This window comes from Vigna angularis, chromosome 2, assembly GCF_016808095.1.
Source record: "Vigna angularis cultivar LongXiaoDou No.4 chromosome 2, ASM1680809v1, whole genome shotgun sequence".
NCBI classification, from domain to species: domain Eukaryota; kingdom Viridiplantae; phylum Streptophyta; class Magnoliopsida; order Fabales; family Fabaceae; genus Vigna; species Vigna angularis.
Window position 1 is genome coordinate 38,398,493 of NC_068971.1, and position 72,089 is coordinate 38,470,581.

Here is a 72,089-nt window from a genome sequence, read left to right on the forward strand (position 1 = left end):
ACTCTATCTTTGTGGTTGTAGATAGGTTTAGCAAAATGGCTCATTTCATACCATGCCACAAGGTAGATGATGCAAGTTACATAGCAAAACTCTTCTTTAAAGATGTGGTAAAATTCCATGGGTTGCCTAGGACCATTGTCTCAGATAGAGATCCTAAGTTTCTTAGTCACTTTTGGAAAACACTTTGGTCTAGACTAGGAACCAAGCTTCAATTTTCAACCTCTAGTCACCCACAAACTGATGGACAAACTGAGGTTGTGAATAGGTCTTTAGGAACCATGTTGAGGGCTATCTTGAAAGGAAACCACAAATCTTGGGATGAGTACCTTCCTCACATTGAGTTTGCATACAATAGGGTGGTTCACAAAACTACCAAAATGTCTCCTTTCGAGGTTGTGTATGGTTTTAATCCTCTCACTCCTTTAGACCTCATACCTCTCCCAAATCCTAGTGATTTCATTCATAAGGAAGGAGTGTCTAAGTCTGAATTTGTGAAGAAAATGCATGAGAGGGTAAAGTCACAAATACAACATCAAACTGAGAGATATGCCAAGTATAGTAACAAGGGCAAGAGAGAAGTGATCTTTGAAGAAGGAGATTGGGTTTGGCTCCACTTAAGTAAAAATAGATTTCCAACACAAAGGAAGTCCAAACTCAACTCTCGTGGTGATGGACCTTTTAGAGTAGTTCAAAGGATTAACAATAATGCATATAGGCTAGAGTTGCCTTGTGAGTATGATGTAAGTGCTACTTTCAATGTTTGTGATCTAACCCCTTTTGTAGGAGATTTGGAGCAAGATGAAGATGAAGAGCCTCAAGATTTGAAGACAAATCCTTCTCAAGAGGGAGGGGATGATGACAAACTCCTAGCTAAGGGTCCAATCACAAGAAACATGGCCAAACAAATTCAAGAAGGATTAAAATCATTTCCAAAAGAAGGAGCTAAACTCTTATTTACTTGGGCTATCATGAAGTATTTCTAGACCTTGTATTAAGGGTCAAGTAGTATAGGGTATATTTTTAGGCCTTGTATAATGGGCCAAGTATTGTATGGTTTGTAATATTAGCTTAAAAGAGTGTGTCCCACCATGGGACATGATGGCCACATGGCAAGCTCTTAGTGAAGACACTTCTTAAAAAGGAAGTGGCCATGTGTCACTTTTCAAGTGGAGAAACTATTCCTAAAGTGGATTGCCACATGTCACTCTAAGAGTGGAAAGCTTTTGCAAAAGTGGATTGTCACATGGCACTTTAAGAGTGGAGGAACTTTGCAAAAGTGGATTACCACATGAGTGGAGAAGACTTTACAAAAGTGGATTGCCACATGGCACTCTAAGAGTGGAGAAACTTTGTAAAAGAGGATTGCCACATGTCTCTTTAAGAGTGGATAGTTTTTAGGGTTTCTTGTCTACTTTGGAGACACCTTTCTCTATAAATAGAAGGGTCTCCTTCCTTGTAAAATCACTTGATGAATTTGAATGTTATTATGCCAAAATGTGTGCAAACATATCTTGTCTCAAGTCAAGGCTAGAGCATCCCATGAGGTCCCTCTAACCACTCTTCTCTAGAGTTGGCCCAACCTCTCCGGAGATCCATCAAACACCTCTATCCTACCACAAATACTCACCAAAAACCTCACCAAAATTGTGAGCCCACCACCATATCCATCGCTTCCGCACAAATTCCACCTCCATAGCTTCATCTTCGTGCTTTGGCCCAACCTAGCTCGAGGAGGACGCTATCACTTATGGTCAGACCTCTCTCTGCCTGCTTCTATAAAACTTATGAACCATATATTTATGTCAAAGCCTTATGGTCAGACCACTTTCTGCCTGCTTTCATAAACCACAGGTGTTACTTTACTCATATCAAGCTCTCATGGTATAAACCGAACATACTACTCCCCGTAGTAAACATCATTTCATAAGCAATGATTTCTTATATCCACTCAAACATTTCATCAAATCAACATTTCATATCCTCTTATCCACTCCAACATTTCATCAAATCAATAATTCCTAACCTCTTATCCACATAACTCAATCATGTTCATTCTCTAATCATAATTTGACAATAACCTATTTTGGTGTCAATAAATTAAACATATTGCCAGATATCATACTTCATGTTATAAACTCATTTTGACCATGACGAGTATAACTCAACATATTTTCACCAATCAAAGATCATAGATCAGCCAAAACACTTCAACATATCTTAGCAACTACATATTAAAGTCTGAGCTCAATGTAACGATAAATGAAATATATATGAAGTTTTTACCATGATAACTTTATGCATCTACAATCAACTTGTTTTATTTTATTTTCATCCTAGTAGAGATCTTTCTTTACCCCAATTGGTCACCGGAGAGGACCCAGATGTCTGAACGCATCAAACTCACCTTCGATAATTAACAATTTATTTATTTAAATTATCTACCTTGTTCTCTTATGCTCTAAATCTAAAATGCCTAATTTTAATATTTTTACTTCCTCTCACAACAACCTCAAACAGTATCTGTACATCTATTTAATACCCATATACAAGCTATTACAGAACCCTTACTCCAGACCTTCCAACAAGATCAATTTCAGCCAACAAACTCATTCAAAACAGATTAAATTCATCACATCACAACATGTACAATTTAACAGTTTCAGTTATAACACTCAATATAATAAAAGTCATAAAACAGTTTCACAAGAGAACACCAATTCAACATTCGTATGTATATAAATTCATACAAAAATAATTAGTTGCCCTTACCATCAAAATAATATTAATATAAAAATTCAGGGGAAACAAGAAGTTGAATCTGGCAGAGCCGGTTAGACAACTTCTCATCCTTCCAGAAAGATGCAATAAAGAATAGATAAAACAATAAAATTTCTGGGGAAACAAGAAGTTGAATCTGGCAGAGCCGGTTAGACAACTTCTCATCCTTCCAAAAATACAATATAAATAAGAAATAACAGGTATGGGGAAACAAGAAGTTGAATCTGGCAGAGCCGGTTAGACAACTTCTCGTCCTTCCAAAAATACAAAAGAAACAATTAAATGTTCTCATTCAAAATTCAAGACCATACAGACTTAATCTCCTCGCTCTCTGAAAACTTCCAGAATATCCCCTTTGCAATTAGGAATTCTTCCAACTCTCTTCTCTCAATTTTTTTTTTAAATTTTCAGCCTCCCCCCTTGGCTATTTATAGCAAAAAAATTTCTATTCAGTTTTTACTATTCATTTTAACTATTCATTTTAACTATTCATTTTTTTATTCATTTTACTATTACAAAAATAATTTTTTATTTGCAATTTGATGAATTCTGATCTCAAAGCTACGTGGAACACTTATCCTTTCCAAAAATATATTTTTTTTTTACTATTCACTTTTTTTTTTATCAAGTATCTAACTTACAAATATTTTCAAAGATCTTACAAATTACATAAATAAACAAATAAGTAAATAATAGAACTAAAAACGTAAGTAAGTGTTTTATATTAATTGCAATAGATTAATGAAAAGAAATAGCACATTATAGAAATAAAAGTAAACAATAACTTTGTGTGATTATTGAAAATAATTTCAATTTTAAGTTAATTTAGATATTATTAGAACTAATTATTGAGGCATTGTCTATTTTAAAACTTGTAGTTTTTGTCATGATTTTGTGACAGATATTTTAGATTTAAAATCTGATAATATCTGAATAGTAATTAACTCTCAAAGATGTTACGTGAATAAACTTGGTATAAGAATACAAATTATATGAGCATATAGATAATGGAGGTGGACAAGCTTTAAAATATAAATTAAAATTTTGGTAACTATTTTTTTATTGCTTTTGAATTTTTTTTATTGGTCACGCAAGCAAATCAATCTATATCTTAAGATGGAAAGAATAATCATGATTGGATTTATTAGTAAAATATTAGCATTAGTATTCATCATAATTTTGACTAACTTGAATTTTAGTTGATGTTGATTTGACCCTCACGCGCGTGAAGTAAGGTTGTTCCGCACACTTCATAAGACAATTTCCAAACGCAAAGGAAGGTTCGAACTACAATACTTCAAAAAAAAATGTTTGTATTTATTTTGTCAGGAACTTTTCTAATTATTTAATAAAAGAATCAATTCCTACTACGAAAAAAATTTGTTTTGTTTCAGCTTTATTCTATACGTGTTGGTTGAGGTATAATATAAAAATATTATAGAAAAAGTTAGTTCCAAACAATTTTTTTATTTTAAAATAAATTTAAATGTATTTTTACAAACTTCATTTGTAAGAGTATGAATTGGTTTTAAATTTAGTTAAGGTTAAAAGTAAAAAATATTAATTAATATAATTAAAGCAACAAATATTATTTTAAATAAAGATAATTAGATCTTTTTAAGTGTGTGATTTAATTAAATACTATATTCATTATTATATATAGATAAAAAATTTATTTTAATTTACTTAAATTCTTGCAATTTATTATATAAATGATTATAAAATCATGTATTTTTAATATATTATAAGGAAATTTATTTCTAAATAAAAAAATTATGATTGTTTTTTCTATTTTTAGAATTATTAACTATAATATATGAAATATAATGTGTGTTGTAAATTATCACCTTTTTTTTTATAGAAATATCAATCAGATGTCAAACACTACACCGAGAAATCTTCTATTTACAAAACACACAATAAAAAGGAATGTAATTTAATTACTTTTCAAGTCAAAACTTTGATTGATGTAATTTAATCCTTAACTTCTTACTTCTTTAGTTGTATAATATGATCACAATAGAGTCTTGATTATTTTCTATAGAGACTTAAGGAGCATATTGCTTTATTCATAAATATTTCGGTTGAAAGGGATCAAAAACTGGTTGTCCTTTCTCACTTTGACCTGCTCTGATCGGTTGTTGACCCTGCTCCACGTAATAGTCCAAGCTCCTTCAAGTACTCTAGGCCGACTAGGGGTTGACCTACATAAAACACTCCTGCGCTCAAATCCGATATGTTTTACAAATTTTTTTTATTAAGTTTCGAAAATCAAACTCATTGATTAATACAATATATTCATATTTGATATGACGATCAATTCACTAATGTCATATATTTATATTTGATATCGCAATCAATCCATTAATTCTGTATATTCATGTTTGATATGATAATCAATTCATTAATTAATCATTAATGTCTGCTAACATATCTGAAAATTATCCATACTTAATAGCGGTCGATCGACTACATTAACTGATCGGCCCCGACCGGTACACTTCATATAGCACAATAAACTATATTTTTTATCCATTTACATTTTATCTTTAAGAACTAATCATACCATTCTTTCCAAACAAAAATTATTTTATAGAAAATCATTTACTAAAAAAAATATATATGCCTTTTTCATCTTGCCTTCCAACTCTTGTGTAGAATCACATTAGTCTCCAGGTACTCACATTTTAACCATATTAATGTCTCTACTTTGAACCATCTTATCTCATGATCTTCAACTCTTATTTGTCTAACATCATAACATAAATCTAGTTTCAACTTCATTGATTTCTAAAATAAAAACCCTATTTTATATGTATTTTTTCAATTGATATACATGAATATATTATTCAGTTTAACCAGATGAAGTGGTAAAACAATCTCATAACCAACCTATCTTCTTATGAATATGATATAGTATAATATAATAAAGTTAAGAGTCAACTTTTAGGGTTTAGATTATATCAAAATATGATATGATATGGTATAATAAATTTCTAGATTATATCACTCACCTCATACTTATAGTAGAAAAAAACCTCCATGGTTACACATTACAAACTTTAAGGGTCTCGTAAACATTGACAAGTTATCATATAGTTTTATATTTGTCATATCTTCTTAAGTCTATTGCAATAATTTGGGTCACACCAAAACATTTTTAAGTATCTCAATACTATTGTAAATTTGACTAATGGCAAGATCTTGTCTCAACTCTCCAACCTTGTGTTTGAATGATGAATTCAACAATTTCAAAAAATTGAAAAACATATTACTTGAATTACGTGCAACTGAATTTTTTTTATTTCTTAAATAATTTATTTGGTTGGAGTAATTAAAATATTTTAGATTTAAATTTTCTTGTTTCGCTAAAAAAATTATTTTTATTTTAAGTCAAACTTAACTCTACCATCCATCGAGCGTAAGTTGAATTAACTCGGCTTGACTCTACCTTGACCAACTCGATTCAATCTTGTACGTTTTCCAACTCAGCTTGACCTTCAACCTTGGTTGATTCAACTTGAGCTTCGGTCCTAGTTTGCTCAGCATGACCTTTGACCCCAATCGACTTAGCTCAACCTTTGGTTTATGAAAAATTTGCTTGGGCTTATGTTGAATTGGCTCGACCTTCAGTTATGCCAAATTGGCATGAACCAACATGCCTTAACCTTATGGGTGACTTGGGTCGACTTTTGGCTCAGGTCCATATAGCTCAACCATCGATCCAGACCTAGTCGACTGGACCTTTGACTTTGATCGAAGATCGAATTAAGTCAATTCAGGCTTATAGTCGAGTCGAGTTGCTCAGGCTAGATGTTAAGATGATTTGGTCAAACCTGAAGTTCAATGTGAGTCAACTTGTTGAACTTGTGCACTTTTTTCATCCTAACCAATGAAAAATTCCACAACTTATGAAATTTCAATTTTCTTCTTTTTTTTGTGTGAATTTCAAATTCTATTATTTTAGTTATTTGAAATGGCTTCTTAAAAATACTTAATTTCAAATTTCTTTTAATTTTTCCTTCTAAACAAGTTAATTTACTTAAAAAAAGTTCAAATTCTTCAAATAAATGAATTACTCTCTTAAATGGTCTCATGTTGTTACATATATTATCTTTATTTTATATTTATCTTTTATCCTTAGTTAGTTTGTTATTATTTCTTATTTGTATTTTGCGCTTAACCCATATTTCTTCTATTATTAATAGAGGACCCTATGTGTATATTCAACACAAAAGAATTAATATCATACATAATTTTCACTATATTCTGGTGCCATTGTCACTATATTCGTCGCTGCCGATGGTAGCGCCATCTACTGTCGGCGTCAGCGCCACCATCTACTGTCGGCGTCAGCGCCGTCATCTACTATTATTGTCTACCGCTGTCATTATCGAAGTTTAAGTTTTGACCGACAATCACATGGCTTTGATTGTCTCGGTTAGGCAACCACCATGTTATTAACGATGCCTTCATCGAAACTCTTCGCGCTATCAGCATCTTTTGAAGTTATGAATTTGCTCCCTTTTTCGTCATGCATGGTGGCATGTCTAGTAGCAATTCAGAGCGTCGATGTCGCTCGTTTTCCACTTTCAGGTTCATCATGCGTTGTCGCACGTCCCGTGTCCTCTCAGGCATGTATTTAGAGCATCAAAGTTACTTTTTTTCCTTTTTCAAGTGCCTTGATTGGATAATCTTGGATTTTTTTTAAGATTTCTCTCTCCTATTTATCCATGGTTTCTTCCGTTGCTGACTCTTCTGACCTCTCTTTGGTCATCATTGCATTTGACCCGTTCATATGTGTTTTTTTCCATGGAAAAGATGATTTTTGTTAGTTTATTTATAGCTGTGGTGACTCTCCAACAATTACCTCTTTATCCACTAGTGTCATTTCTCAATGGTGATTTACTAGAAGAGATTTACATGGAGCAACCTCCCAGATTTATTGCTCAAGGGGAGTCTTCTGAGTTGATATTTCGTCTTCTATGTCGTTTTTCAAATCATTAGTAATTTGGTGTCACTCGAGTGCAAAAACATATATTTTCACTAAGTCTTTATGGATTATATTAGTAACAAGCTTGATACATACGATTTGTATGCACTAGTTTGAGGGGGAGTGTTAGATATATTATCTTTATTTTATATTTATCTTTTATCTTTAGTTAATCTATTATTATTTTTTATTTTTATTTTGGACTTAACCCATATTTCTTCTATTATAAATAAATGACCTTATGTGTATATTCAATACAAGAGAATTAATCTCATACATAATTTTCACTATATTCAACCCATGCAAACACAACACAAAGATTTAATATACATGTTCTTAATAAATCTTCTAAAAATTAAATTATTCTCTTTAATTTTCCATTTGTCTAATTATAAGTTAAATTAAGTCTTAATTTGATCTTCATAATATCCTATAGTGCCTACAAAAAACTAAAATAGAATGTAGAATTTTTGTCATATATTATTCTAACAACTATTACTCCATACAATCTAAGTATCTCTTTGATAAACAAATGTGTTTATCTTTACATAGAAATCTCCAATTTTACTAATATGAGATAAATACTCTTTGTGAAATATCCCCGATGATTCATACAACATTAAGTTTTTATATTGTTCGTTACACATGGGTAACATAATTTATATAGATGATGTTATCTCGATTAGAATAGATATATCTAATTGTTATAAGATGTTACCTTGACTATGGTACTTTAACTTTAAGTTCTCTTAAGTTAAACATGATAATACGTTGATAAGTTTTAAGTGAGTTTGTTTTGTATTTTCTTGAATATAAGTTTAATTTGTTTCATTTTTGTCTTTCTTTTCAATAAATTATTTCATAAAAGATTATTATTGAACTATGAAACGCTAGCTTAATTGAAATGTTATTATTTAAAATGAAACCTACCATAACTTTTATTAAAAAAATATAAAATCTTATATTATTAAATAATTAAAAACTATAATTAATAATAAATTTATTGACTTTTATTTCATTATTTTATCACATTAAATGATATAATTTCAGAAACGCGTTTTATTTAATACTAACTTAATTTTAATTATTTTTTAGTAGTTATATATATGATGCATAAGTCTGGCGCATGTTAATTTCATGATCGTCCTCAATTAACTCTCTTGATTCCATTTAAAAAATTGTAGTTGAGACCTTGTTTTAGAGGATGAAATTATATCCACTGAACCAACCAGGCACCTTTATGAAACCATAGAAATTTGATTTAAACTTACGTTTATTAATTGACTGTGTAAATTTAACTATATCCGAGAAGAAGCCTCCTAGGTAACGGCGTGTTCTTATTCAGACGCGGCTGACGAAGTTGACTGTTGCCTGCCAGATTAGCTCCTACCACAGCCAGCCAAAACCAGCCTCTCACTTTCCTTACCAAATCAAACATTTCATCTTTCTTTCTTTCTTTCTAACTCGTTTTTCCACCCACAATCCTTCCTTTTCACGCCTCTCTTCTCTTTCCTTTTATTCCTTTCTTTCATTCCCTCCCTCTCTCTTCCCCATACCATCAAAACCAAACCACCTTTTTCTTCATCTTCATCTTCTCTCTCAACAAACAAACAGATACCATTTGCCTAACACACTGTTTTTCTTTTGCCTTCTGCATCTTCCCACTTTTTCTGTTCTTGTTTTGTGTTGTTGTGCACCCATTTCAACTTTTTAAGTTTTTCCCTCTTTCTCAATTTCTTCATACCACCAAAAGACATAATAAAGACTGTAGCTTTGCTTTGACAACATCATGGTACACTATCACCGCTCCCATCAACCCAGAAAGCCTAATGCAGACTCCACCAGAGATGAAGACTCTCACACCATCATCACCTTGGATTGCTCAACCTCTTCCTACTACATCAAGAGAACCAGGCCAAAGCTCTTGTCTTTTCTCCTTCTCATCACCTTCCTCTCTTGCTGCTACGTCTTCGCTCCTCTTTTCCTTCCCACCTCCTTTTCTTTCTCTCACTTGTGTAAGCAACCACCCAGCTTAATCTCTCAAGGTTTTCCCTTCTTTTTTTGGCTCTGTTGTTGGTTTCTCTTTGTGCTGATCCTCTTTTCTTCTTTTCAGACTCTCCCGCTATTCCAAGTCATGGGAACTCAGATGGGGTTGATGTAAATGATTCTACTTGCTCTTCTGTTTCTGCTGGTGAGTAATATTCCTGTTCTCTGTCCTTCTAACCAGTCCTTCTTTTTGTTTGCTTGTGGTGTTTGTTTGTATTTTTACGTTGATTACCAAACATAATCATTAAAAAAGGGTAGTCCCTTGGATTTTACTTGGTTTAGTTTATGGCTAACTAAATTCACCTGACCAAGTACTGGAATTTGTGTGTTTTACTGAAAAAGTTCGTGTTGATGATTGGTTTTAATGATTGATTTTTTTTTAATGATAAATTTTGGAAATTTATGCTTGTTTTGTTGTTTTCGTGTTATTTTCTCCGAATAATTTTTTTTTTGTTCTCTTTTGGTAACGCAGGAACTATTTGCTGTGATAGAAGTGGTTTTCGTTCTGATGTCTGTGTGATGAAAGGTGATGTGAGAACACACTCTGCTTCATCTTCGATATTACTCTACAATCGGAGGAGCAGTGATAATGTTTCTGTTGGAGAGGAACTCCAACATGAAAAAATCAAGCCATATACTCGAAAATGGGAGACAAGTGTTATGAAGACCATTGATGAATTGAGCCTTATCTCAAAGAAGGTAAATGATGTTGGTGGTTGCGATGTCCAACACGATGTTCCAGCAGTGTTCTTCTCTAATGGGGGCTACACTGGCAATGTTTATCATGAATTCAATGATGGAATCATACCCTTGTACATTACTTCACAGCATTTCAAGAAGAAGGTCGTGTTTGTGATTCTCGAATATCATAGTTGGTGGATCATGAAGTACGGGGACATTCTTTCTCGGCTGTCTGATTTTCCACCAATTGATTTTAGAGGAGACAATAGAACTCATTGCTTTCCAGAAGCCATAGTTGGTCTCAGAATCCATGATGAGTTAACTGTGGATTCTGCATTGATGAAGGGTAACAAGAGCATCGTTGATTTTAGAAACCTTTTGGACCAAGCTTATTGGCCTAGGATCAGGGGTTTGATTCAGAAGGAGGAAAGAAAAGCACAAGAGAAATCAAGAGAACAACAAATCTCTTCATCTCAATCATCAGACACCTCTGAACAACAGTATATTGAGCAACAAGTGCAAGAAAATCCAATGAAAAAGCCAAAGTTGGTTATTCTTTCTAGAAGTGGGTCAAGAGCCATAACCAATGAGAATTTGTTGGTGAAGATGGCGAAGGAAATTGGGTTTATGGTGAAAGTCTTAAAACCAGACAGCACAACAGAAATGGCCAAGATTTATAGGACTCTTAATGCAAGTGATGTCATGATTGGTGTTCATGGAGCAGCAATGACTCATTTTATGTTTTTGAGACCTGGCTCTGTGTTTATACAAGTTGTTCCTCTTGGAACCACATGGGCAGCTGAAACTTATTACGGAGAACCTGCAAGGAAGCTTGGCTTGAAATACGTTGGTTATGAAATTCATCCTAGAGAAAGCACTTTATATGAGAAATATGATAAAAATGATCCTATTCTAAGAGACCCTACAAGCATTAACAAGAAGGGGTGGGAATACACAAAAAAGATCTATCTTGACAGCCAAAATGTCATATTAGACCTGGGAAGATTCAAAAAAAGGTTGCATCGAGCTTATGAGTATACACTCTCCAGATCAAAACTCAATCTTCAGCATCAACCATTGTGAATTTCAATCAACCATTGTGAATTTCAATCAACCATATTCATTCTTTAATGTGTAAAGTGATTTTTTTTCCTAAAAGATTGATCATACTTATCAAGGCAACCTGCAAAGTTCATAGTGCGACCTGCTGTGTACAGCAAACATATAGAAATGTATACCGAGATGTGTAAGTAAAAGCTATAATTTGTGATTCCCTCACTTTTGTGTGAAAAAAGTTTATCTAAACATTGGTCACTTCACATTCAATCATCCAATGGTGGTTTTAAATGTTAATGTTGACGATACCAAAATTTCTAGTGTGAGAATCTTTTGGTTTCTAATACTCTGGGCTATCTGGGTTCCAAGTATTTTTTTTATCACATATAATCAAGTCTTAAGATGTACCTTTTTCTTGTGATTTATAAAATTCAAACTTGTCATGTTCCAAAGTTAAAATCTTTTGGAGATAACATACAGAAAAAGAGCAAAGGGGAATCCAAGAAAGCTAATAACAGCAGTGCAAAGCTGCCACCTATTTGATATAGAGTTAACATCCAATCGTGCCAGGTACGGATGGAACCTAAACTTGTGACAAAAAATAGTGTTTTTTTTTCTTAATTTCTAAGGCTAATTACCTGACACAACCTAAACTTGTGACAAAAAATAGTGTTTTTTTTTCTTAATTTCTAAGGCTAATTACCTGACACGTTCATTCATGAAGAGAATATGTAATAATGTGTATCTAATGAACAAAGTTGAAGGTGACAATGCTTGAAGTGTTACAGAAGTGCATCACAGGTATATGTTGTACCAGTAACAAGGAACTATGTTGTTCTTGAAATAGTTGTGTATGGTGGCAACGTTATACCCTACGTAGTTGCATTTGAGCACGTGATGATTCCTCTGTTGTTGCAGCCATTATTGGATCTCAGCATGGAAACTCCATTGTGGACATGTGACATGTTGAGTAGATTCAGTGGGGACCACTAACGGTAATAAACTATGCTGGGGCAGCTCAAAACATGCATTGTTTGTTGCTACACTACAGTTATAAAAAAAACACATTTTTGTACTATAATTTGTATTGAAATAACTAATATATGGATTTGCAGGTTTAACTATGTCTTTTAGTCAGGTGATTTGGAACGGATTTTAGTTGAATGATTTGTAATTTCACTGATTTTTTTCAGTATTTACTAAGACAAAGTATGATGAGGGTTTTAATCACAATTGTAGGACTTTTTACCAATTTTTTTTTAATGTATTTCAGAGAGAAATTGTTATAGACAAAAGCAGTGATACAAAAGTCAATTAATAGAGTCTATGCAACTTGTTTTACTCATTTTATCTTGTTTTCAATATTCATTAATAGATATATGAAAAGTTATGTAAAAAAGTTAAATCAAATTAAAAGAAAACTGTGGACTAACATACTATTTTCTTTCCCATCCATCAGCACACAATTTAAATAGATTTAAATTTATGGTCAACCTATTTTATAAATTAATAATCATATTTTAAAAATAAAAGTATTAAAAAATATTTTATTAGAATATATCAATGTGTTATAATTTATATATTAAATGATTATATATCTAAAATGAAAATGAGTTTTATTAATATTTTAAACTTTAAAAATATATATTTTTATTTAAAATTATTTGAATTATTATTTAACCTTTTACCTTTTTGAACGAAAATAATTCCTTCACTTAATATTAAAATCTGAACAAGAATGTGTTGGGATGAATGAGAGACAGATATATTATTGTAGTAAAAATAAATGGTAAAATTTAACTCACTTCACCGTAAACTATTATGACTTGAAAGTCACATAATTTTTTTTATTAAAAATTATGTCATACTCGCTTACAAATCTGTTCATGTGATTTGGAGTGAATATCCCCATGCATCATTCTAAAAATGTATTCTTTTCAAATAAACATAGATGGTCATTTATATTAAATTGTTTGTTTTACAACTTTACTTATCCACTCAATTTGTTGAATTATAGTAAAATTGGAAGACACACACACACACATATATATATATATATATATATATATATATATATATAATAGAAATATTCAATTTTTATATACACTTTTTCTAAAAAAAATATATTAAATGATTACAAGGATAATTATGAAATTATGAATGAATTGATGTAAATGGAACTATTCTAATACCTTTTCCTATGAAATTATGGTGGGAGAATCCCATTGTAATTAATAACACAATTCTAATATTTCATGAAAGAACAAAGGATATTTGGATATAATGCAATTTCATAAAGTGCTTAATATAATGCAATTTCATAAAGGATTTCCCTCCTGTGTTTCTCTGTCTCTAATACCTATCTTTTCCTATTTCATTGGGAAAAATTAGGCTGTTCATGGTCCATTTTTTTAGTTTTCTATCTTCTAGAGGGAAAATGACTCAACTTGTCATGTTATCACATGATAGTCCTCTCTACTCCAAGACTCCACCCATGTGGGCAACTGGAATTGGGCTCCAACTACGTACAAAACTTTCCCACCATACTATGATGTCTTAAAATTATTACCATTTACGTTCATAAACAGTGTTCTGAGTCCTTGATGTGTTCAAGGCCACCATTTGTTGCTAGAGTAAAAAACTCTTAAGACATGCAGGAGCTTAAAAAAAATTTAATTTCATTTTTGAGTTTCTTGATTTTTTGTAATTACAAGAAAGAAAGACCCTTTGGAAAAAGACTTAAATACTTGGAGACATTTTTTACAGTGATGTTAACTTGATCATGAAACCAAAACTCTCCCACCAAAGTGGAGCTTGTTCTAAACTATGTCAGAAAAGTTGGTATGCGCTTCAAGTCGAAGCAGCACTGTCACTGATCTACAGCCACCGTTTTGAAGTCTTGGTGTCTGAATGAGGATTTGGAGGAGGAGTTCTAGCATTTCTCTCCTTGTCGTCGTCTTCATATATGACACAAAACTATTGTCTTAGTATTCTGAATAACAGCGTCATGGATATCAATGTAAAACAGCAGTTCTATAGGTTTAACTTACATGCTGCTACTGGCTTTCCTCCAAGTGAAGATCTACGCGAGTTGTTTGGCAGTGGTGCTTGAATCCCTGTTAGAGATTGTCTTCTCTTCGTTTTCTCAACAGCTGAAATTGGTGATTTTACATTATTTGTATAGCCAGTGCCCCTGATGGGTGATTTTACATTATTTCTATGGCCAGTACCCTTGATGGGTGACTTCACTTCAACTTGTTGGCTCCTGCATATTTTCACAGATTAAGGTCACATATGGATAATCTTCATAAACACTTCCAGAAAAGAAAAATAAGAAACTAAAAGAATTAAACTTATCCATAAGTTAAGATCAATTTATATACACTTGACTTCTTATAGAAAACTTCTCATATAAGTTAACAGTTATAACACACCTCTTATCAGGGCCATTGATCAGTTTCCCAATTGTTCTCAAGGATCTTCTTATTTGGGATCCTTTGCCATTTGTGCTACCCATCACCTTAGAGGCATGTGCATCATTTCCATCCCGAACAGGTGGTTCAGGTGTTTGAGGCAGTTTAATAGGAGGAACTTGCATGCCATCATTTAATTTTATCAATCTCGTTTGATAGGAAATGCTTGTAGGACTTCGAGGGGTTTTGGCATGCAACTCTGACTTGGAATTGCCACTGCTGAACTGGCCATTTAGTTTGGACACGGCCTCTACATCCTGCATTGGGCGATATTTCTGCATAGATACCGGCTCATACTGTAGACCATCTTTCTTGATAGATTTTGGACCTTCCAAACTTAATCTTCTGGAACGAGGTAACAAAAGTGGTGATTTAACTCCACTTTTATCCTCTCGACTCACAGATTTATCGGGGCAGTTCTCAATGCTTAGTCTCCGAGAGGGCAATGGAGTTTTCTCTGATGGAGTGTACGGCTCTTTATTTCTTTGGAACATTCTCTGAGCGTCCTTGGTTGCCAATGCAATCTTAAGGTTCTCAACCTATTCATGTAAAATAAAGGAAAACTCAACCACTTTGACTATATTTGATTTTAGAACAGAGTGACTCTCAACACTTCAACTCTTTCATATTTCAATGATACTAGTGAGGGTCTAATTCTCAGGCTTAAGAAAAGTTAGGTCAGAGCATGCATAGAAGTTAGAAAAAAATTGTGCCACAAAGTTACATTCTAACCTGTTCTTTAAGTTGCATAACCTCACTGCTTTCTTTGTTCAAACGGGCTGCCCCCAGTTCCACAGTGGAAACCCTCTGAGCAAACTTTAAAGTACTCACTGTTTCACCAAAGGAATCTGCTTCCGGACTCACATGAGCAAACATCAATGTTTTTGCATGTCCACCTAATGCAAAATTTGCAACAGAAAATGCATTACTAACAAACATTCAGTCATGGTTATAAAAATAAAAGTAGAGTCTCCAAAGCTTTTCTGTGACATCATCTAACGCTACACTTGGAATTCTACAACAGAGAAAAAGCTGGAATTGGAAGAGAGAATGAAAATGATATGATATTAGCATGCACCTAAGGAATCTTGCAAAAGAAGAGTGAGTTTGCTGTTCCTGTAAGGTATGTGAGAATTCTTTTGAGCCAGGGCTGTGATCACATCTCCCAAACAGGAAAGAGATTTGTTAATATATTGTGCTTCCTTTAGTCTATCCCCTGTAACTTCAGACTTGTCTACTCGTTCACTTCCAGCTAGGTCTACCAAGTGCAAGCAACTGCGAATGGAGTTCCCAGATGTATCTTTGCCATGAACATGCACAGTAAGTACACTGAGACACGTTGATCAGCCTTGTCAGTGTCTCAAACAACCCCAGATAATATATATATATATATATATATATATATATATATATATATATATATATATATGTGTGTGTGTGTGTGTGTGTGTGTGTGTGTGTGTGTGTGTGTGTGTGTGTGTGTGTGTGTGTGTGTGTGTGTTTATGTATATATAAGAAAAGCACAAATTCACCTGTGAGAACGACTACTCCTGTTGTTCATTGCAGTCGAACTGACAGAGCGATTAACCTCACCAAGTTTCATGAGGGTCATAACATCAATTGTAGACTTCACAGGGCGCAATTTAGCATCTGGAAGGCTCAGTCCGTCATCATTGCAGCTCCGGATTTCTAATTTAAGGTTTAGTTAAGGAGAAAAATTGTTTACAAATATTAAGATCAACAGACTATAATAAAACCTGCTCTAGCTTATTTCTTTAGAACAGTGCGAAAATGTATGGAATAATGAATATGAAAAGGATATTTGTTGTCAGTTTTGTCTTCTGCAAGTAGATCTCTAACTTGTTCATTGTAAATCTCAACCATTTGAACATAAATGTCATAACTTATGATGTCATTCCTTTCATTAGACATTTGAAACAGATCTTTAAGAGCCAGATAATTGATTCCCATATCCTTAAATGTTCCACTTGATGGACCACTCTGCAGCAAAAAAGAAATATATTGAGTCATCTAGGTTTTCAGTCTGCAAATATAATGAACAGTCGTTGCAGGTTCTTGCATTGACCAGTGCCAGGATAGTAATGCAATATTAGTTTATTTCCTTTCTTTCAGAATCAATTAAAACTAACACTTAGCAGAGTGATATTCAGTATCTTACCATGGTGTGAGTCTTCCCAGATCCAGTTTGACCATAAGCAAAAATACAAACATTGTATCCATCCATCACAGATCTAATCAATGGTTGAGTATCTTTGTAAACCTCATCTGAGTACAAATCGGTAAATTTCAACAAAGAGATGGTAAAAGAAAAAGGTAGTCACACTGGTTCAAAATACTATTGTGTTTCCGGAACTCTCTACCTTGGCCAGCTGTTGGACCAAAAACACGATTAAACTGAAAAAGTTTCCTTCCATCTTTCAGTGTTTTTGATGGATCTAAAATGAATAGAGAACCATCTTCCCCGATGAAATCAACAATATTCCTTGATTCAGCCCGGAATGATGGCCTGATTCTGCAGTAAACTCGAATATTACCTGAGTTCAAAACTAGCTTATTGTCAAGAGTACACAAAAATAAAGTGACATTATACATTAAAAATAATCAAAACTAAGTGTATCTCAACCTTTCAAATCTTGGACCATATTGTATAGTTTCCTATTCTCTTCTACTACTCTGTGATATCCAATAGCTTTAGTTGACATCTCCTGTATTTGACTTCCTGAATTGATGAAGCAACACAGCACAGGACTCTTAACATAGTTTTCAGAAGCAAAAAACATTTTGTATAGACAGGTACAGAATAGAAATTCATCTCTTAAAACACTGATACATTTCTTTAATCTGACCATCTCCTCATTAATTTTTATTTTCTAGAAAGTCACCCCACCAACCCCAAAAGCTAAGTAACAGAAAGATGAAGTTTAAAATCATTGGGATGTTTGTCTCATTAACTCAAGCAACATGCATCCCCTTTTATAGTGAGGAGATGTAGCCATTGAAAGTAAGCAAAGAAAAGCAATTAAGTCGTATTTTGCCAACTATGAGGTTTTAAAAAAAAAAAAACTGGAAAGTTAATGGTTATTCATACCAATGTCATAAAAAAATCCTTGAAACTGTGACTGCATCTCTTCAAACTCTTTCTTAATTTTCAACTTCAAAGCCTTGAGATCCTGAAAAAAGAAATTTAAACACCTCAACAAAAGCAGACCCAATCTGTGTTTCTAACAAAGATTTATCTCAGTACGATCCCTTTAGATTCTACTTGGAACAGAATATCAGAAATAACCAGATTTCTACGACCTGGCACAAAAAAGACAATTGTCTGCATATTTCCTAAATCACTAGGGAACAAGTTTATTACATCAAATATCACTCTCGTTTATTGCATATCTATTGTGTTGTGCTGAATGTGATGTTTTCCCTCTTCTTTACTCTAGAAAGTAAATTAAGATTTATCATAACCAGCATACGTGCAACAGAAAGCAATTGCAGTTTCAGTGAGACAAAAATGACAAATAAAGAGTAGCTAGACACAGTATTTTGCAATAACCTTCTCAGTTGTTTTATCTGTTTGTTAAACTGTAATTTAGCCCTCCTACACCGAGCATAGTTCTAAATCCTGATTTCTAAATAAAATAACTTCAATTCGTTGCTTAAAGTGAAAACAAGCTAAATGCATACCACAAGTTCTTTTTCCTGCATGTTTAAAAGATGTTCCTGGTTGCACTTGCATTTTCCGGGACATGCTTGGCAACGCTGTACAAATTGCAAATTGGGCAAATTAGAATTCAAAATTGAGATAAATTATACCCAGTGCATTAGAAAATTGATGATTTAAATGTTTTGGTGAACAATTTTTTTTATGGGACAAAATTTGGTAAGCCACATTAAGATGTCAAACTATGATAATCATTTTAATTCTTTCCTTTGAACATATTATTCACTGCTACTCTATGTTTTAACCATCATTTGTGACTATTCTAGTATGAAATATATTACAAAAAAGAAAAGGTACCTTAGAATTGTCAGGAGCAGATAAAGCAGCTGATTGTGTAGATGTGGAATGAAGTGATAACCCCTCTTCTTTAACAAAATCCTTCCGAAGCAATGACAATTACATTAGATCAAGAATAATAGGGAAAGCTGAGGCAAAGAAAATATTGACAATAAACCATGACATCATCAATGTTCGTTTCAGAATCTTGCAAAGTTTAAAATAATTCAATGCTATGCTAGAAAGACAAATATCCATATGCAGTTGTCCTTTAACACGACTTAAGGTTGGCAGCCAATAGTGGTAAGTTCTATGAAACAGGATAAAGTCATTATGACCACACTATTGGCACTTTGGCTTAGAAACCAAGTATAATTGTTTGCAATTGTTTATCTTAATCCCCCACAATTTCAGCAAGAAGGATGGGACAACAATACTCCTCAAGAAGCAGCATACATTGGATTTACTCAAACTAACCTCACGCAACCTTGTAGTTGGCTGTTCCCCATTACAACATGCCATTATCTGATTAAAAACCTTTATTGGATCCTGCAGTATTTGAAAGAAATTAGGTGGTAGATAGAACACTTCAGTATGTTAATTTTAAGAAAAATGCCAACAAGCGCACCAAATAAGAATTAAAAAATATAAAGTATTAAATGTTAAACGAAAAAGTAAACCCTTAAAATTTTTATGTTTTAATGGATATACTTTCATTAGAAACTTTTCATTTTTCAGATTCCTCAAAAAGTGTTTTAGGCATTTGCTGACTGAATCCCACTTTCAACTAGACTTATTTGTTCATATGATTACTACTTACCTCTACCAGGTGTTCTTTACAGAGAGAAGCAATGATGTTTCCATCAATATTTTCTTTGGCATCTAACATACGGTCAACCAGTTGCTTGGCAAGTAATTCCACAATTTCTGTTGTGCATCAAATAACAGTAATAGCAAGAAAATTACTATCATTCAAGTACATAGAAGAATACAAAGACAGTTTATCAAAGTCCAAAATGAAAAATCAATAACAATTGATTGATCACATGCAATCAATTAGAGTTTTACATTGTTTTCGCTAAAGGATTTATAGTGAATTACCCAGGTAAAAAAAAGTCTTTTTTTCATTGAGTAAGCTTTGAAAAATTCCAATCACTCGATCATGTAATTAATTTCTTTCTCAAACAAATTTTAAGATATCAACAATTGATTGTTGAGTGAAAATTTAGAAAGAGCATATTAAGAGTCACCATCATTCCAAACTGATTTTCCTCTTAAGTGATGACAACAGGCAAACTCTGGTAGCTTGCATTATCCTGTGAAGCTTGCCTCCAGCTCCCAGATGCAAATCAGATCATACAAATATATTAACAAGATTAAGGGATTAAACCTTCTCTATTCGAAAAATTACTCTCAGCCGGAGGCATCTTTTCCATTGTGGCAGTCAAATCCAATTGCCTACAAGCATCAGAGGGTAGTGCAGCTGCAGCTCTTGAATGCAGTCTCATAGGTAAAGGAGATTTTATGCATTTGTTGTATCCATTCTGATTGTTCATCTGCTTCAACTCCTGAAACGATTTAAGTGCCAAAATGCAATCGACCACTTTGGCTGCTGATCCCATCTCCAGTGTATCCTGAAAATAAATAACCAGCATACTTGTTCATACATCTATAATCAAACGCTATAACACTACGCAAATTTACAGATAAAAATACTTTTCCTTCTCTTTTTAGATTACACCAATTGCACATAGCTACATACATCAAAATAAGCACTGCGCGTGAATTATTTGGAAGTGCGAGTGGAAAATGTGAAAGCCATAAAGAGAAAACATACCCTTTCAAGATCAGAAGCTTCAAAAGCCGGAAGATTTAATTCCTCCATTGCAACAAGAAAGTTGCGTAAATTTACAAAATACTGATAGGCGGGCAATGGCTGAGAATCCCAGGTAAGTGATTGTGAAGGCATTTGATTATCCACAACCACAACCTTAAAAAAAACATCATCAAAAAGGGGTTTAAGCATTTTGTGGGGAGAAGAAAAAGAGAGAACAAAAATGAAAAACTCAAACTTCCCAATATGAACCTGCTACCAATTGACCACTCAGTTAAATATACCATAGCTTTTTATTTGAATATACAATAAATAAACACAAATCGTATTAAGGATTGTAATGTAGTACTTTAGGCACTGCTCCTGGATGAATCTTGTTAATGGCATTGCAAAGAATCAGACCATTTCTCAAGCAAGAAATGAGTTCTCTCTCTGTAGGTTGGCTCGGTAGACCAAGAGGACCCACTTGGCTTTCTAGCCATTGAGTTGCCTTATAGCGTCTGCAAGCTGCATAAGTCATTGTAACATTCCTTCAGACAATTCAATAGCAAAGGAACATGGAAACGAAGATATATTTTTTTTTAAATAGAAGGTTTTTCTTCATTAGTAATAATCATCATCACCAAGTAAACATCTTGGAACACAAACAAGAACAAAAGTGAACTCTTGGCTAAGGAAATCACAAACTGACCCGCCTCTTCAGCTTTTCTTGAAGCCATGTTGAAATCACGAGTCTTATCTATCGTAGCATCCCCCATGATTAATAAAAAAGAAACCCAAAAACCCGGTTCCTGCAAGGTTTTAAGAAATGAGAATGAAAACCGAAATGATCACACAAAAGAAGCACAACCCAAGATGGCCCTTTTAGTTTGTTCCTAAAACCAAAACAAATGCATACCCAAGTTGAAGAGAACCCCAAAAAATGATCTTTTTTATGCGGGTCTTTTGCAAAGGATTCAAAAAGAAAGAACCCAGAAAAGTGAGCAGAGTAGAAGAGTGGTTGTTTTCTGGAGTTAGAATGGGGTTTTTGCTTTGGTTCGGGGTTAGCTTTGAGTTCCGAGCCTCAGCTACGGAATCGTAACGTTAACTTAGATTTTGAATTCAAATTGGTCACGCTTTTGGGTCCACTTATCGATTATGTTCCGTTCGTTTAGCATACCGAGTCAACTCATCCAACGGTGCATACATTTTCTTATGGAATTACTCGAAATCAGGGCAAAATGTTTGCGCGTATATTATAAAAGGTAATAAAATCTTACATATACGTGTTTTCGGGTTAAATTAGATAAATAAATTAATAATTTTAATCTTTTTTCTGTATTATAAAGTTTTTAACTATTAATTTTAAAATATGGTAGTAATTTACTCACTTTTTACAAAGGTAACGAGTTAGTTTCATACCTTTTCACTTGAGATGTACCAATTGGAAACGTTAACCTTTTATTTTCTTCACTTTCTTAAATAACAATTTTAATACTTTCAAAGTGTATTCACAGATCATCCAAGAAAAAAAATTGTTTTTCTCATTTTAAATTACTGTTATTTTATCCTTACTGGAATGTTTTAATTGTCTATTAATTTTAATTTAATTAAGAAACATCTGATATTATAATTTTAAATGTTTTAAATTTGTTATTTATTTATTTTAGTAATATAAAATAACATTTTCTTTCTGTAACCAACAAACTAAAATATTAATATATTGATAGACAAATAGAGGCTCAAACTTGTTCAGTTAATTTATATGATAACTTGTAGGAGCATTTTTGGAACATTTATTGTATCAATCAAAATCAAGTTTGTTTTTACGATACTTTTATTATAATTAAATTAATTTATATGAAAAGTAATATTAGAAAGATTTAATTTATTACGTACATATGCAATCTTGACTTGCATGTGGGGATACATGAGATTCATTTTAAAAAATGTGAAATCAACAACAGTTCACTTTTCTTCATATTTATTGTCTAAATTTATTTCAGATGTTTCTAGGACTATTTGTTTAACGATTGCTGCAGTGAATTTTAAAAAAAAATATATTTAATCATTTTCGTTTTTTTACATAGAAAACACATAAACGTACCATTTTTCATATTTTTAAATGTTTTAGAATATATTTGAATATTATGTCAACATGTTTAATGTTTCTAATCTAATTAGAAGTTAAATTCAATTTTATATTCTTGTTAATTTAAAATTATAATGTGTTTGTTTTTTAACTTCAATCGAGTTCAATTCAACGTGATTTTTTAAATAAAATCCAAACACATACTTAAAAGTGAAATATATAAAAAAAAAGTTCAAATTTAGACCTTTTAAACAATATAATTATGCCTAGCAACTTACTTAGAGTTTATTTGTGATGAAAATACTTTGCTACAGTTAAACAACAACGTTAGTTAACAATTTTTTTTTTATTTTTTATTTAAAATTATATTTTAAATAAGGAAAATTCATGAAGATTGTATTTTAAGCATTAATAATATACAATCAATGATAATACTTATATTAGCTGGGTTAAACAGTTATTTTATCAACCTTAATAATTGAGTAAGCTTTTGTACAAAATGTTTAAACATTATAATAGCTTACTAAAGGTCACAAATTCTCACCAATGTATTCGCTTTTATTTTATTTTATTTTAAATATTTTTTTTTCTTTTAAACGAATGGAAATTAAAAATTTTAAAAATATAATAATAAATTAAATATTTTTAAATAAATAAGTCAAGATACTATTTAAAAGTTTAAAAATTCAACTATAATCTAAATTATTCTTTTTCACTTGGATCAGTAGAAGTGATACGAATTTTAAAACTTTAAAATAAAGCTATTGGTTATCAAAACTTCAAAGAAAACCTTATTATTGTATGTTTTGCCATGTTATGGATTTTATTGAAACTAAACAAGACATCCAAATCACTAAAAAAAAAGTATTACTAATGATATAATTTTATCCGTGGATAGAAGTTTCTCAGTAAAATAGTAATTATTAATAAATTTTATTAATAAAAAAATTATTGGTAAAATAATGTTTATTAATTTATTTTATCAACGAATTTTAATATTTTAATTATTTTTTGAAATATGTATTGGTAAAATTAGTTAATAATTTAAAATTTTAATTTTGACAATAAAATAGGTCTAAAGTTCAAACTTTAACTTATTGTAAAATTTGTTGATAACTTGGTAATGCATTTTTTTTTTAAATTTCATCAATAAATTTACTTGAATTTTTTGAAAATTCGTTGATAATTATTTTTTGAAAATTCATAAATAGTTGTATTTTTTAAGATTTGTTAATAATTTTTTCAATAAATTCATTAGTGAAACAGATGTCAATTTTCTTGTCCAATCAAAAGAAATATTTGTTATAAATTAAATAGAGATAAGGGAGAAGTATGACAAGAAAAAAAAAAGAGAGGAGAAGGAAGAAGATATGACAACAACGATGACAAAAGAGATCAACAACAATAGCAATGACAACAAAGGAGAAGGAAGAGGAGGAGGAGTCAAAGGTGACATGAAGATGACAACAACATACATGACAACAACGTGATACACAATAATAGTAACGACACTGACAAGGGAGGAGAAAGAGAATATCAAAATCATGATATTTACTGAAAAAATTTATCAACGAAAAAAATCTTTCATTACACACATATTATATATATATATATATATATATATATATATATATATATATATATATATATATATATATATATATATATATATATAAGTATTGGTGTTGCACATAAATACATATATCAAACTATATCAGTATTTAATTTTTAATTTAAATAATTTGAAATATATAATATTTTATTTTAATAGTGTAAAATTATTAAAGAAATTACCACATTCAATATAATGAACAATTAACTCAAAGAAATATATAAAATGTTACTATCCTTAATATTATTATAACACCAAATATATATAAACAATAATCTTATACAACTAAGGAGTAATATTACAATGAATCAAAAGTATAATATAGTCTTTCAAAAACTAATATAAACAAAAGAATGAACATCTTACTCTACGCTTCAACATCATCCCTATCCTGTATTGGATTTATCTAAATATCTTTATTTGCTCACATCATTAAGGTGATCATTGCAAACAAGAAGAAAAACATACAAGCAAATAAAGATCAAAGGGTAAGCTAATGTACCAAAATGAGTATTCATACACCATTTAAGTTTATAATAACACATAAAGATTTACATCAACCAATCTTAAAGCATACAATCATACATTTTATACTTGACCATCTGGATACATGTATTGATATCATACTCTAGCGAGTTATGCTCTTGTGGTGGTTTTTATTACTATGTAGAGTCATTGCCAATGGGTTTCAGCCTACCACACACAAGATTAATATCTTAATGTCTTAGACTAAAGTAAAGTCCATAAACTAGGACTTCTTGCTCCTCTCATTATATACCCCACCATTCTTCAGAAATACCTATCCAAATAAAGATTTTGGAAAACAAAAAGAATTCCCGAAACGATTGTTTGAGGTGGTATTTTCGAATATGGTTTTGGAACACTTGTTCCACATTTTGTTTTAAATACCCCAAACAACTTCTTCTCCATGGTTCTTCTCCAAATTTTCTTTCTCCTTCAATCCTTCACCACCTATCATATAATTACCATCCATCTTCTTCTTTGTACCTTTTCTCTCGATATGGTGAAGTGGTTAAGGGTGAGGAATATGAAGAATGGTGTGTAGTGGAGAGGAAAGGAAATATGATGGCTATAATGGAAGAGTCATCCTTGCTTTTGTTCTGTTCCTTTTTTTTTTCTCCAACGTCGACGTTGGCACAGAGGATAAGGTGTAATAGTAGAGAAAAATGAAGAAGGGATGTGCATGTTAGTTCGTGACGCTAAAAAGGAAAGGAGAAAAAAATTTAGAATTTTTAATAAAGGGTTAAATATATTTTTAGTCTCTCAACTTGAATGTAAAATTGGAATTCGTCTCTATATCAAATATCTCAAGCTTTTATACACTTCAATTCTCAATCTTTAAAAATGAATTAATATAGTCCTTGTAATCCAACTACATTAACATTTTTTAACATTAAAAACACGTTTTAGAATCACATTTGAGTTGTTTGCATTATTTTAATAAATGTTAGTTTAAAATATCGTTTAATAAATCTAAATAAACTAATGTCCTTGAATTATATCTATTTATTTTTAAAATTTTAAAATAATAATGTATTAAAAAATAGATGAATTATAATTTTACATGTAACTTGAGTGACTAAATATATAGTTAACTTTAAAGATAAAATAAGAATATTGTAATATTTGGGGTGTTGGAAGAGGAAAAAAGGATCTGGGTGTTGGAAGAGGAAATAAAAGAGGGAAGGAAGAAGCAGTACATTTCATCCTCCACCTCCAAATCCTTCATCCTGCACCTACAAATTTCTAAAAAATGACTAAACTACCCCTAATTAAAAAGGTTTTAATATTTTTTAGTAAAAATAAAAGTATTTAAAGATTCACGTTGTTAGTGCACAGATATTATTTGCACCCTTAAACTCTACGGATCTCATTTCTGCTTCTCTTTGTTGGTCTTCATTTATGCTTGGGATCTCATTTCTCCATTCTCCCTTCTCTCTCCCAGTACACACATACATACAGACCATTTGTGTTTCTCTCCCTCTGCCTTTCCTCTTCGTCAGTCTAATAGCATAGAGGCACACAGTCCCTCGCAGGTTCGTCTCCCTCATCCAACGTCCCTGCGAGCATTCAACAATCATTGCGAAATTGGTCCGTGTAGTTTTTTATACATAGCAAAAGCTGTCTGGTTAAAATGTAATGCAGATTTGTATTTATCGGATACATAGAATCGACCGCAGATGTCGATATTCGATTTCGTACTCATGTCTAAATCCGATGGAGGTTTAATTTTTTTATTTTAATTATATTATGTTTTTATATAATGTTTCGTGTTTATTTTTTTCTCATCCTTGAATTATTTTAAATGTTGTCATTTAATTATTTTAAAGGTTGTCATTTAATTATTTTAAAGGTTGTTATTTAATTATTTTAAATTTTGTGTTTTAATTATTTTAAATTATGTGTTTTAATTATTTCAAATATTCTGTTTTAATTATTTTAAATGTTTTGTTATAATAATTTTAAATTTTCTGTTTAAATTTTTTAAATGTTCTGTTATAATTATTTTAAATTTTATGTTTTAATTTTTTAATTTATAGTTATTTGAATTTTATTTTAATTAAATTTTTATATTTGAATTAATTAATTATTTATTTATATAAAGATTTGAATTAATTTTATTTATTTAGAATAAAATAATTTTAATTATTTTAAAATTTCTTATTTAATTATTTTAAATTTTCTGTTATAATTATTTTAATTGTTCTGTTATAATAATTTTAAATTTTGTGTTTTAATTTTTTTAAATATTCTGTTATAATTATTTTAAACTTTCTGTTTTAATTTTTTAATTTATAGTTATATTTGAATTAATTATTTATTCATATAAATATTTGAATTAATTTAATTTATTTTGAATGAAATAATTTTAACTATTTTAAATTCTCTGTTTTAATAATTTTAAATTTTTTGTTTTGATTATTTTAATTTTCTGTTATAATTATTTTAAATATTCTGTTATTATAATTTTAAATTTTCTGTTTTAATTTTTTTAAATATTCTGTTATTATAATTTTAAATTTTCTGTTTTAACTTTTTGAAATGTTTTGTTATAATTATTTAAAAAAATTGTTTTAATTTTTTAATTTATCCTTATTTCATTTTTATTTTAATAAAATTGTTATATTTGAGTTAATTATTTATTTATATGAAAGCAATACAAGGGTGTAGTGTAAGGGTATAGTCAATGCAGGTGTGTAGGTGTGTGTAGGTGAGTTAATTATTTATTTATATGAAAGCAATACAGGGGTGTAGTGTAAGGGTATAGTCAATGCAGGTGTGCAGGTGAGCAGGTGAGCAGGTGAGCAGGTGAGCAGGTGAGCAGGTGAGCAGGTGAGCAGGTGAGCAGGTGTGCAGGTGTGCAGGTGTGCAGGTGTGCAGGTGTGCAGGTGTGCAGGTGTGCAGGTGTGCAGGTGTGCAGGTGTGCAGGTGTGCAGGTGTGCAGTGTGCAGTGTGCAGTGTGCAGTGTGCAGTGTGCAGTGTGCAGTGTGCAGTGTGCAGTGTGCAGGGTGCAGGGTGCAGGGTGCAGGGTGCAGGGAGCAGGGAGCAGGGTGCAGGGTGCAGGGAGCAGGGTGCAGGAATGGATGTTTGGTTATAGGAGGAAAATGCAGTCAATTGGGTACAAAAGGTTTTAAGAAACAAAATTTATTAAATAACCAAGTAATTTAATTAAGGGTATATTAAGAAATTTGAGGTGCAGATGAAATAATTGGAGGTGAAGCATGAAACCCTCTCATTCCCGTTTTCTGGATGGGACTTTGGTTCAGCCCAAACGAAAACAGTTGGCTCAACATCACTGCGCGATCGTAAGCAGCTTCAATTCAACGTCTGAAATTCTCGCTCAGTTACTGCAACTGTAAAGTTGACCGAAAAAGTAGAGGAGAGAAGAATGTCAGGGTTAAAGGAATTGCTTAAGAAAGGGTTAGGTTTAGGAGACATGGCGTTCAACGCCGGCGGAGGAGCTATCAACTGGTTCCCTGGCCACATGGCCGCCGCCAGACGAGCCATCCGCCAACGTCTCAAACTCTCCAACCTCGTCATCGAAGTCCGAGATGCTTGACTTTCTCTCTCCTCCGCCAACGTCGATCTCCAACCACACCTCTCCGCAAAACGACGTGTCGTCGCACTAAAAAAAGATCTTGCCAACCCTAACATCATGCATGTAAAATCATCACCATCGTCAGTATCCTGGTCATTGTCGTTTACCGTTAAGTTATTCACGCGGCGTGTTGTTACTGTAGAAATGGGCGCATTATTTCGAAACTTGCAAGTAGGATTACATTGCAATAAACGCTCACAGTCAGAGTTCCGTGAGGAAGCTTCTGGAGTTAGTGGAGTTCAAGCTGAAAGAAGTAATTTGCCGGGAACCGACGCTACTTGTGATGGTGGTCGGTGTTCCCAACGTTAGCAAGTCTGCTTTGATTAACTCCATTCATCAGACTGCAAAGTCTCGCTTTCCTGGTATTAATTTCGCTAATTCGCGAAACCATTGATTTGAATGAATTGGATGAGTTTTTTTTTTTGCTTGTTTGGAATTGAAGTGGTGTTCTTTGATAGCGCAGGAGAAGCTGAAGCGTGCTGCTGTGGGTCCGTTACCTGGTGTTACTCAAGACATAGCAGGATTTAAGGTCTGGTTGACAAACATAAACATGAACATAAAATTAAACCAGATGTTCAAGTTATAATGGTGAAAAAATATACTATTATGTCCTATTTAGATAAATTTATTCAATAAGAAAATAAGATACAACGAACTTCTCGTGTAAGCTAAAATGAACATATGTAATTCACTTTTATATTGTCTGTCTCATTAAACTTTCTCAAAAGCTGAGACAAATAAGTAGATTGTGCCTTCGTTTTTTCTTTTCTTATTCCTTGCATATTAATACTTAAGGAGAATTTTATGTAATGAGGACCTTAAGGTTGTTGTTTTGATATAGGCTGCGCAGGTTCAACCACTTCAAATGAAATAAAAGATAGCAGATCTTTATTTCCCAAGTGACTAAGTATTAGTATTATGCGTACTTTGTATATCTCTAGTTGTTGCTTTAGGTTTAAAACTTAATTTCTGCAAATGATATAAATGATTATTGTTTTTCTTGTCTCTAGTTTCTAGTTCTGTTGCCTCCACGTGCAAACATATTATTTTATCTGCTGCAGACTACAATTCTTTTTTATTCCATTGTGATTCGTCGGAATCAAGGCATAGGTTTATGTTAGAGACAATGCTTCCCTCGTTCTGTTTCATGTATTAATGTTTTTCCTTGAGTGTGTGTTTTTGAATAGCATATTTGAAGGGTTTTACTTTGTGTTTTTTGGAAGCTCCTTGAGAAAAACAGATGATTATCTTCAAAAATAAATTGAAACAGACATCATTGAGTTACATGAATCAAATTTAGATTCATGTGTCTAATAACAATATTTTCATTCATTTTGTTAGAATTATTACATCTATGTATCATCATTAAGCCTAAGTAGGATGTAGTGTGCTAGATAATTTATTAGTTGTACCTATAGTCGTACCTAGTTTTGCACTGAAGTGTCTAGTATAGTCCCTTAATTTTCCATGTACTCTTGTATCAGTTTTTCATTATAAATAGAAGATTAGGAGAGGGATCTCTCAAGCCCTCCAAAATATATTTCTCTGTTTTGAATCTCAAGTCATTTGAATCATGAATTCTTGTTGTAGTGGTTGTTATTTTAGTACACATTCATATTTTGAAGTGAAGTACTGGTTTTGTTCTCACCTATAGCATCCGATGTTCCAACTATTATCTAATTGTGTACTTTTGTAATCTAGATCAATAGGGTAAACATTCCTAATTGTTGCAAGGGGCAACATGGTCCCTGTAAGACAAGTGAAGAGGGATCATGGAAGAAAATAGTATGAAAGGCAAGCAATACGTTATTGCCTAGGCTGAAGCTTTTGGAATAGTCAACAAAAACGTGCTGGGGAGAAAAGGGGATGATAAACAACTTTATGAAATATTGTTTTAATCTTTGGTTGATAAAATGAAAGAAAATGTGATATTTTCCATGTTTTTTGTGATCGAAGAAGTGGTAAGAGTCTCCAAATTAGATGCACTAATGATTTGAATCAGTTTCAGAACACAATTAATTATTTTCTTTCTCACACACAAAACATGAAAGCTTAACGAAGTAAATCTAGGAATTTCAAGAGTATATATGATTTGGACAATTTTTTTTTAGGAAAAGAAATTTATATTAGTGAGCCATACGATCAAAATATCGTACCTACAAAGTATACCCTTATGTACTGCATATATAGTGTGTATTGTACTACATACTGGTTAGTTACCCTTCCTTGAAAATATTGGAAACCTGCTAACTGTTTCAGAAATAGGTTTTATTTTTTGTTTTGTCAAGATATTTTTGAGAGATTATTATTCTCTTCCATTCCTAATTCCTGAAAGTTTTTAATGTTGGCTTGATTATTTATTATTTGGCATATAAACGAAGAAAGTATTTGCAAACGAAAAGGTAGAAGGAAATCAGTGCATATTCTATTTTTCTCTTGCATTTTGTTTTATTATCCGTCACTGATTCTATTTTTAGTTGGTGGTTCCATAATTAAACAATGACTTTGACCCAATGTTTCAGATAGCACATAAACCAAGTATATATGTCTTGGATTCCCCTGGGGTACTGGTTCCGAGTATCTCGGACATAAAGACAGGGTTAAAGCTGGCTCTGGCAGGTACTATGTCTTTTAAAATTTATCTTAAATATTTCTGTCATTCGTAAAATTTTACATTATTATCGGTGGTAAAATTTGACATATTATTTATATCGGAGCATGACTTTGTTGACTAAAACTATGTTCTGAAATTACATTTGTTTATCCCCAACATGTTTGATTCCTGTGGATTTATTCAAAGCCTTTTCTGGGAACTATGTTTGCTTACAGGAATATGAATAAAAGCTTTAATTTGATTTTTTTTTCTTCCTGCCAGTTTTCATTGTGTCTACAAGTTAGATTGCAAATTGTAAAAGCGGGAAATTACCTTGTGGAGTTATACTAGGACGGTTTTGTTGTGAAGAAACTTGTAATTGCTGCTGTTATTTCTATACATAGAATACAAACAAGACTTCTTACTGATGTTTTGGTTAGCCAATTGTTTTAAAGTAAAATAAGGAGAGTGTTTAAATTTATAAACAACAGTCTTCTTTTATATGATTCAGTGTCTATGTGGTCTCTTATATTCTTATGTTTTACTTGCAAACCACATTGCATGTTTATTATTTTATTGCATTTAATCAATTGAAGTGGATGCCTTGGTGGGACAGTAGCAGAGGACAAATTAGTGATTTGTTTTGTCTATTTACTGGGTTGAATTTAATTTTCAGTACAATCCTTTAATTTTACGGGCCTATAATTTTGAATCTTCTTGTCCCTTCAATGGTCAAGATCCTATCTCTTATTATCTCATTCCTTAGTTATTAGCAATTCTTAGAATTGCAAAGCTGTCAGTATTCCATCAGGGTAATCATTTGCGTTAGTTTGAGAACATGCTCTGTCAAGGATGGGTATGCTTCTCTTGATTCACTATGGGTTATAAGGAGGATTCTTAGTATTCCTATGATTAGGTCTCACATTAAGGCACGTAAGATAACCTTGCTAGTTTTAATTTGAATTTGACGTTAAATTTGATTAATTTGATTCCATTACTTTTTATAGTGATGATCTATTCCCATTTATGTGGAATTGATTTTGAAGTTGTGGTTGATGTTAAATTTGATTAATTTGATTCCATTACTTTTTATAGTGATGATCTATTCCCATTTATGTGGAATTGATTTTGAAGTTGTGGTTGATGTTTTCAAGTAGATACTTTAGGCAGGATATTAAAGTCATTTGTTGATTGATGAACTCTTGTTGTATCCCATTTTTTATTGATTGTGTTTAAACTACCTTTGCATCAAACAATCAATTTCCTTGTTACATATTTGGTTAAAAAACTTAGAGAGAGAGTAAAAAAATCTTAGAGAAAAATGTTTGAGAGATAATTTGTTTTTAGATAATAAAATTTATTTATAAAAAAATTATTTATACATTAAACTTTTAAAATTAAAATTACTTAATCTCATTATTTAGAACACACTATCAAGACATGATTTTTTAAACTCTTACAAAATACAAAGACAAAAAAATTGAATATATAAAACTAGACTTACTTTCATGGAATATGCTTATATTGAAAAATACGAATAAATATTATATTTTTAAGATTCAAATCAATAAACGAATAGTAACCCCAAGATAGTTATTAATATGGAAATTGCAATTATTAAACACTATTTGTGTGTACGCATATCAAAATAAATAGGTGTAAATTGTCATAAAGTATACACGAATTTGATATATTATTTTTCTCTCTTATGTCTATATATATATATATATATATATATATATATATATATATATATATATATATATATATATATATATATATTCTTTTGGCAACTTTTAATACAGTGCACGGGAGAGATTATATAGAATAAAAGATGATATCTTCTCACCAAAATATGTGCTTTGCAAGAACGTAGTGTATGAAGACTTCTATCAATATTATTTGTATGATTGGTTAGATTTTATTGAACTTGTCACCTAATCTCATTAAAATAGTTTGAGATGGATAAGTTTTATTTTTCTTTATCAAGTATCAATTAGATTAACTCTATCAATAATATTATGTTTAGTTTGATTGAGACAAAAAATAAAAGTTGGTGTAATTTAAAGTATACTATATTGTCTTTATTACTATGTTATGATTTTTGAGTATTTTTATTGTATTTGTATTTTGATTAAATAATGCTTTTGAATAAATTAAATCAAATTTTAAATTTGAAAAATAAAATTAATACAAAGGGGAAAAAAAGGATCATCTTTGCATTCAAAGTTCACTTTGTTAGAAGTTATTTTTAGTGACCTTTGCTAAAAATAAAGAGTTGTTTATGTAAGTATTGCTTAAAAAAATACTTTTCCATATCTTAAGAAAACCATAAATCAGAAATGAATATATAAAGTAAATAGCCATTTTAGATACAAAAAAAAAATTATTTTAGATATTTGACAATTTTAAACAACTCATCTTAATCTAAAACCCAAAATTTTCTTTTTATATATAGAATAAATACCATCGAGAAAGTTAATATAAGAAACAAGAAAATACACAGTAATTCAATAATAATAGTTATATATACCAGTGAAAACTAGTGTAAGTTTTCTTTTATTATAGTAATTTTTTTATTAAACTATAAAATGATTTTAATTATTTAAATAAAAATATTAATAAATTATAGAATAACTTTTATAAAACATAATTAAAAATAATAATTTTATAATTTTATTATAAGTAATTTTTTTTGTGTAAATGGTTTTTTTATTATGACTAACTATTTAAATTCATAAAGGTAGTTATTAAAAAATAAAAGTAAAAAATGTTTTTTTTTTTGTTTTGAATAATTATTTAAATTTTAAAAAGTAGTTATTACAAGAGTAAAATTGAAAGAAAATTAGGTAAAAAAAATCCTATATATATTATAGAATAATAATTTTTTAAATTTTATAATAAGTATATCTTACAACTCATATATATTATAAATCTTGATCTGCTGATAACACAAATTTTTAGATAAACATTAAATTCAAGTGTATTATATTTTAAGTAAAGAACAATATATAAAAGATAGTAGATCGACAACATGATGATGCACCTCCATTTTAGTGGGTATAAAGCAAAACTTTAGTTAACTTCTAGAATGAGATTTTGATTTTGTATGAAAAGCTCATATTATCGTCCTTGAATACACTACAATCTTAATTAAATGATGCTGAGTTAGATGTTTGGTTGCTTCAAACATCATTGTTATAGGTTAACGTTCTTCGTCTTTAGTTGTAATTGCGTAGTTGTGTACCTTTAACAATGAGATATACTGCTGTTGAATTTTAACTCACTAACTACTAAGAAACTAATCAATAAAGTAAATTTCTTTTTTTAAAGGTGTCTGTCAGTCATTACTCTGTGGTTTAAAAATAATTTAGAAACTTTCCTTCGGCTTAAAAAAAAAGGAAATAATTTATCTAATAAACATAATTTAAATAAAAATTTAGTGAAAGAATGTAAAAAAATATCAATACTTTCATTTCAATTTCATTAGAATATTAATTTTGTATCAGTATTAAAAATAAACTAATTTTATATATTTAATTTATAAAATAAACTAAAAATAAGAAATTTTTGTTGAATAATAAAATTTTTAAAAATGCATAATACAAATTTTAATCGTAAATTTAATAAAAAATTTATATTTGTTATAAAGGCGAGTTGTTTATTTATGCTTGTGTGTGAACTTAATCAATGGTGTAGGAGTTGGTCTTAACCCATTATTTAAAAAGTTCCTTATGTAATTTTATTATATTTAAAATAATATTTTAATTATGTTATTAAATAAAATATATAGTATATAATTTAATATTGTTATTGACTATTATCTATTTATTAATTTTATCAATTTTTTTAAAAAAAAACATAATATATGAGAATATTTGATTAATTTTAATAAAACATAATATATTGTGATAAAGTATGAAACATGACATAATAAACACGAAGTCTATCTAAAATATGAGAATATTTGATTAATTTTAATAAAATTCAAATTAAATTTTTTTATAATTACTAAATATTTATTTTATATATATATATATATTATAATAAAAAGAAATCATTGGTAAAATTTAATTATAAATTCAAGTCATATATTGAAAAAAGAAAAAAAATAAACAATATATAATAAAAAAATTCATAAACTTATTATTTATAATTTATTATTTTAAACTTTTAAATTAAGATGTCGTATTTAGTTTTGATTTAGATATAGATGATTTTTTTGCACAACAAAATTAAATGATTATCTTATATATTTTAAAAATATGTTTGAGGTTGTAGAAGTAGAGATGTAGGACTTAAAATAACCTTGAGAGCTGTTGTCCAAACTTGTAGGCCTCCGAGTCTCACATCCTTTAGTTTTCTCCACCTATTTCATCTCCTAGTATTATATAAGCAACCTAAGGTCTCCTTTGTACATACAACTTGAACACCTTCAAATTTGAATATAAGAAGTGTTTTGCATTCAATTGCATTACTTCTTTCAAATAGAATTTTGTCTCTTAGTCTAAATTTGGGTATTATCTTGTGAACAAGTGGCGATCCTCCTTAGCATTTATCTTGGATTCTTCCAAGTGACATGTTTTCAAATCATAAATTTCCTCTCCTTTCTCTCTTACATTTTTAGTTTTTTAATTCCATTTATTAATTATTTTTGTTTAGTTCTTGGCTTTATTTCTATATAAGCATGTTGTTCCATATCATGTGGTATCTAGAGCAAGTGGTTGCAACAACATGAATTGCATGTACTCTCCTTCATCTGTGAGGAGAGGCAGTGTGTTTGATTCCAGTTCTTAGTGTTGCAATTGGTGATGATGGCATTGGAGTAGAGGATAAAGAATCATCAAAGGACTCAACCAAAAGGCTTAATGCTCTCCTTCTAGTGGATGTAGTGGTAATAGCCTTGCCTTTCTTAGATGCAGGCATGTCATGTATTACTTTGCGCTTAGTTGCCATATGCAAAACAATCACCAAGTGTCCTCCTTTATATAGTTAACCTGAAAAAGAAAAAAAGAGCAATCTCGATATTCTAAATAACTAACGCTTGAGAGGAGCATAAAAAATAATAACAAACAAACTAAAGACACATATGAATCTTTTTTCTTTCACCAGCAGTTTTTAATCAAAATTGAGGGCCTTCAAGGCCTAAAAAGCTCTATGCTCAAGCTCTACTCTGGCAAGTGGTAAGCTTCCCATATACTAGCTATAATTGAAGGGTGTAGTGGGTTTTAAATGAAAGTGCTTACATAAGGTATCAATTTCAAAGTTTTTAAAATTTTTAAACATATAGTAAGTTACCCATGAGTGGTGGCTCAACAAAAGCTATGTTTTGTGCTTAATTTCCACACAGTATCATTTTTCTTTCAATTCCTCCATAATTTCTTAAACCTTTTTTATTGTCCTAAATGAATCCTACCTATGCATGAAGCATCAATGCAATGAAACCAATAAAGTGAGTATTTATTTAAGTTGGGTTGCCTCCCAATATCGCTTGTTTAGCATTTTTAGCTCGATGCATTATTTTTCATGAGTCATTCAACATTATTCTTGTGGTGAGACTTGCAAGATCAACACCTTGATATTCCTTTAATCTTTGTCCATTCATAAGCCAACTTCTTTTTGTTTTAGGATCTTTAATTTGAATTGTTACATATGACTTCACTTATTTGACAATGAATGGTTCATATCACTTGGACTTCAATTTCCTTCGAAATAACCTTAATCTGGAATTGAAAAGCAAGACCAATTAGTTTGGTTTAAATTTTTGTTTTAAGATATTCTTGTCATGGTAGGCCTTCATCTTTTTGAGGATCCTTTTAAGTTTTCTGTTTGAAACTTCAACTTGACTACTGATATGAGGGTGATAAGTTGTGGGCTACTTTATGTCTTACATTGTAGTGCTCCAACACATGCTTAAGCTATTCATTGCAAAAATGACTACCTTCGTCAGTAATAAGCATTCTAGGAGTACTAAATATGTAGAAAACATTTCTCTTAAGGAATTTTATAATTGTTCTTGCATTTGCCTTCAATACAACAAATGCCTCCCTTCATTTAGACACATAATCCACTTCAACAAGTATGTATTCGTATGAATGTGACATAGGCAATGGACCAACAAAGTCCATACCCCAATAATAAAAAATTTCCACTTCAATTATTCCTTGTAGAGGTAATTCATCATGCCTTTACAGTCCTTTGACACTTGTCATTATTTCTGTAGTGTTCATAAGCATCTTTAGACAATGTAGGCCAATAAAAACATTATTGTAATACTTTTGTAGTTGTTTTGTCTCTGTTGAAGTGGCCTTCATAAGGTGAATTGTGATAGTGCCATAGGATGCCTTTGATCTCTGTTCCAAATATACCTCTTCACAGTAAACCATCTACATCAATTTTAAACAAATGGGGATCATCCCCTATAAATTACTTACCTTCCCAGATCAATTTTTTCTTCTAATGGCACATGAATTTCTTAAAAATAAATCTAGCGGCCTTGTAGTTTTCTATATCAGCAACCCAAGGTTTTTCTTTCACCACGAACAGTCTTTCATATGGATAAATGATCAGTCACATGGTTCTCATTACCCTTCTTGTTCTTGATTACCAAGTCAAATTCTTCTAAGAGCAAGATCCATTTGATTAATCTTGATTTTAAATTTTGTTTCTTCATCAAATACTTGATAACTGCATGGTTTGTATAAATTATAATTTCAGAGCCAATTATATAAGGTCTGAACTTCTCCAATCCATAAACAATTTCTTGAAGTTCCTTTTCAGTTATGGTATAATTGACTTGGGTTTCATTGAAAACCTTACTTGCATAATGAATAACATGAAATTTTTTCTGCTTTCTTTGCCCCAGTACAACACTTACAACATGATCATTAGCATCACACATCATTTTAAAGTTGAAATTCCAAATTGGTTGGGTGTTGACTAACGCTAAGCTTAGCTTGCATTTATGTTGCTCATAAGCTTCATGACAATCTTGATCAAATTTAAACTTAACATCCTTAACCAATCGATTTCTCAAGGGTTTGGCAATCCTTGTAAAGTGTTTTATGAACCTACGGTAAAATCCAGTATGGCCTTAGAAACTCCTTATTCCCTTAACATTGACTAGTGAAGGAAGTTTGGAAATAGCCTCTACCTTGGTTGGATTTACCTCAATCCCTTTTCCATAAATCTTGTGGTCTAAAACAATGTCTTCATTTACCATGAAATGACATTTTTTCGAATTGAGTACTAGATTGGTCTCCATACATCTTTTGAATTCAGAAATACCTTTCCAAATAAAGATTTTGAAAAACAATAAAGAAGTTCTGAAACGATTGTTCGAGGTGGTATTTTCGAATATAGTTTTGGAACACTTGTTCCACATTTTGTTTTAAATACTCCAAACAACTTCTTCTACATAGTTCTTTTCCAAATTTTCTTTCTCCTTCGGTTCTTCACCACCTATCACATAATTACCATCCATCTTCTTCTTTTGAACCTTTTCTCTCGATATAGTCAAGTGGTTAAGGGTGAGGAATATGAAGAGTGGTGCGTAGTGAAGAGGAGAGGAAATATGATGATTATAGTGGAAGAGTCATCCTTGCTTATATTCTATTCCTTTTTTTTTTCTCCAATATCGACGTTGGCACGGAGGATAGGGTGTCATAGTAGAGAAAAACGAAGAAGTGATGTGCATTTTATTTCGTGACGCTGAAAAGGAAAGGAGAAAAAAATTAGAATTTTTAATAAAGGATTAAAATTAGAATGTATAATTCCATGCAGCAATAGCTCAATGATGCACTTAAATCATCGCTGGCCCATCTGAATTTGGACCATTTCAGCACTTAGAGACTTCAGCCTCTGCCAGCGGATTGTAGCACATCACACTTGTTTTCTTTTCCGCACAACATCATTCGATTCTGACAGGCAAAGGCCCAAAAAAATCTTCATTCCATTCCCTCACAGCAGCCTCGCGGGCTTGTGGCAGCTACTACAGCCCAGCCATCATCACAATGGTGCAAATCTGCTCTCCAATCAGTGCTGGCCCATTAGTGACCTGGCCCAATATATTTTCTTCAGCATCAGCCCACTTTTATTAATTCCTGCAACAAAGAAAAAGAATGTGTTAAAAAATATAACCTATTCTAAAATATATTTTTACTTTGTTTTCTAAAATATTTTTCTAAAAAGAATCTAATTACTTAAAAACCTATTTTATTTGCCTAAAAAGAGAAAATTAACCAAATTTTTTTTAAAAGCTATTTTTACCATTTTACACTAAACTATTATATTTCTAAAAAATTAAAAGCTAAAAACCTTAAGAAAAGAGTTTTAACCTAGAAAAATATGCAAATACTGGAGAGTTAACACACCCCCACACTTAAGGAACTATCCTCCTGGGCAGGGGAAAAGAAAAAGAAGAAAACAAACACAATGAAAAAAAGACAAAACCAATTTACAAAACAGAAAACACCTAGACAAATCCTACTGTATCACTAAAAATCCTGAAAATTTAAAGCTAACAAAACATAATTAAGACAACCAAGCATATTAGGAATTGCTAAAATAAGGCAACTATGCAGCAAAATTTGAAAGAACCAACTTCTAGACTCAACTTGACCTCACAGGTAAGTGTCTGCACTCAACTCTCGTGTTTTCAGCATTGGTATTTTCAGCACTCAACACACCAGGCTAAGCAACATTACCATAGGCTTTTACACAATCTAATCTCCGCTGCTAAACATATGCACATTCAAGATCATCAGGACTTTGTTAAAGCTTGTAATGAGGCTAGGGTGGAGGGTAGGTTGAATGAAATGGAAAACAAGGCTAACAATGCGTAGTGAAGTGTGGAAGTGTTGGGGAAAAAATTTGAATCTGTAGTGTAGGGGTTATTCCAGACCAAACCACTTCCTTTTTCTTCTCTTTTCTTATTTCTCAACTCTCTTGTGCCAAATTTTTCTTTTCTTTTTCTGCCACCAACCAACCAGACTTGAACTTTCCACTTTTTTTTTTTTTTCAATCCAGACTTTCTTTTTATGTTTTTCTGCTTCCTTTTTACCTTTTTGACCAAACATCCCCATGCCCTACAATTTCTAAGACTTCCCTCTTCTAAAACAACTTCCCACATCTCCCTAATTGGGTATCTTTTTGGTTTTTCAGATTCAAATGGGCTTATAAGCTGCTAAAACACAAAGAACAGGCTAAAAGGCTCAAAATCAAGGTACAATGGGAAAAGAAATGGGGGGATAGGCTATTTGGATAGGAGGCTTAAAAACAAGAAGGCCTGAATCACATCAAAAATGTCTCACTGTTCAACTATATCAAAGAGAAAATGCACAAGTTCTAGAATGTCACTAACCTAGGTGTAAACACACTACAAAGAATTAAAGCTCAAGACTCACTGGGTAATAATATCTGCTAAGTTGATTCCAGAGTTGGTTTCTCAAAACTCTAAGCACTTCTACCTTTAACTTATCCTAATTAAGCTAGTTTTCCTTAACTATGCATGCAACTCAAACTTTCAAAGAAATTCAGCAAAACAACAAAATTAACCTAGGCTATTCAGTTTGCAATAAGGATTTAAAAACTAAACGAAACAGAACCTAAAAACAAGGGAAGCTACTCCTAAAAACAAAGCAATTATGTAAAAAAAAATGGAACAAAGCAAGGCTATCTACCCTACCTACAACATATTTACAGTCAATCAAAGCATCTACAACTAAAACAGATCTAAAACTAAAACATACCTACTCCAAAAAAAAAAAATTATCACACTTTTATACTAGAAACAAAGACATAACAACTATATACAGGGTAAAAACAAAAAAAATTAAACCTATATTATACTATACCCTCTCACCCCAACACTTAAGAGGCACATTGCCCTCAATGTGAGTGAGGAAGGTTTTCTAACAACAACAGACAACAACAGATATGTACAAGACATAATTATGCTAAACAGAATTGAAAAAGAATTAAAATTGAGCAAGAAAACGTATATAACAAAAGCAAGAAAACTAAACCCAAAAGAACACAACATATACAAGACAGAGCTAGAAAAAGAAAACTAAAACTATAAAGCTACAAGAAAAAAAAATATTTATTCAAATGACATATTTTCTACTCTACTATTTACTATGTTATCTATAACTACTCTACCTACTAGAAAATATCTAAAACTATGCAAAAGAAAAGAAAGGAAAGAGCTTATCAGTTTTGTCCTTATGCATTCAACCACTCCTTGCATTAACTCCCTGGCTGCACCAATCTGCTTCTGTAGAGAACTTGGTTGGAGCAGCACTGCCCTCTCATCCAAAGCAAGATGTTGCTTCTCTCTTCTCCAAGCAAACTGCTGCAGCAGCAGCTCTCCTTCCACTGACAGCTCTTGAGTGTATGGCACTGGGATAAAAACCTCTGGCTTACTTCAAACAGTAGCAATGCAATCTTCTTCATCAACCATGGATTCATTATTGACTTCAGCACCTGCATTATCATTTAATTCTGCAACCTGGCCATCAAACTCACAGTTAAGTCTGTTATAAGGTTGGAATCTGGTTGTATCACATCATCAATTTCAATACAAATAGAGCAAGAATCAGCTTCGCAACTACATTTAAAGTTTTCAGAGCACTGTGAAAAATGAAAGTTTAATTCTAAATCTAAAACATCTTCAGTTTTCACAGTTTCTATATCAAAATCAACACTAACATGTGAATCTGCAGCAGAATCAAGACTCAATTCAAAGATACTATCATGCAAAAGTTCATTCACATCAAAGCAATCATCTATATTCATGGTTGAGTAAAAAATAACAGCATTCATATTCACAGGTTCAATGGCTAAAACTGAATCAAGAAATTTGGGATGATCAATCAAAACTACATCAGTTTCAGCCAAAGACTTTATAGAATTAATGTGCAGCAAATCACAGGTATTTAAATGTATAGGCAAATCAGGTAAAGTATTTGGAATCTCAAGTTCAAAATAAACCTCTTTTTGCTCATTGAAAATTATGTTACCAATCTCCAAGTCATCAGCTGCATCATCAAGTCTATCATAGAAATCAAAATCAGTGCAAGGATGATGAACATCAGGTATGTCAATGTGCTCTATAAAACATAATGAATTTAAAACATGAGTGTGTACAGACATATCAATAACAAAATCCAAAGCAGGCTTTACAGGTTCAATCTTTAACATATCAAAAACATCAAAACCAGTTTGAATTTCAGGCAAATTAATAGGAATGATCAGTTCAGAGAAAACCTTTACTGGTTGCAACTCAGAACCTGTGCTCTCAGCAGATTCACTAGCTTCATCATGAAACCCACTCAACTTGGCTATCAAAGTCCTGGCTTCAAAAACTGTCTTATCCATAATAGACCCTCCAGCAGCAGCAGCATCATCTCTCCTTCATGCTCAGTCCATCACAGAAGTACAGGATGAGAAGGTGCTCACTGATTTGATGATCTGGACATGAGGCACACAGCTGGTTGAATTTGTCCCAGTACTCCCTCAGTGTCTCTCCTTGCAGTTGTATAATGGAGCTAATTTCTCTTTGCTTGGAGACTGTTGTTGAGGCTGGGAAGAACTTTTCCAGAAAGCTTCTCTGCATCTCAGCCCAGGCAGCAAATGGTGATGAATATGTCTTGTAATACAACCAGTCCTTGGCTGCATCTTGAAGGGAGAAGGGGAATGCCTTCAACTTGACCCACTCTTCAGGAACTTCTGCTGGTTTAAAAGTTGAGCAGACCACTTGGAACTCCTTCAAATGCAGGTGTGGATCTTCTCCAGCCACTCCATGGTACTAAGGCAGCCTTTTTATAAGCTTGTACGGCCAATCCTGAGAGTTTCTCATCTCCTGGTACCGAACCTGTTCTTGACTACACTTCAAAAGGAGATTATACCAGGCACACAGACAAACAAGGAAAAGAACCTAAAAATAACAGCTTCCAGAAATAAAATCAAAAATCAAACACACAGAAATAAGAACCACTACTCACAAATGCTACAACTTCAGAAACAGAAACCAAAGCACACTAAAAAGAAATATGCAAAAAGAAACAAACCTAAACAAGACCACCTAAACACCCTAAGACTTAACTCGCCGAGTCACCGACAACGGCGCCATTTGTTTAACTAAATTTGGTCGCACAGAACAAACTAAGTAAAGCTGAATTTTACTTAGCTCGAAGGAATACTTCTGCCTCAATTGAATGTCTCGAGCAAAGACCGCTAAAGGCAGCAGCAAACTCAGCACCAAAACACTGCGTTTCAATTATGCTCAGTCCATGCAGCAATAGCTCAATGATGCAATTAAATCATCGCTGGCCCATCTGAATTTGGCCCAAATTTTGAATAGCATATTTGAAGTGTTTTACTTTATGTTTTTTGGAAGCTCCTTAAGAACAACAAATGATTATGTAAATTGAAACAAACATCATTGAGTCACATGAATCAAATTTAGATTCATGTGTCTAATAACAATGTTTTCATTCATTTTGTTAGAATAATTACATCTATGTATCATCATTAAGCCTAAGTAGGATGTAGTGTGCTAGATAATTTATTAGTTGTACCTATAGTTGTGCCTTTGGTAGATAAAAGGAAAGAAAGTGATATTTTCCATGTTTTTCGTGATCGAAGTAGTGGTAAGAGTCCCAAGATTAGATGCACTAATGATTTGAATCAGTTTCAAAACACAATTACTTATTTTCTCTCCCACGCGCAAAACATGAGAGTTTAATGAAGCTTGCCATTTTATTAGGAAATTCTTTAAAAAATACAAGTGTAAATAAATGTAAGAATTTCATGAGTATATATCATTTGGACCTTTTTGTTTGAGGAAAAGAAATTTATATTAGTGAGTTATACCGATCAAAATATCATACCTACAAAGTATATCCTTATGTGCTACATATGTAGTTGTGTATTACAGTACTACATACAGTTACCCTTTCTTGAATATATTGAAAATCTGCTAACTGTTTCAGAAATAGGTTTTAATTTTGGTTTTGTCAAGATATTTTTCAGAGATTATTATTCTTTTCCATTCCTAATTCCTAAAAGTTTTTACTGCTGGCTTGATTATTTATGATTTGGCATATAAACGAAGAAAGTATTTGCAAACGAAAAGATAGAAGGAAATCAGTGCATATTCTATTTTTCTCCTGCATTTTGTTTTATAATTTGTCTGTAAATTGATTCTATTTTTAGTTGGTGGTTCCATAATTAAACAATGACTTTGACCTGATGCTTCAGATAGCACATAAACCAAGTATATATGTCCTGGATTCCCCTGGGGTACTGGTTTCGAGTATCTCGGACATAGAGACAGGGTTAAAGCTTGCTCTTGTAGGTACTACGTCTTTTAAAATTTATCTAAAATATTTGTCATTCGTAAAATTTGACATTGTTATCGTGGTAAAATTTGACATATTATTATCGAAGCATGACTATATTGACTAAAACTATGTTCTGAAATTACATTCGTTTATCCCCAACATGTTTGATTCCTGTGGATTTATTCAAAGTCTTTCCTAGGAGCTATGTTTGTTTACTACAATATGAATAAAAGATTTAATTTGATTTTTTCTTCCTGCCAGTTTTCATTATGTCTAAAAGCTGGACAAATTAGTAATTTTAATGCATTTAATCAATTGAAGTAGATGCCTTGGTGGGACAGTAGCAGAGGACAAATTAGTGATTTGTTTTGTCTATTTACTAGGTTGAATTTTATTTTTAGTAGAATCCTTTAATTTATTACAGGCCGTAATTTTGAATCTTCTTGTCCCTTCAATGGTCAAGACCATATCTCTTATTATCGCATTCCTTAGTTATTAGCAATTCTTAGAATTGGAAAACTGTCAGTATTTCATTAGGGCATTCATTTGCGTTAATCTGAGAACATGCTCTCTCAAGGATGAGTATGCTTCTCTCGATTCACTATGGGTTATAAGGAGGATTCTTAGTATTCCTGTTATTAGGTCTCACATTAAGATTAAGGCACGTAAGATAACCTAGCTAGTTTTAATTTGAATTTGACGTTAAATTTGATTCCATTACTTTTTAAAGTGATGATCTATTCCCAATTATGTGGATTTGATTTTGAAGTTGATGTTTTCAAGTAGATACTTTTGGTAGTATATAAAAGTCATTTGTTGATTGTTGAACTCTTGTTGTAGTCCCATTTTTTTATTGATTGTGTTTAAACTACCTGCGCATCAAACAATCACTTTCCTTGTTATATATTTTCTGTTTTCTTTAGTGGACAAAGTAATAAGGTGACTTTTGTCTAATTTCACAATTGGTGCTTTATATACTCTAAATATAAAATAATGAACATTTATTTTATACTTTAATAACTTTTGAGGATCTAATCTATTTTGTCATGATTGCATAAGCAAAAGGGTTGCTTTAGTATGTGAATAGGCCTTATGGGGCACCAAGGGCAATGAAAATGTAGAGGTGGCATTTTTTAATGGGTGAAAAACTGTTAGAAAAGACAAAAATATTTAGTTTGAAATCGCTATGAGTAATTTAAAGAATTTCGTGATTGTTTCCTTTTCCGTACTAATGTTCATGGGCTAACTAAGTTAAGTATTTTTTCAGTGTTGCAGAATTTTGTCATTTTTAAGCCAGCTATCTCTATTTTCAAGCCGTCATTGTAGATAGAAGTTCTTAATTTTTGCCCTACATCTTACGCATTCTTTAGTTATTTTCCCAGACCAGTTTTGGGAATTGAATATCTCATTTTCTTACGAGTTCCACTTTGAGTATGGGAAAAATGGGAGTAGGTAGGGCATCTACAGCCGTTGGGTTTCTGAATATGTATCCTTTGTAGCACGTGTCCTGATATATTATGTCATGCAAACATGGTTGATGAATTGACAGGGTCAGTCAAAGATTCAGTAGTGGGTGAGGAGCGTATTGCTCAGTACTTATTGGCAGTTTTGGATACCCGGGGGACTCCACTTCACTGGAAGCACCTAAATAATAGGAGACTGGATGGGATTGAATACGAAGCAAAGGCGAATCGTGAATATAGTCTAAAAAATCTTAAGCCAAAGAAAGAAATCCGCTAAATAGATCTGATTTGGTGTATGTTGAGGTAACAAGTAGGGGTGGGCAAAGTGTACTATACTGCACTATAAAATTTTATAATTATTTATAAAACAACTTAGGAAAACTGAACTGCACGAAAAAATATTTCGGAGTAACTATACTGAACTATTTTTTAGTTCACTTATAGTATAGTGCAATTTAGTAAACTATTTTTTAGTTTACTATAGTACACTTCAGTTACCTATAGTTCAGTTTGATGCAAAGCAAATCCAGTTATAAATGCATCTTGCTTTTCAAAATTCTTAGTTCAAAGGTGGTGCAGAAGCAACTAAAATCTATCCAAAAAAAAGTACAACAATGATTAAATAAAATATTTATCCAAGCTTCTTTCAAACTAGTAAGTTATGCTATGATCTCATACATACCCAGATGTAGAATAAACACATTTTCCATGGCCCAAAGAGAAAAGAAAAACAGAAGTTGAGGATAATTTCTCTTTCAACATCATTATGAACAACATTATCAGCAATACATTAATATTAAAATTCCGCTCAGAAGAACATTTTATATCTTATACATCACTTTCATCTCAAAGTTTTTACTTACTTGTCATCAACCTCTCTCTATTTATCAATCAATCTAGAACTCTATAGGTTACAGAATCTGCCCTTATCCAAAAACAGCAAATAAAATCAAATCTTCTAAAAAATTAAAACTCCAACAAATTCCAAAAGAAAATCAATTGTTACCCCATTGGGTTCATCCCAGATGAATACACCCTTATGTGCATTGCTTTCCAATTTCATTTATCCCTTTTAAAAGTGAAAGGAAAAACATTTGTACCTTTGGTTGCAGAGTTTCATACTTTTGTTTGACGATGGTGGTAGAGCCTTCAGACAATTCGTCGATACCAGAGTGCGACAAAGCCTTTGACAACAACGAGCTTTCAATAGCGACGAACCTTCAACGGCAACGAGCCTTCCACGGCGGCGAGCCTTCAACCGTAGCAGTGGCGAATTGGAAAGGAATGTAACGAGGCAGGGAAAAAATTTAGATAACAAATATGAAACCTAAACCACAATACAGTACAATTATCTGTGTTAAATAAAATAAGTTTAGTATATTTAAACTGAACTATTTAACAGTTAACTAGGCTTCAGTAAAAGAAGTTTAAGTTTTGTTAAGTACACAAGAGTAATAGTATACAGTTTTTAAGTAAATTGTGTCCAGCCCTAGGTTCAACCTCTGAAATTAACGCTCACTCCAACTACGAAGTTGACTGAAAGAGCAGAGAACAATGTCAGGGTTAAAGGAATTTCTTAAGAAAGAGTTAGGTTTAGGAGACATGGCATTCAACGCCAGCGGAGGAGCTATCAAATATTTCCCTAGCTACATGGCCGTCGCCAGACGAGCGATCCGCCAACGTCTCAAACTCTCTGACCTTGTCATCGAAGTCTGAGATGCTCGACTTCCTCTCACCTCCGCCAACGCCGATCTCCAGCCACACCCCTTCGCAAAAAGTCACGTTGTCGCACTAAACAAAAAAGACTTTGCCAACCCTAACATCATGCATGTAAAATCATCACCATCATCAATATCCTTGTCATTGCCGTTTACCTGTTAAGTTATTCACGCGACGTGTTGTTACTGCAGAAATGGGCGCATTATTTCGAAACGTGCAAGCAGGATTGCATTGCAATAAACGCTAAGAGTCAAAGTTCCTTGAGGAAGCTTCTAGATCTGGTCGGAGTTCAAGCTCAAAGAAGTCATTTGCCGAGAACCGACGCTACTTGTGATGGTGGTCGGTGTTCCCAACTATGGCAAGTCTGCTTTGATTAACTCCATTCATCAGATTGCAAAGTCTCGCTTTCCTGGTAATAGTTTCGCAGATTCGCGAAACCATTGATTTTAATGAATTGGATGAGTTTTTTTGTGGAATTGAAGTGGTTTTCTTTGATCGCGCAAGAGAAGATGAAGCGTGCCGCTGTGGGTCCGTTACCTGGTGTTACTCAAGATATAGCAGGATTTAAGGTCTGGTTGACAAACATAAACATGAACATACAATTAAACCAGATGTTCAAGTCATAATAGAGAAAAAACATACTATTATGTCCTGTTTAGATAAATTCATTCAATAAGAAAATAAGATACAACAAACTTCTCATGGAAACTAAAATGAACATATGTAATTAACTTTTATATTGTCTGTCTCATCAAACTTTCTCAAAAGCTGAGACAAATAAGTAGATTGAGCCTTCATTTTTTCTTTTCTTATTCCTTGCATACTAATATTTATAGAGATTTTTATTTAATAAGGACCTTAAGGTTGTTGTTTATATATAGGTTGTGTAGGGTTCAACCACTTCAAATAAAATAAAAGATAGCATACCTTTATTTCCCCCTAAGTATTAGTATTATGCGTACTCTGTATTTCTCTAGTTGTTGCTTTAGATTTAAAAGTTAATTTCTGCAAATGATATAAATTACTGATTTTTTTCTCTAGTTTCTAGTTTGTTGTCTTGCCTCTGCGGTACAAACACATTATTTTGTGCAGCAGAACTACAATTCTTTTTTATTCCATTGTGATTCGTTGGAATCAAGGAATAGGTTTATGCTAGAGACAATGTTTCCCTCGTTCTGTTTCATGTATTAATGTTCTTACTTGAGCGTGTGTTTTTGAATAACATATTTGAAGAGTTTTACTTTATGTTTTTTTGAAACTCCTTGAGAAAAACAGATGATTATCATCAAAAATAAATTGAAATAGACATCATTGAGTCACATGAATCAAATTTAGATTCATGTGTCTAATAGCAATGTTTTCATTCATTTTGTTAGAATAATTACATCTATGTATCATCATTAAGCTAAGTAGGATGTAGTGTGCTAGATAATTTATTAGTTGTACCTAGTTTTACAAAGTGTCTAGTATAGTCCCTTAATTTTCCATGTACTCTTATATCATATTTTCCTTATAAATAGAAGATTATGAGAGGGATCTCTCAAGCCCTCCAAAATATATTTATCTGTTTTTAATTTTAAGTCATTTGAATCAAGGATTCTTCTTGTAGTGGTTGTTATTTTAGTACACATTCATATTTTGGAGTGAAGTGCTGGTTTTGTTCTCACCTATAACATTCGACGTTCCAACTATTATCTAATGGTCTACTTTTGCAATCTAGATCAATAGGGTAAACATTCCTAATTGTTGCAAGGCGCAACATGGTCCTGTAAGACAAGTGAAGAGGGATCATGGAAGAAAATAGTATGAAAGCAATACGTTATTGCCTAGGCTGAAGCTTTTGGAATAGTCAACAAAAACGTGCTGGGGAGAAAAGGGGATGATAAACAACTTTATGAAATATTGTTTTAACCTTTGGTTGATAAAATGAAAGAAAATGTGATATTTTCTATGTTTTTCGTGATTGAAATAGTGGTAAGAGTCCCAAGATTAGATGCACTAATGATTTGAATCAGTTTCAAAACACAATTAATTATTTTCTTTCATACAAAACATGAGAGTTTAACGAAGTTTACCATTTTAGTAGGACAATCTTCAAAAAATACAAGTGTAAGTATATCTAGGAATTTCAAGAGTATATATGATTTGGACTTTTTTGTTTGAGGAAAAGAAATTATATCAGTGAGTCATACTGATCAAAATATCATACCTTTCTTTAGGGATTCTATTTGAAAACAGTATAATGCCACATCTGACTCACTTCTTCTTCCTTTTCTTCTTCATGTGCAAAAGCCCTTCCATTATACTATATGCAAGCACTTTTCTTGCTGTAGAAAGTATAAAGTATCGCAAGTAAGGCAGCAAGAAGAAGAGTAGGCTCCACCATTAACAGTTGCGTTAGAATTGCCTCTCCATCCGCAGCTGAAGAGAGAATCTCACCCTTCTGCTGTCCCTACTATTTGACATTTCCTGAAGGAGTCAATCAGTGAGGGAGGGGAGATTCAAGACTGAACAGCTGATGAGGCCCAATTTAACTTGTTAGCCGTTGCTAGGACTCGGGTTCAATCCCCAAATCCTTGGCAACGACACTAAAAACTTGTTAGCTCAAAAAATACTTGTTGGGCTCGATTTCGGCAAGTGCACCGAATCGTTCAAGTAATAAACCGGTAAGACCAGGTATCGTTTTCCCAAGAGACTCGTAATACTAGAGAATTGTGCGATTAATAACTCATATAGACTCAAGAACATAACATCAATTTACAAACAAGTGCAGGAATGTAAATTCATACATAATTACAAGGTTGGACTTTGGTATTGAAGGCACTTGGAAATGGAAAAGACTAGAAATGGTATGAAATGACATTGTTAAGGCTAGTTTTCACCAATGCACTCTTGTGTATAACCAATTTTATCTCCTCTCTATCAATTTACTAAAGTCAATCCACTAAAACACTCTAGCCCTAATTCCTTAGGTGAAAGAGCCTAGGTTTTCCTTATCAAACCCCAATTCCTTGGCAATCTAACAAGCAAAACCCGCATTAAAGAGCTGGGATCTAAGACAACATGTGAATCATCTTCCATTCCTAGAATCAATGACCCACAAGGACTCTTATTTCAGTTCAAGATTTCATCTTACGTTCCCATAATCCATAAAACCCCAAAATCAAGCCATGAACGTTCCCATTACATGCAAGCTTTAAGATTGGAAACAAGAATACTAGCAATTGATAGAAAAGGCATATATATAATCAAATCATTCAACAATTACACAAGAATTCAAAGACTACAACTAATCCCAACAAGATGGGTTTGGTTCTCCATTTCCATGGAGAACCCTAAAGCTTACAACATGGAAGATGGAAGAAGAAGGAGAACCCAAGAGGAAGAAGGGAGTGTTCCCACGAACCCTAGCAGCCCTCCAAGCTCTCCTCTCAGTGAAATCGTGCCTCCAAATGACCAAAGACCTCAAACCCTTCGCGTTTCTGGGTTAAATAAGCTGTCTGCCATATCAGTAAAAATCGCGCCCGGGCGCCCTCTGTCAGTCGCGCCCGGGCGCGAGACTCACTGGAAAGTCACGCCCGGGCGCCCCATTTTCGCGCCCGGGCGCGAGACTCTCTGGAAAAATTGAAAACTGGCGAAATGTCGCGCCCGGGCGCCCCTCTGTTCTCGCGCCCGGGCGTGAAACTCTCTGGAAGCTGAAAGTGGACGAACGTCCACTTCTCGCTGCCGAGCGTCCACTGACGAGCGTCCTGGGTGGACGAGCGTCCTCTGCGTGTCTCGCTGGACGAGCGTCCTCTTATCTCGCTGGACGAACGTCCTCTTATCTTGGACGAGCGCCCGCTTCTGGGACGAGCGTCCTCGGACGAGCGTCCTCTTCTGCATGGACGAGCGTCCTCTCGTTTCTTCTGCATGGACGAGCGTCCCTCGTGTCTGGCTGGACGAGCGTCCTCTCTGCAACTTGGACGAGCGTCCTCTGCCTGGCTGGACGAGCGTCCACTTCTGCCTGGCTGGACGAGCGTCCACTGCCTGGGACGAACGTCCTCTCCTCTGGACGAGCGTCCTCTTCCTGGGACGAACGTCCTCTCCTCTGGACGAGCGTCCTCTTCCTGGGACGAACGTCCTCTCTGTTAGCTTGGACGAGCGCCCACTTATCTCACGACGAGCGTCCACTTGTTTCTTTGCTGGACGAACGTCCACTTCTCTGGCGAGCGTTCTCTCTTCTCTTTTGGACGAGCGTCCTTTCTTGTCTTTTTCTGGACGAGCGTCCCCTCTAAACGTCCTGGACGAGCGTACTCTAGCTGGCGACGAGCGTTTCTGCATGTGCTTGCTTTGGTTTGCTCTATAATTTGTTGGAGACTCTTCCAAGCTCATTTTTAGCTACAAAATAAGGGATTATTGATGAAAGTACATCAAAGTAGCCAAAAACACAATTATTTAGAAAACAAGGCAAAACAAGAGGATTAAGCAAGTTATAAGTAAGAAAGGAGTTGATTTTGCCACTAAAATGATGCTTAAAATATGGTATAATTTAGCATTATCAACAGCCTTCCAACTCCATTCTCTATCCTCTAAATCAACGTTAATGTATAACCTTTGAAAAGCTTCCATTGGAACTTCCGCTTTCCCGATCAATCAATAGGCTGTTAGGGATTTAGTCCCAAGAACCCGATGCCCATTCAATAGAAGTTGTTCTACCTTAGTTAGTTATGAGATTCGTTAAGTATGATATTTTGATTGGGTATGACTCACTAATATAAATTTCTTTTCCTCAAACAAAAAAGTCCAAATCATATATACTCTTGAAATTCCTAGATTTACTTACACTTGTAATTTTTGAAGATTTTCCTACTAAAATGGCAAGCTTCGTTAAGCTTTCATGTTTTGTGTGTGAGAGAGAAAATAATTAATTGTGTTTTGAAACTGATTCAAATCATTAGTGCATCAATATTCAGTGTTTTCTTTATTTGTTTTGTTGCCTTTTAGGTTCTTTTGTCCAGCCAGTCATTGTTGTTTTAGTGTCTAGTCTCAGATCTGTTTCACGGTCCTCGCAAATGTTCCTAAACGGATCTATGTCCATTTGTCCTTGTCCATATTGTCCATGTCCGGTTCATACAAACAAATTTCTTTTTTTTAAGTTTTCTGATTTTATGGGGTACGTGGCGTTGTTCTACCCGATTGTCTCTGCCATACCTTCAAACGAAGGGAGATTAACGTCTGGTTTCCAGCCGATATACCCCTTATCTTTGTTAAGACAGTGTGTTCTTAGTCTTTGTTAATAAAAGGAAAATAGAAGAAGAAGAAAGTAAATGCAGGAGCAGAAATAAAAAAAAATAACAAGTGGAAAGTAAAGAAGAAGGCAGAAAATAATTGCGGGAAATAAAAGCTCAGAAAAAGAAAAAGAAAAGTACATGAAAGGAAGCAGAAAGAAGAAAGGAAAGAAAAGAAGCGAGAAGTAAAGAAGAAGGAGAAGCTGAGTAAAGGAAAAGAAGAGATAAGGGAAAAGAAATACTTACTCGAGTTGGAGCAAAGCCCTGGAACTTCAAGATCGAAGCTTGCCGGAAGACTCTCCGATCTACCACACTCAGTCGTTCAGATCTCGCAAAGTTTTCACACTCAGAACTCTCAGTGGTCAGGTCCCTCTCTCTCTCTCTCTCTCACGCGCTCTGAAATCTCAACGTTTCGAAATGTCGCCCAACGCGGCTAGCACCTCCTTTTATAGCCAAGGAACCTCACTGTGCTCATAGTTCCGGTCATGTATACCGGAACCTTCAATAGTATCGTTTAAAAATATATATATATATATATATATATATATATATATATATATATATATTGTATTATGCGATTTTGCCACATTTTGGGAGTGTGAAACCTTCAAATTAGAGAGGATCTCTTGCTTTATGAGTGAGTGTAAATATGACCTGATTTTGGTATGAAATATGTGATATGTATGTTGACCCAGAACTCTCTCCTTGTACGAAGGGTGAGAGTTGTCCTGATAAGCTCTTTGAGCGGTAGGAACTGCCTGGATAAGTTTATTATATGAGTTGTGGGAGACAACTCTACCTAAGAGTTAGAGGACAAGATGAGAGAGATGTATCTCAACTTGTTTTGGTAAGCTTAATTTTCGAGGACGAAAATTTTGTAGTTGGGGGGAATGTCAGGCCTCGAAAAACGTGCGTCCACGTGGCGTCCACGTGGCAGCAGGAGAGCGCGCCACATCAGCCGTGCACATGGCCGACAAACAGTGCCCGACACCACTGCCGAACGCCAGCTGTCGCACGCCCAACTGAATCAGAGCACAGTGGGAACGTGCGTCCGGCGTAGTGGAGAACAGTGTGTCAGTCAGGAAGAACGTGCGTCCGCGGTGGTGGAAGACGCGTGGCAACAGTGCAGTGGTCGACCGTCCGTTATGGGCTGTCAGAGAAGCGGCGGAGTGCGATGCCAGCGCAACTGCCAGAGTGAACGTGCGTCCGGCAGCAAGTGGGAACTCTGAACATATTCTCCACTCACCCTGCACGCACCTCTCTTCTGCATTTTTCTGAGAAACCTAAGTTCTCTCCTCCTTCTCTCTACACTCTCTGCACCCTTCCCTCTCTAAGGAACCACCACTGCACCTCCTCCGATCAGTATCTCCGGCGCAGCTGAAGGACGCTCGACGTGGTACTCCAGAAGGACGTTCGGTTCATGAATACTGAACCGGTAAGTCCTTTCCTTCCTCTCTGACGTTCGTTTTCATGCATGCATGTCATACGTTCGTCTTTTCCTCAAAATGGGTAGTTCTGATGTTAGTTTTTGGCGTTCGTTCGTATAGTGAATTAACGAGCGGTTGCGAGTTGAGTTTCTGTGGAGAGCGTCTGTATGCGTTTGTGAACGTTCGTTCATTTTCCAGGTAAGGGAAGCTTATTTAATTTAACTGGTTTGATGTCTGCTACGTGAACGTTCGTTAGTTGGCTGCATGAAAGTAATGCATGATGTATGAATGATGGTATGAACGTTCGTTATTTTGATTGTATGAGGCTGTTATGCTTGATTTATGTTGAACGTTCGTTTTTATGGAATGAGAATGATATATGACTCAGTTACATATTATGCATGAGATGTTGGATAAAATGAGATATATGAAATGAGAGAGTTTGGGTAGATATGAACGAATGAGATGATATGATTTTATGAGAAATGAACCTTCCATGAGATGTTGTGCGTTCGTTCTGAACGGTCATTGACCGTTCGGTTTTGTTGGCAAAAATCATTGAAATGGGATTCTGTCATCTGGGTAGAATCCTGGTCGAGGACGAACGTCCTCACTGTTTGAGCGTTCGTTTTGGCATTGTTGAATCTTGTACGTTTGATAATCTTCTTTCTTTTTGTGTACTTGTATATACATATGTAACAATGCATTTTTCCCGTTCGTATTACTTCTCCAAACTTCTCTTAGTTTATCTTCAAGATTTTCAATCTGAGTTATTGAACAATCGGTCTTACACCTGACGTTCGCCCAAAATAGTGCTCGGTCTCCAACTGAGCGTTCGTCCTAATAGGGCTCGGTTTTGAATTGAACGTTCGTCCAAATAGTGCTCGGTTTTGAAAGAGCGTTCGTCCAAATAGTGCTCGGTTTTGAAAGAGCTTTCGTCCAAATAGTACTCGGCCTCGAGCGTTCGCCCAAATAGTGCTCGGTCTCCAACTGAGCGTTCGTCCTAATAGGGCTCGGTTTTGAATTGAACGTTCGTCCAAATAGTGCTCGATTTTGAAAGAGCGTTCGTCCAAATAGTGCTCGGCCTCCAACTGAGCGTTCGTACTAATTGGGCTCGGTTTTGAATTGAACGTTCGTCCAAATAGTGCTCGGTTTTGAAAGAGCGTTCGTCCAAATAGTGCTCGGTTTTGAAAGAGCGTTCGTCCAAATAGTACTCGGCCTCGAGCGTTCGTCCTAAAATGACACTAGTTATTGTTTTGAGCGCTCGTTCTCATTTTCCACAAAATAGCGTTTGTTATTTGATACGAACGAGCGTCTTTGGTCTCGCTCTTAGCGTTCGTTATTTGATACGAACGAGCGTCTTTTGGTCTCGCTCTTAACGTTCGTTCTTTGATCCGAACGAGCGTCTTCTTGTCTCGCAAAACAGCGTTCGTTCTCGTTCCCCTTGTGATGGAACGTTCGGTATTTAAATGATGAATAGTTCATGATGAACAGTAAATGATGAATAGTAAAATGACAAATATTAAATGATGAAGATTGCATGAGATGAATGGAAATATTGTGACTTTTGAAAGAACGTTCCTTTTTAATGGCTTCCTTATGAATGATGAAAATGATTATGGAATGATGACTAGTGAATTATGAATATATGATCAAAAGTGAATGATGAACTATATATGAGATGAAATGAAAGTATGAATGATTGAAAGAGCGTTCCGGGGAGGAACGACTCAGAATTTGATTATTGAGATATGTAAAGTATGAATGTGGTAAGCTTAGCCGGTTGTTCATCTTGATGTTCCGTGAGTACTCGTCCTCACGTAGAGGGGGTACGTCATGTGTGGGAACGGCAGGAGGTCCTAGTCCTGGTGATTATTTGGACAGATAGGACTAACCTCGGGTGGCAGCTGATGATAGTTCCAGTTACTACATCACCCGGGTGCACGAACACCGAAGCTACACAGAATTCATACAGTCCGGACAGTCAGTCGTGTTGAGTTTTATTGAGTGAGTACGTTAAAGTGGGTTGTTATGTAGTGAATGTGTATGTTGAGATATGCATGTATGTTGAATTATTTACCTGAAATTGTATGCTGATGCATGAGTTGAATTACGTAAGCTTACCCTTTCGTTTTCCTTGTGTTGTCCTTTGTCCTTGTACGTCCGTCTTGTCATTGCAATGATCATCCGTGTGGATGTGAGCAGAGGGAGACGATCGTTTGGAAGAAATGCTGAAAGAAGAGAATCTGGTAGATGTTGAAGTGAAGACCGAGCAGTGAGACCGCTCGGCCAGTAGTGTGATTGTTGAAATGAGTGGTCGTCCGACCATCCCTTGTTTTCGTTTAAGTTGATTTTGGACCGTTCGGTATTTGTCTTGTATAAACCGTTCGGTCAAGTTTCTTGTACGTTCGGATTTAAATTTGTAAACTCTATTGTGTGACGTGCGACTTTTGCACGTTCGTCCGTTATGTTGGATTTGTACTCAAGGACGTTCGTCCTTGATCGTTCGTTTGTTTCAAAATTTTAAATTTTTAGTGGAAAACTGTACTGGATTATTATTAAATGTGATTTTTCTGAATATATAGTTATGACTGTATTTTTGGGATGTCACACATATCACAAATGGAAAAGAAGTAAATGTAGGAGATCTAATACACAGAAAAAAGAGAAATGGATAGGAAGATTTAGTTGACATTATGATGCAGGTTTGACTTTGCAGCTGTAGTGATTGAACGAGAAATTCAGATGTTCAACCTGCTTAGATCGCGGAGTAATGTTGAATCAACGGTTTTCGTTTGGACTAAACCCAAAGTCTCATCCGAAAAATAGGAATGAATATGTACTGCTTTTTCTTTCACCTTCTCTTTTTCTTCCTGCATCCCAAATATTACAATATTCTCATTTTATCCTTTAATTGTGCTTCCCAAATATTACAATATTCTCATTTTATCCTTTAATTCTAATTTTAGTAAGTGAAGTTGGATGCAAAATTAAAATTTATCTATATTTTAAATTTTGATATATTATAGTCTTCAAAATTTAAAAATAAATAGATATAATCTTTTTAATTTAATAACATTATTTTTTTTGAATTTATTAAACGATATTTCAAACTGACATTTAAACTACATTGGTTAAAATAGTATAAACGACTCAAACATGATCCTAAAACACGTTTTTAATGTTAAAAAGTGTTAAAGTAGTTGGATTACAAAGACTGTTTTAATCCATTTTTAAAGTTCAATAACCAAATTGTATAAAAGCTCAAGACATTTGATATAGAGACGAAATCCAATTTTACATTCAAGTTGAGAGACTAAAAACATAATTAACCCTTTATTAAAATATATTAAAAATTCTAAATTTTTCATCCTTTCCTTTTAAGCATTACAAACTAACCTGCACATCCCTTCATCGTTTTTCTCTATTATTACACTTCATCCTCCGTGCAAGGACAACGTTAGAGAAAAAAAAAAGAGAAAACAAAAGCAAGGATAACTCTTCCACTATAACCATCATATTTCCTCTCCTTTCCCATTACACACCATTTTTCATATTCCTTGTAAGATCCTTGAAAATATTTGTTAGTTACTAGAAAAAAAAAAAATTAGTGAATAGTAAATTGTGAATAGTAAAAAGTGAATAGTAAAAAGTGAATAGTAAAAAATGAATAGTAAAAAAAAGAAAAAAAAATATTTTTGGAAAGGATAAGTGTTACACGTAGCTTTGAGATCAGAATTCACCAATTTGCAAATAAAAAATTATTTTTGCAATAGTAAAATGAATAAAAAAATGAATAGTAAAAATGAATAGTAAAAATGAATAGTAAATTTTTTTACTATAAATAGCCAAGGGGGGGAGGCTGGAAATTTACACCAAAATTCTAGAGAAATTGTGAGAGAAGAGAATTGGAGTAAATTCTAGTTGAAGAGGGGAAATTCTGGAAGTTTCTGGAGAACGGTTTGAGAAGAGGTAACTAAGTCTGGAATAGAGGTAAGGGGAGCTAACTTTGAGTATTTCCCTTTGTATTATCTTGAGTCTTGAATATGCTATATTTTGCTTTTGTCTGATCTTAAATCTTGAATATGGAGTATTTTGTTTCTGTATGATCTTGAATTTAAATGAGAGTATGCTTTTGTGTTGATATCCAAGTGTGATAGTTGTAAAATGTGATGTTGATTATGTTATGCCATTTGTATGTTATTAGTTGTTTATTTTTGTATTTTGGAAGGATTAGAAATTGTCTAACCGGCTCTGCCAGATTCAATTTCTTGTTTCCCCAAACATTTTATTGCTTTCCTTATTTATTTTTATTGTTTTTTGGAAGGATTAGAAGTTGTCTAACCGGCTCTGCCAGATTCAACTTCTTGTTTCCCCAAACTATTTATTGCTTTACTTATTTATTTTATTGCATTTTTGGAAGGATTAGAAGTTGTCTAACCGGCTCTGCCAGATTCAACTTCTTATTTCCCCAGACATGTTAATGTTCGTGTTATTTAATTATATTGTATTTTTGGATGGATTAGAAGTTGTCTAACCGGCTCTGCCAGATTCAACTTCTTGTTTCCCAGACATGTTAATGTTTGTGTTATTTAATTATATTGTATTTTTGGATGGATTAGAAGTTGTCTAACCGGCTCTGCCAGATTCAACTTCTTGTTTCCCCAGAAATTTTATTGTCTTACTATTTTTTTATTGCATCTTTGTGGAAGGATGAGAAGTTGTCTAACCGGCTCTGCCAGATTCAACTTCTTGTTTCCCCTGAATTTTTATATTAATATTATTTTGATGGTAAGGGCAACTAATTATTTTTGTATGAATTTATAAATATACGAATGTTGAACTGGTGTTCTCTTGCGAAACTGTTTTATGACTTTTATTATATTGGGTGTTATAACTGAAACTGTTAAATTGTACATGTTGAGATGCGATGAATTTATTGAATGAGTTTGTTGGCTGAAATTGATCTTGTTGGAAGGTCTGGAGTAAGGGTTCTGTAATTGCTTATATATGAGTATTAAATAGATATACAGATACTGTTTGAGGTTGTTGTGAGAGGAAGTAAAAATATTAAAATTAGGCATTTTAGATTTAGAGCATAAGACAACAAGGTAGATAAATTAAATAAATAAATTGATTAATTATTGAGGGCCTCCGTTTGTTGGTAGGATAGAGGAACCTTAAAAACCTGAGTTGGCACATCCCTGATCATAGAGCAGCCCTGGCCTGGTCCAGTCAGTTGTGACTAGTCATATGTGCTGGCGTCGAAGGTGAGTTTGATGCGTTCAGACATCTGGGTCCTCTCCGGTGACCAATTGGAGTAAAGAAAAATTTCTACTAGGATGAAAATAAAATAAAACAAATTGATTGTAGATGCATAATATTATCATGGTAAAAATTTCATATATATTTTATTTATTATTACATTGAGCCCAGACTTTAATATGTAGTTCCTATGATATGTTGATATATTTTGGTTGATCCATGATCTTTGTTTGGTGAAAATATGTTGAGTCATACTCGTTATGGGCAAAATGAGTTTATAATATGAAGCATAATATATGGTAATATGTTTAATTTATTGATACCAAAACGGGTTATTATGAATTCTTGATTAAAGAATGAACATGATTGAGTTAGGTGGATAAGAGGGTATGAATTGTTGGTTTTATGAAATGTTGGAGTGGATATGAGAAATCATTACTTATGAAATGATGTTTACTACCGGGAGTAGTATGTTCGAGTTATACCATGAGAGTTTGGTATGAGCAAAGTAACACCTGAGGTTTATGAAAGCAGGCAGAAAGTAGTCTGACCATAAGGCTTTGACATAAACATATGATTCATAAGTTATATAGAAGCAGGCAGAGAGGGGTCTGACCATAAGGCTTCAGAAAGTAAGACATAGTATATAAGTGAGGCTTAAGGAAGCAGGCAGAGAGCGGTCTGACCATAAGGCTTCATGAGTAAGCATGGTACACTTGTAAGATTTATGGAAATGGGAAAGATGACTTTGTATTGGGAAGATTATGTTGTGTAAAACTTATAAGTTGAAATTTCAATGGTGAAGACTATATTGTTTAAAGTTTGTAAGTTTGGCATTGTACTTTGGATTAAATGAAATAAAGTTTGATTGTTTATAAGAGATATCAAATTAATTTAGTCTCTACTATCAGTAATACCCTTTAAAATAGTAGGGTGCTACATTCCTCACCTTTAACCACCTAACCATATCGAGAGAAAAAATACAAAGAAGAAGATGAATGGTAATTGTGTGATAGGTGGTGAAGAATCGAAGAACAAGAAAATTTGGAAAAGAACATGAGAAAGAAGTTGTTTTGGGTATTTAAAACAAAATTGGAACAAATGTTCCAAAACCATACTCGAAAATACCTTCTCGAATATTCATTTTGGAAATTCATTTTTATTTTTCAAAATTTTCATTTTGAAAGGTATTTCTTCAAATTAAAACAAAATTTATTATTTGTATAAATTTTATACTGATATTTTTATTAAAAATAAATTTTTAACATACATTATTCTATATTATTATTTTTTTAGTTACGAATTAATATTAATATTAGCATAACATTTATACAAATAAATTTGGTTCCAATTAAAATAAAAAACTAAATTTCTTATTTGCATAAATAATATTAATTAATTTTTCATATAAAACTACACATAAATTAATAATATATTAGTTTTAAATACTTGTTTTTTTTTTAAAAAAATGGTTATACTTAATTAGTTTTAATCATATAAAAGATATATAAATTAACAAAACACAAATTGATAATAAATAATAATATAATATATTCAAAAAACATTTTTAATAAAAATATTAACATAACATTTATACAAATAAAAAATTTTATCTTAATTTAAAAGGAACACTAATATAATAACTTATCAAATCATTTTTAATAAAAATATCTATATAATATTTATACAAATAATAAATTTTATTTTAATTTTGAAAAAAACAAAATTATTTCATTTCGAAATAAATTATAATTAAATTAAATAATATATATATATAAATTAAAATAAAAAAAACAATAATTTTTGACACATGACATTGCTCTAACACGTGATCATGCAATATCAAGTGTCACGTCAGAAACCTGACATATAACAATTAAAACTTTACACAAGAAGTTAAAAACGTTTTCAAATAATTTTAGAAAATTACAAAAAACCACGTATAACAAATGACATACATTAAATGCATTAGTACTTTTTAAAAAAAATAACTAATTGAAACCTTAAAAACGAAAACTAAAAACAGACCCATTTACCATGTGACTAATTAAGTCTTTATAGATATATAAATAATACATTAAGAACTGAAATGCTGGCAAATTACCCGCATTCACAAAAAATAAGCTCAATATCTTCTTAAATTAAATTAATCCTTACTTACAAGTTACAGCAAAATTTAGAATGAAAGATAATACATATAACACAAGATTTAATTGCTTCCTTTGTTTCCAGTTTGGTTGAATTGTGTCAAATTCATCCTCACTTTTAAAAAAGTTTCATTTTTGTCCTCAGGTGGTGTAGAAGTGTCAATTGAATCCAAACATAGAAAAAATTTGTGTCAATGTAGTCATCTCCGTTAAATACACACTAACGGTGTTAAGTGGTTGATTATTTGGCATTAAAGAATTAAAACGTGGCAAAAGAGAGGTTTACGTGGATGCCCTAAGTGGGAAGTACCTCAATGAGGTTATAAGTGGCAGATCGTGGTGGGAGTTGATGGTGTTGGCTGTCTTCTTCTTCGTTAGGGTTTGCTGTTTTGTGTTGGCAGTAGCTTGGTGAGTTTATTGTTCTTCCTCCCTCTACTTCTTCCTCCCTCTTTGGGTGTTTGTTGAGAAATGGTTGTTCTTCGGTTTGGAGTTGGTTGAAGAAGTGTTGGTACTGTGTGGATTGGGATTGGGTGAGAAAGCTTGGTTGTGAGGTTGTGTCGTTTTTTCGTTGGCTTAGGAAGTGGCAATGTCATTGAATCATCAGTGTTGTTCGTCTTGCTCATGGGGGAGCTCTCGTGCCGTTTCATCCAGAGGATTGGTTCAAACCAACATATGTCATTGTGGGGAAGTTGTTGTGTTGAGAGTGGCGAAAACTGTGAAGAACGAAGGCAAACAATTTTGGGGATGTCCTAATTACAAGGTTTGTTCAATGGTTGTAGTTTCATTTTAGTGATTAGTTTATTTTTTGAGTAATGAAATGTTTGTGGTTGGATGTTTTGAACAGCGGACTCGAAACGAAGAACTTCACGGATGCAATTATTTTAAATGGTGCAATGAAGCTAATTTGGATGAAAGGGATACTATTATTGCTAGGCAAAGGAGGAAAATTATTAGTCTGGAAAAATGTGCTATGGTTTCTCAGAAATGGGAGAAGAAATTAACATGGATGCTATGTTTTATGGGGTTTATTAATGTCATCCTTGTTTGTATCTTGTTTAAAATTCCATGACTATTTTGTATTAGACAATGTGTTGTATTAGACAGTTGTTGAAAATGAATGAAAAATCTCAATTTCTGCTTTCAATAGCTAATTCGCAGTGATATTGTTGAAGAAGGTGGATGTTCTTTCAATAGTTAAGTTGCAGTGATATGGTTGAGATTTATTAAGCACAAAACTCATTGATAGAAATATGTGGTTGTCATTTATACTAAACAGAATAATTTGATGACAGCTAAGTAAACTCTCCAAATATAACATGTAGCCAATAAAATAAATTCATTTTATTTAACTCTCATTTTTTTCGTCTTAGAAAATTTAGAACAAGTTTATCCAAATACAACCTAACAGCTAAATTCAAATTTGATGACAGCAACAATTTAATGGCTACTGTACACAGTTATCAGTTGCAGTAGAAACAATATTGCACTTGTCATTTATCTTCAAATGAAAATAACTAATAAATAATATAAGATTCAATCAAAGTTGAGTATAAAATCAGAGCTTCAAATGCACATTGAATATAACAGCAGAATTTGTGCTTCAAATGCACATTGAATATAACAGCAGAATTTGTGCTTCAAACTGCACATTGAATATAACATCAGAATTTGTGCTTCAAACTGCACATTGAATATAACATCATAAATTGTGCTTCAAACTGGACATCATATTCATTGAACAGACAATACTTTGCTTCATCAAATAATACATCAGCACACAATACATATTGAAGTTTGTATCCAAAAAAAGGTGGTAGTGGAAACAAAGTACCAAAATACATATTAATAATAGCTAATGACTTTCTAAATCAGTTTTAAGGTGTTGTGGCAGTTGGGTCAGCTGGTGTTGAAGTTGTCTGAGGTGCTGTTGTTGATGGGTGACTTTGTTGGGGTTGTTCAACCTCGCATTGAGTAATTTGACTGGATTGAGTTGCTTTGGAGTTGTTGGAGCAGCTTGTGGACAAGTATTTCTTTTATGTCCAAGCTCTCTACATATGCCACATCTCTTACGTGTTCCACCTTGTCTTAGTTGAGTGTCATCTTTCTTAAGCTCCCAAGGCTCTAATCTTCTTTTCTTTTTCGGTCTACCAGGCAAAATCCTCTTAGGTGGAGGCAACACATCAGGCATTGAAGTCATTTCCCATATATGAGCACCGTTGACTGGATATATCATTGGAAAGTATGTTTATTCATAGGTTGACTTTGTAAACCAATGTGAGATGTAGTCTTCTCCATTGATGTTTAAAAATGTCATGGCAGTGAGGGCATGACAGCATGGGATTCCTGTTATACTCCATTTCCTGCAACTACAGTCCACTTTATCTATGTCAACAACAAACTCGTCACCAATGTTGGAAGTGTGTCTCACTTCAAATAATTTCAATCCTGACCAGCTGGAAAATGAAATTTGGATTCAAGTGAGTAAGTAAAGTAAAGAAATTAAAACAAATAAAACTTCATATTATGAAATCATACCTAGGTATCCAATATTTTGTGTTGTTTAATTCCTTTTGAAATCTTTTATAAATTTTGGGGCAAAAGGAACCTTCATATGACCTTATCTTCTCTCTATTTCTTGCCCATCTCTTCATCAGATACATACGAATGTCTTCCATCATTGTTATGATGGGCTTAGCCCTTGCATCCAAGATCACACTATTAAAAGCTTCAGAGATATTGTTTACTAGGGTGTCACAAGCAGCTGTAGGTGTAAACCTTGACCTTGACCAAAATCTATATAAAGAAAAACACACACATTTATAACACAACCAAACAGTTCTAAATAATTGACATGGCTGACACTCTTGAAAATATACCTTGGTGGAATAGCTATCAAGTGCTTAAAGGCCTCTACATTGACATCTTTTATTTCTCTCATGACTGCCTCCCATGCTTGAGGATGGGTTGATGATGCTGCCTTCCATAATAGACGTTTCAGATTTTTTCCAGGATATTTTTTCCTAAAATTTGCATATATGTGGCGGACACAAAACCTTTGATCAACACGAGGTAGAAGTTCTTGTATTGCTGGCAGAAGTCCCTATCAAAGTATAAAAGTTAATTTACTGAACATGAACATGGAAGACTAAGGTCTCATAATAAAAAACAATGAAATATAACTTACTTTTTGTTGATCTGAGATAAATGTATACGTTGAACAATTTTGAACACCACCAAGATCATCAATCAAGAATTCCAAAAACCAAGTCCAGGTTTCCTTATTCTCCACCTCCACAACAGCATATGCCAAAGGTAACATTTGGTCATTACCATCTCTTTCAACTGCTGTTAACAATTCACCGCCATATTTCCCTTTCAAGAAACACCCATCCAAACCTACAATGGGCCTACATGATACGAAACTCACCTTATATGCCTTCAAACAAACATAAAGTCTCTTGAATACTTGGTTCCCATCATTAGGTTCTACACTAACTTTGACAGTTGATCCAGGATTTGACCTAAGCAGCTCATTGGCATAGTCATATACCCTTTTATATTGTTCTTCAAAATCACCTTCAATTTTCTTGTGTGCCATTTTCTTTGCCCTAAAGGTTGTTGACCGAGACACATTAATATTCCATTTTTTACAAACTTTGTTTTGGAGGTTAGTCAAATTAATATTTGGATTTTCTTTTATGGTCTTCTCTAACCTCCCACTTAACCATTTTGATGTCACTAAACGCACATTAAATTCTCTACTGCAGGTATGCTTGTTTATAATCTTCCTTAACTGCCATGTATTTTGGGCAGCCTTATATGCACAATATGCGTACCATGGGCACTTCCCTTTTGCCCCACAACATTTAACACAAACTCTTCTTTTATCATTTTTAAAAACCTTCAATTTCCTACCATTCTCTACACCGTAGCTTCTTATTGCTTCTATGAAATCTTTTTTATCACTGAAGAATGTCCCCACTTCCCAGTTATAGTGTTCCATACTTTTGGGCAATGAAAAAATGCCAAATTTTCCATAACGGTCTCTATCATCATTTGATGAATCATTTAATACAAGGCTGTCTAAACTTTCAGATTCTCAAGAATTGTCAGATAAACCTCTGTCACGTACATGCTGTAATGGAGGACACTTCCCACTTGGTCCACCCACTTCAACTTCCTCACTACGGTTACAGAAATCATCTTCCACTTCATCTCCATGGACACTAACCTCCACAAGATGATCTTCACTCAACACATTCTTTTCATCTCCATTCCAACTTCTAACATCGTAGTCATCATGTCTCCCATCCTCTCCCTCAGCCTCTGCCTCCACAAAATTATCACTGTCAGCCTCTACACCCTCTCCTAAAACAGCCCCAACATCCTCTCCTCAGCCTCTGCCTCCACAAAATTATCACTGTCAGCCTCTACACCCTCTCCTAAAACATCCCCAACATCCTCTCCCTCAGCCTCTGCCTCCACAAAGTTATCACTGTCAGCCTCTACACCCTCCCCCAAAACAGCCCCAACATCCTCTCCCTCAGCCTCTGCCTCCACAAAGTTATCATTAACAACCTCTACACCCTCCCCCAAACCAGCCCCAACATCCTCTCCCACAACCTCTGCCTCCACAATGTTATCATTGTCAGCCTCTACACCCTCCCCAAAACAGTCCCATCAATGTCTCCCTCAGCCTCTGCCTCCACAAAATTATCATTGTCAGCCTGTACACCCTCCCCCAAAACAGCCTTCTCACACTCTTCCTCACACTCTACCTCTACACGATTATCAGTGTCACCCTCCCCCAACATATGAACGTACTCAGGATCTGACACCATGTGTACAACATACAGGTGAGATTGACCATTCAAAATGGCAAGGTTGACCAGATCACATGCACCCTTGTCATCAGATAATAGAAGAGGTTCCAATAGAAGAGGTTCAACTGATGGTGTGCTTCTAGTACGAATTTTTCTCTGCATTCACTAGAAACAACAATACTAGAGCACAAGATTAACTTTAAGATCACTAAAACAAATTTATTCACAGTATAAAGAATATAAGAATAAAGCCTGAGTTGGTTAAGAATTACACAACAGTAAAGTACTAACACCGAGTCCCCGGCAACGGCGCCAAAAACTTGTTAACTTTCTGGCAAGTGTACCAAATCGTTCTAAGTAATAAAACCGGTAAGACCGGATATCGTTTCCCAAGAGACTCGTGTAACACTTTAAAACTGTATAATAAGTTAACTAACTTAGACTAAGAATGACATCTTTAATATGATTCAAGTGTAATAAAGTTCTAATTCATGTATATACGATAAAATGAACGTCTTAGAGGCTTAAAGATTGAAAGTGGTTGATGGATAATGAAACAATATGGAAGATATGTTGGAGAATGATCGTAATTACTACGCTATCATGCAAATGCACATCACTACTTCATCAATTAATTGCGTTTGTCAACCTTTCTATTATACTTAGACCCAATTCCTTGGTAGAAAAAGCCTAGACTCACTTTTTCAGTCCCAATTCCTTGGTAACCTAGAAAGTTCATCCGCATTACGATTAGAGGTTTAAGACAACTAAAGCATCAAGCTCCATTCCTAGATACAATCTCCCTTAGGTGTTAATTCCAGTTCAAGATCCACACAATACTTTCCAATATCTAGCAAATCTTAGAATCATGCTATGGTTGATCAAGTCACAACAAGCTTTAAGAGAAGGAAATTAAACACTCACAATCAAATGAAAGAAGCTTAAATTCATTAAACTCAAGTGCATTTACATGAAAGTTTCGTAACTACATCATTCCCCAACAAAAATGAAATTAGTTCTCCATAGTCATGGAGAACTTGAGCTTACAATGGAGAAAAATGGAAGAATGGGAATCCAAGGAGGAAGGATGGAGAGTTTCCACTGCCCAAAACCAGCTCCCTTAGGTCCGAAAATGGTGTTCCAAGCTTCAGCCGCCAAGAAGATACTCAACCTCAGGTTCAGAATGCTTTAAATAGAACTAGGGTTCCAGGTCAGCAGAGGTCGCGCTCGGGCGCCCCTTTGTCGCGCCCGGGCGCGAGACTCTCTGGAAAGTGATTCAAAGCTTGCGAAAAGTCGCGCCCGGGCGCCCCATTTCTCACGCCCGGGCGTGAAACTCTCTGGACGAGCGTCCTCAGTGAGACTCGCTGTAAACTCGCGCCCGGGCGCCCAATTTGCCACGCCCGGGCGCGAGATGCCTTCGTTACTCCTTTAGTCTCCTACTTTTGAATCTTTTCCTTGGTTCCCAAGTACTTCTCCAATACACACAATTTGCCTACAAATTTGAGGAATTAATGATGAAAACTTAAATATAAAGCTTAAGCTAGACATATTCACAAACTTAGATAAAAAGAAAGGATTAAACATGTTTCAAGCTTCAAAAGGGTAGATTTGGTACGAAAATTGGTTCAAAGATAACGGTAAAATTTACCGTTATCACACCACCCACTGAATACCACAACTCTTTAATGTTAATATAGCCCATCTCCTTCAAAATGGACATAATTTCAAAGTAGCTCCATCTATCTGGGTCAATTTTTAAAGTAGATGTTTGACCAAACTCATATTTAAATGACCCATCATTCACAAATTTGCCCCCATGATGAAAGACCACTTCGACATCACAGTTAGCCATCCTAAACTAATATAAAAAATCATGTCAGTCTAACTTTACCCAAATAACACTACATTTAATTGACCAAAATAGCACTACATTTACATATCAGGGTACGACTGTCAACCCATCAGGGTACAACACTTCCACAAAGCACTTTAAACAGACCATAAACAATTAAAAGAAATTTGTACTGAACCCTAAACACAGCATAAAGATTGACTTTAACCTGCACAATGGGGGACCACACACAACACCCATAATGGGGGACAACAAGAAACATAGATAATAGTTTATGGGGGACCACAACAAAAGTAAACACACACACGAAGCAAACACACACACCAAAGCAACCATAAACCCAACGAAAGCAATGTACACGTACCTTCAAATGGACCTTCGAATGGAACCCACTTCGCACTTCCAAATACTCCACGAACAATGCGAAAAACGCTTCCAAATCACCAAACGCGTTCTGCTTTCAAAAGCCCCAATTGCGATTTTTCACCCTTCCTCAACTCAGAAACACTCTATCTCAAATATCTCAAATGCCCTAATTAGTTTTCATTCACAAATACCCTAAATGAATTCTGATTTTAATTTCCCCAATTCAATAACCTATTTCCATGTAGCCTAATTTTAATTTCATTGACACGTCATTACCACTACTGTCACTCATTTGCCACGTTTTAATTCTCTACTGCCAAATAATCAACCACTTAACACAGTTAGTCTGTATTTAACGGAGATGACTACATTGACACAAATTTTTCCTATGTTTAGATTCAATTGACACTTTTACACCATGTGAGGACGAAAATGAAACTTTTTTAAAAAGGAGGATGAATTTGACACAATTCAACCAAACTGGGGACTAAGAAACCAATTAAACCTATAACACAAATAGGGAAGGAGTAAAGATAGGAGATCTAATACACAGAAAAAGAGAAGTGAGTAGGAAGATTCAGTTGACATTATGATGTATGCTTGACTTTGCAGTTGTAGTAAGTGAGTGAGAATTTCAGATGTTCAACCTGCTTAGGATCGCTCATTAATGTTGAGCCAACGGTTTTCGTTTGGGCTGAACCCAAAGTCCCATCCGGAAAATGGGAATGAATATGTATTGCTTCTTTCTTCACCTTCTTTTTTTCTTTCAGCATTGCAAATATTACAATATTCTCATTTTATCCTTTAATTGTATTTCCCAAATATTACAATATTCTCATTTTATTCTTTAATTGTATTTTTAGCAAGTGAAGTTAGATACAAAATTAAAATTTATCTATATTTTAAATTTTGATATATTATAGTCTTCAAAATTTAAAAATAAATAGATATAATCTTTTTAATTTAATAACGTTATTTTTCTTGGATTTATTAAACGATGCTTTAAATTGACATTTGAACTACATTGGTTAAAATAGTATAAACGACTCAAACATGATCCTAAAACACGTTTTTAATGTTAAAAAGCGTTAATGTAGTTGGATTACAAAGACTATATTAATTCGTATTTAAAGTTCGATAACCAAATTGTATAAAAGCTCAAGACATTTGATATAGAGACGAATTTTAATTTTACAGTCAAGTTGAAAGACTAAAATCATATTTAACCCTTTATTAAAAATATATTAAAAATTCTAAATTTTTTCATCCCTTCCTTTTCAACATTACGAACGAACCTGTATATCCCTTCATCGTTTTTCTCTATTATTACACTCCATCCTCTGTACCAACGTCAATGTTAGAGAAAAAAAAGAACAAAACAAAAACAAGGATGACTCTTCAACTATAGTGATCATATTTTCTCTCCTTTTCCATTCCTCACCTTTAAGCTTCTAACCATATCGAGAAAAGAGGTACAAAGAAGAAGATGAATGGTAATTGTATGATGGGTGTGTTAAATTATATTAATAATTAACATTGGTTCATGTAATGTAAAGTATAACTTTGATGTAAAGATTCTAATGTGATGATTATTAGAATATGAGGTATTAAAGTTATTGGGATTATTTTAGAGTTATTAAAATTAATCCCTCTCTTCTCACTTCAAAAGGGCATTTTGGTATTTTTATTAAGATTAATTAAAATACCATAAAAGAGGGAAAAAGTTTTACGACAGATGACAATGTTACGATTCAAAAAAGTGTAAAAGAGAGAACGAACGTTCTCAGAAAAGACAATATATAGAAAGCGTAACTTTGACAGAGAAACTATCCTTACAACTTCTATATCGTCAAGAAGGCATTAAAGAGGAGTAAGAGGAGAGAGAATAATTGACAGGAAGAAACAGGAAGAATTATACAATGGATCTAGGTTAGTTCTCTTTTACTGTGAATGTGGGAATAGAGAGTATCATATAAATTCAAGATCCTGTGTGTTGTTTTTATTTAATTGAAAATCAAAGATTTGCTTATAAGTGGTATCAGAGTCAGGTTCTGAATTTTATGATTCTCCTTGAATGGTAATTTTCCTAATTTCTTGAAACCCTAATTTTTTTTTTTGAATTGTAAAATTTAGGGATTTTTAAATTTTCAAATGTTTAATTGTTTTGTTGGCATGAAAGAAAAATTAAATTCGCTGTAATATGTGAATCTTAATTTTTGATTGTTGCTTTTACTGATGCATGATTGTTACATTAAAGCAACTTTAATGTTGCACCGTCACAGGGTTTTATGATTTCGATTGTTTATTATTAATAAAAAGAGAATTGAATTCACTCTAAAGTGAATTTCTGGAAGCCGCAATTGTACTTTTGGTTATTACATTAAAGCAATTTTATTATTGGATAGTTTCAATTCGCTGCAATGTGAATTTCACTTTGGAAGCAATTTACTGTTGCGGCTTGTAAGAGTTAAATTCTCATGCAAGAGTTTTTTAATTTGGTTACTGCTGCACAAAATTTCCATTTGACATAAAGCAATTTTTTTTTTCAGTGTTGATTGAATTTGAAAAGGAACTAATTGTAATAGCAATACCGCAACTTTACTGTTGCACTTCCATATTAAATATTAAAAGTGTGTTATTATTGAATGGAAATTATAGTATGTAATTGTTTATTAATTTTGGATGAAGGAAATTCAATTAAGTTGAATTTCGGATGAGTTATAATTACTCATAGTATTGTGAAAATTATTCATAATATAAAGGATGTTAAATTATGAATATGTATAGTAATTAGTTATTGATGTAAGGATGTTATGGATTACCCAAAGGTGAACCATGGTTTATAATTGATGACATTAAAGTGAGACATTTCATGTACTTAATATATGTTTGTATTTCCAAAGATATCATACATATAGACTAAAGTATGATTGATTGTTATTAAAGTATGTACATAATTCGTCAGTTTAAGAATCACCCAAAGGTGAACTTAAATGAATGACTTAAAAGATTACCTATCAGTTTAAGTGTCACCCAAAGGTGATCTTGAATGTATGACTAGTGTAATAATTTGTTTGAACCCATGAATTTTAATCAAAGCATTAATGTATGAGCTTGTGTATTATTTCCAGCTTACATGAAT

At 33.1% G+C, this 72,089-nt stretch overlaps 3 protein-coding genes, 2 long non-coding RNA genes and 1 pseudogene across 6 annotated transcripts; 4 read left to right on the top strand and 2 right to left on the bottom strand.

Annotated features, from left to right (window-relative positions):
• The first annotated feature begins 9,142 nt into the window (after positions 1-9,142).
• LOC108330078 (xylan glycosyltransferase MUCI21) lies at positions 9,143-11,832 on the top strand. Its single transcript, XM_017564549.2, has 3 exons — positions 9,143-9,786; positions 9,885-9,962; positions 10,290-11,832. Exons 1-3 carry the CDS (start codon positions 9,561-9,563, stop codon positions 11,579-11,581), a joined length of 1,596 nt encoding a protein of 531 aa, XP_017420038.1. The 5' UTR covers positions 9,143-9,560; the 3' UTR covers positions 11,582-11,832.
• A 2,063-nt stretch (positions 11,833-13,895) lies between these two features.
• On the bottom strand, positions 13,896-21,876 carry LOC108323740 (kinesin-like protein KIN-14L). The gene is made up of 20 exons (XM_052872989.1): positions 21,775-21,876; positions 21,568-21,667; positions 21,226-21,383; positions 20,880-21,032; positions 20,433-20,676; positions 19,863-19,969; positions 19,520-19,591; positions 19,064-19,144; positions 18,730-18,804; positions 18,137-18,218; positions 17,672-17,767; positions 17,409-17,582; positions 17,207-17,313; positions 16,848-17,028; positions 16,560-16,731; positions 16,106-16,356; positions 15,760-15,923; positions 14,989-15,566; positions 14,605-14,819; positions 13,896-14,511 (listed from the first exon to the last, which is right to left on the bottom strand). Exons 2-20 carry the CDS (start codon positions 21,632-21,634, stop codon positions 14,432-14,434), a joined length of 3,057 nt encoding a protein of 1,018 aa, XP_052728949.1. The 5' UTR covers positions 21,635-21,667; positions 21,775-21,876; the 3' UTR covers positions 13,896-14,431.
• Positions 20,447-21,432, top strand: LOC128195442 (uncharacterized). Its single transcript, XR_008246980.1, has 3 exons — positions 20,447-20,552; positions 20,777-20,991; positions 21,315-21,432. It is a non-coding gene; the product is annotated as an uncharacterized LOC128195442 (long non-coding RNA).
• A 6,593-nt stretch (positions 21,877-28,469) lies between the features above and the next one.
• LOC108319138 (short integuments 2, mitochondrial-like) lies at positions 28,470-46,462 on the top strand (annotated as a pseudogene).
• Positions 38,941-43,632, bottom strand: LOC128195443 (uncharacterized). 2 transcript variants are annotated; one of them, XR_008246981.1, is made up of 2 exons: positions 42,541-43,632; positions 38,941-41,782 (listed from the first exon to the last, which is right to left on the bottom strand). It is a non-coding gene; the product is annotated as an uncharacterized LOC128195443 (long non-coding RNA). The 2 variants fall into 2 exon arrangements; XR_008246982.1 differs by having other exon boundaries at positions 38,941-42,325.
• A 753-nt stretch (positions 46,463-47,215) lies between the features above and the next one.
• Positions 47,216-54,296, top strand: LOC128195355 (uncharacterized). Its single transcript, XM_052872627.1, has 4 exons — positions 47,216-47,341; positions 47,992-48,162; positions 48,283-48,369; positions 53,949-54,296. The coding sequence occupies exons 1-4, from the start codon at positions 47,216-47,218 to the stop codon at positions 54,294-54,296; spliced, it is 732 nt and encodes a 243-aa protein (XP_052728587.1).
• The last annotated feature ends 17,793 nt before the right edge of the window (positions 54,297-72,089 follow it).

Coding starts and splice junctions, on each gene's coding strand:
- LOC108323740 (XM_052872989.1), bottom strand. CDS start 21,634: ATGGGGGATGCTACGATAGATAAGACTCGTGATTTCAACATGGCTTCA. Junction 18,805..19,063: donor CTGCTCCTGACAATTCTAAG/GTACCTTTTCTT, acceptor CAATTTGTACAG/CGTTGCCAAGCATGTCCCGG. Junction 16,357..16,559: donor AGGAGTAGTCGTTCTCACAG/GTGAATTTGTGC, acceptor AACGTGTCTCAG/TGTACTTACTGTGCATGTTC.
- LOC128195355 (XM_052872627.1), top strand. CDS start 47,216: ATGGTGGTAGAGCCTTCAGACAATTCGTCGATACCAGAGTGCGACAAA. Junction 47,342..47,991: donor ACGGCGGCGAGCCTTCAACC/GTAGCAGTGGCG, acceptor TTGTTACTGCAG/AAATGGGCGCATTATTTCGA. Junction 48,370..53,948: donor AAGATATAGCAGGATTTAAG/GTCTGGTTGACA, acceptor AAAATTTTGTAG/TTGGGGGGAATGTCAGGCCT.
- LOC108330078 (XM_017564549.2), top strand. CDS start 9,561: ATGGTACACTATCACCGCTCCCATCAACCCAGAAAGCCTAATGCAGAC. Junction 9,787..9,884: donor CTTTTCTTTCTCTCACTTGT/GTAAGCAACCAC, acceptor TCTTCTTTTCAG/ACTCTCCCGCTATTCCAAGT. Junction 9,963..10,289: donor TTGCTCTTCTGTTTCTGCTG/GTGAGTAATATT, acceptor TTGGTAACGCAG/GAACTATTTGCTGTGATAGA.